Here is a 72,089-nt window from a genome sequence, read left to right on the forward strand (position 1 = left end):
TGACATTCTAGAAGAATTGTCTTATAAATAAATAGTAATAATAATAGGAGTCACGGTTTGAATTCGACACATCATATTGTGACTCTGTATAATGAACACATTGACTTGGCGGAATCTTGACTACTCATCAATTTTAAGTAAGCAATTCTAATCATAATCAAGATCTTTCACATAAAAAATAACTTATTAATATAAATTAATATACAAAAAAATAAAAATATACTTAGACAAACACGGTAAAATACACTACAATGATGAACTTACTCGGAAATATGCTTGATGATGGGGACTAACTTTTTGATGCTGGATAACATCTAAATATTTCAATTCTCATATCAAGCGGTTCTGACGATATTTTCAGCTAATAATGTTCAAAAGGATTGATGACGTGGAATGGACTGTCAACTTGTTCTACTAACAACAGTGAGCTCGTTTACATGTTTTTTGACATAATTAAAAAGTTTACCATCTCAGTTAAAAAATGGTTAGCCGATTAGAAACAATATCTATTTTAATAAATGATATATATATAAGCGTAATCCAATTTAAATTTATTGACTCATCAAACCAAAGGTTCATTAAAAAATAGACTCTAATGCGTAATATGTCATAATTTTACTTAAAAGAATTTTTTTATCGTTTTTTTATATTTACTGAAAAAGGCTGAGGTAACAGCCGAAACGTTTATTTTTTTATTATCATTGTATTTACTAAGAAATAAATTAATTATGTGTTGACATTACATCTCTCACTAATTTAATATGCTCGTTATAGTTGGCCCTGTTCTTTCTAAATCTTAATTTAATAAAATAGTAAATGAAAATAATTAAATATAAGAGTTTTAACAAGGCTCTGTAATATAAATATAAATTTAACGTATAAGACGGGCAACAAGAGCCAAATCGCGGATGACAATGCGTTATCCTAACGAAACTAAATAATTTTTCGTTAGAATTAAATACCGGTGCACAAGGCACCAAATTTTTACTTGGACACGGCCAAGATTTTAAATATGAAATAATCTCATATTTTGCGATTTAATTTCAATACCCCTTTAACCCCCCTACGGAAAATAAATAAATGAATGCAAGAGAAAAATATAGATCCGAAAATCGCTGAATCGGGAATCGAACCCGAAACCTGAGATCTGTGGAGAATAACTCCTCCAAATAGATCCTACAAAACTAAAAGTAATGCAAGGTAAGTAATACAATAAAATTATGAAGTCTGTTAATTTATATTTACGATCCAATTAACTTAAAAATGCACTTTTATCAAGAATATAAATTTAAAGTAATCTGTTTAAAAAAAATGTGCTTTGTATAAAGATGCAATTCTGTTACAGTCATTCCTAGCTATCAAGCTACTTCGTCCCCAGTAAGTTTGGAAAAATCTGAGAAGTCTACATTCAGCAACATTTCAATCCTACCGTCATCACTGTCTAAAAATGTTATGTGCACACGTCATATGTCAGAACCTTCAACCTATTTAAAAATTTTATTATATTTATTCAAATAATAATTCATATTTAATATAAATATGATGGTTTCTAAATCGGCCTAAGAGCCATAGCACGAAAAATTACGAAAATTAATTATTCGGAACTGTATCTCTTGGTACGAGATTACTAAAGTTCCATATATTAATTAACCTTGAACTTACATATGGAGAAATAGGCGCGAAAAATATAGGTCCGAAAAGTCGCTGAAGCGGGAATCGAACCCGCGTCTTTCACTTTCCGGGCGACTACTCTTACCACTAAGCTATTCAGACTCTTTCGATCCTATATTTTTCATTTGCCTTTTTAGTAGATGTTAGTAAATAACGCCGTGATTAGGCCAGGCGTGAATAAACTCAGAAATAAATATTTTTTATCGGCTCTCAATATAAACAATATAAATATGATGGTTTATAAATTGACCTAAAAGCCATATAGCACGAAAAATTACGAAAATTAATTATTCGGAACTGTATATCTTGGTACGAGATTACTAAAGTTTCATATTAATTAACCTCGAACTTACATATGGAGAAATAGGCGCGAAAAATATAGGTCCGAAAAGTCTAAATAGCTATTAGTGGTAAGAGCAGTCGCCCGGAAAGTGAAAGACACGGGTTCGATTCCCGCTTCAGCGACTTTTTGGACCTATATTTTTCGCGCCTATTTCTCCATATGTAAGTTCGAGGTTAATTAATATATGGAACTTTAGTAATCTCGTACCAAGAGATACAGTTCCGAATAATTAATTTTTGTAATTTTTCGTGCTATGGGTCTTAGGCCGATTTAGAAACCATCATATTTATATTGTTTATATTGAGAGCCGATAAAAAATATTTATTTCTAAGTTAATTCATATTTATTTAAAATTTCTTTACTTACGCACTCCAATTACAATCTGAGCAGTCAATTCACGCAGGTGATCGTTCGATAAATGATGTCACGTGACTCGCAGATAATAGACGCAGTGGATGCGCTAATCGCTGCATAAACGAATGCACCCATTTATTGCAACGAACCAGCATCCAATCAGCATCGCAGAAAAAGAGGCTTCAACGCTTCGATATATTCGAGTAATTGACTTAGCATCCACTTTAAGGAAAGGATATTTTGAATCAAACAATATATGTAATATATTTTCATTGAAGTTTAAAATCTATACAATAATCTTCTTGTTTCTTAATTTTCGCAATAACATTGCGTTTGACTCTATTGGCCGAGATGGATGTATATATTATCTATACAATAATCTATATAATTTGTACTTTAATTATCAAAAATACACTAATTCATACACTAAATCAAAATACATTAAAATTAGTATGTGATCCAAAAGTAGCAAGCTGACGTCATTAGACATCAAAATGGCGTCATTTTGACGTCTAATGACGTTATTAAACATTAAAATGATGTCAGTTTGCTATCTGGACTAATATAACGAAGAAAATTGAGTTTCAGTCCTGTTTTATCGACAAAATGTGAGGTTAGAAAACTATAAATCTATTTATTGGCTATACGGATTGTTTTTTACCTGAAATTAGAGCGCTTCCACATTTGTAATATTAATACTTGTACAGAAAAAAATTCATCACAAATTAAAGTATTAATATTAACAAATGTAGAAGCGCTCTAATTTCAGATAAAAAAACAACCCGTATAGTCGATAAATAGATTTATAGCTGAATCTAATCTCATGTTGTCGATAAAACAGGACTGAAACTTAGGTTAGCTTAGAATCCCCTTAAAATATTGTTCTAACAATGTATAGATGTACATACATGACAGAAGCAGTCTCTCTCCCTGATTTTAACATTAACTAAAGTTTCGGCTCTCGACATTTCTAACTTCCAAGAACAATGTAAACAGAATATGTAGGGCTTCTAATCTAGCGTCCTCTCGCGTGGGAATATCTAAAAGATTGCAGACCACGTCGATCAGATGTGGCAGATCGCAATCAAGCTTCGATAGATCCAACTGCAATTCGTTTAGCTTGTCCTCGACCTGCGGTGGCCACTGCTGCATCAAATTATCGATATCTGGCATCGCTCGGTTCAGATGGACGGCCGGTAGATGTTTGCTCCTGTGCAGTTGATTCATGTCATCGATCCACTTGTCGATCGACTTAACGTTTCTCTCGGCGTCCTCGATTCTTTTGACCACCGCCTGTCTGGCGGCTGCTCCGGCGCTTTTCGAATGACTACGAAGCTGTAGATGTAACACCGCGGGATCGGATTGCTCGGTACAGGGTTCGTCCAATACCGTCAGACCGATCTTATCCTCGATGCCATCCGGCCGCGGCACTTTTATGAAGGCATCTATATCACCGACCGCCGGTATGTAATCGGGAATGAACGGTATCAATTTGTAGTTCAGCTCGATTCTCTGCGGCGTGTACCTATGATGACCGAGATGAATTATTTAATCGAGAAGTATTATAATGGCAAAAATTTTGTTTATAATTTTTTAGTTTTACTGTTTATTTTTGAAAAAATAAACAACGCAAGCGCAACAAACTTTGTTTTTAAATACTTTTCTATTTAATTTGAATTTAATTTGGGCATTTTAGTCCTTTCTTTGGATCATTTTCAATAGATTGATTAGCAAAAAAGAAAAAATGTCACAAAGCACTGAAAACTATACGAATTTTAAAGGTAAAAACCTATACAGGGTGTTCCATTTTAATGTCCCATTCCAAATAAATTTTATTTTTGATTGTAGAAAAAAATGACATAATCAAATAAAAGTTGTATGGTTTCAAGAGGGATATAAGATAGTACCATTAGTTTGACCTTGAATAGTTGTGTGTCGGTCAAAAATGACACTATCTATAATAATTTTCATTTAATAAAATATTTTTTTATTAAGTACTTTTTGAGTTATAAAGGTTTAAATGTAACAATTTTTTAACATAAAATGTAAAATATCTTGTAAAATATTCAGTTTTCGATAATCATACCTTATGTCCCCCTCGAAACCATACAACTTTTATTTAAAACGTTTTTTCTACAATCAAAAATAAAAGTTATTTGGAGTGGGACATTAAAATAGGACACCCCCTAAATAGTATATCCTATTTTAAATAATGCATTTTAATATCTCTTTTTTAATTCGTCATAGAGGAAAATGTTTTAAACAAAAGTATAGTTTAGAAGGGGATCACATGATGAAAATATAGACTTAATCTTGAGTGACCTTTTCAAAGTCAGATCAAGGTCACTTTAACTTTTCAAATAAAATCACTATATTTTGTTATATAAATCGATCCTTATAATATCCTATATATAAAAGTTATAAAAGTAAGATGGTTAAAAAAAGTGAAATAGTTTATGAGATATTTTAAATTTTTATTTGACATAGCCTTACATAAATTGTATAAAATATTTCGGAAAAATGTTGTTTTTCGATCGTCTTCCTTTAATACTTTTATGCACAAAATATAATGAGAAGAATCGATTGGTACTAAGAAAACACAATTGTTTTTAATAAAAAACAAATTAAAGTTAAAGAAAATATATTAAAATGCATTATATAAAATAGTACACTCTGTGTATAATCCTCGAAGCCAAAAATCTTTCTGAAGATTTCTGACATAAAAAAAGGAATGTCTTTAGCGATAAAAATGCATATAAGTAGCAGGACACAAAAATACGAATAATCCGCACTTGCCTTATTATATTTTGAAATAGTTCTTTGACCTCTGTCGATGCTTCCAGATTCTCGAATTCCTTGGGATCGTACAGATCAATCGATTTTGCCGCATTGGTACTCTCTATATCATCATCATCACTCTCTTCACTGTCTGAAGGATCGCTGCCGATTTCCAGCGACTTCTCGAAGCCAACCTCGCTGTTCGAGTATCTATTCGTGTTCGATATATAATATGCACTAGATATATGAGACTATAATCATGAAAATATTCTTATCTTTAAAATAAGCACATAAATTAAAATATATTACCATATGTATATATGCATGTAAATCTGTATGTTACATATATATATAAATCACATCTGTATCTATAGAGGGTGTATAAAAAATCGAAATCTTGGAATATCTCAAAAAATATGTTTCATAAAAATAAATGTTTCAGATAAAATGTAGGGTCTTTTTTTAAAAGATCTATATTTATATACTAGCCTTTTATTAGTTTAATTTTAAATGATGTCGTTTTACAAGATCAAGATAGCTAGGTTATCTTGTATTTTTTTAATATATATTTCTTTTATGTAAATTGATTCTTCATAATATTAATTAAACATAAAAAATTACAAAAGTAAAATGACTAGAAAGTAAATAGTTTACGAGAATTTTTATACTTTAATTTGACATAATCTTACATAATCTATGAAATATTTCGTATAAAATGTTCATTTTCCGATGATCTACACTACAATACTTTTATGCACAAAATAATAAGAGAAATTAATTGATATAAAAAAACATGTCTTAAGAGAAAAAAATTTCTGTTTAAAATATTTTTTTATAAAACATATTTTTCGAGATATTCCCGAGTTTCGATTTTTTTGATACACTATTTTACATTTATATTTCGTAAAATATTTATTTTTCGATGATCTACTTTAATACTTTTATGCATAAAATAATAAGAGAAATTAATTAGTATAAAAAAAACATGTTTTTTAAGAAAAAAAAAATTTCTGTCTGAAATATTTTTTTATAAAATTTATATTTTTCGAGATATTTCCGAGTTTCGACTTTGTCTACACATCCTGTATATTCATACTAAGAAAGAGAGATATTATTGCAAAATAAAATAATCGTGTAGAAAATGAGAATTCAAGTAATTTTATAATCGACACGTTTGCTAATATATAAATTATCATCACCAGTCTCAATATATTTTTTGCGCAATTCGCATCGCGGTTTCACCTTTTAAATTCATGTTTCCTGCTATACGGCGAGTTGTCCTCCAACTTGCTCGAGCTAGCATCGTTTTTCCCGTTTTTCCTGGAATGCACGGGTCTGTGGCTTACGGGGCTCTTAATTTCTTCGGCGTTGCGTACCACAATGGCCTCGTCGAATTTACCGAACGCCGGGAAATCACGCGTTCTCTCGTCCTCCTCATCGCTGCTGTCTCTGATGTCCATGCTCGGTGTCGAAGAACGTCCATCGAGGCGTCCTTCGACGATCGCCCTCAGAGTCTGTATGATGACGAGAGCGCGGATGTAGATTAGAGCGTGAATCGCACAATTATGTCACAATTTCAATCTCATGTAAATTTACGATCGCTAAATTACGTCGAAAAAGAAAAAGGAATGCTTTGCCTATGACATAATACCTGTATCAAGTTGACTGATGGTGGGGATTTGTTTTCCCAATGTTGCCATAGTTTCATCGATCGGCATTTTAACAGAGAAATATTAAATACGCGAGCATACATATATTATTTAATTATTTAATATTATTATTATTATTATTTTATTATTATTTTATTATTATATTATTTTATTATATTATTTAATTTTTTTATTTTATTATTTTATTTTATATAATATTATATTTTATTTTACGTATACATATATATTTTTTTCTTTATTTCGTAATCGTATACCTTATGGCTTTGGATGGCTTTCGGTTTTTATATAGTTGCTTTTGTGTAAAGTTAAGAGATATAATTATAATTATAATTTTAAATTACATCTAATAATTAATTGATAATTAATACATCAAATAACTCAAAGAAATTTAATAAAACAAAAATACCAATGACGCAAATCACATTAATTAGCCTTGTATGGTATTTAGATTGGATTAAATTAATTAAGAATTGAGAACCTATTAAAATTAATAATACATATTAAAATTAAAAATTTTTAAATCTAAAAAATCTAGAAAATTGAAAATTTAAAACTTTAAAAGAAAAACTTTAAAAATTTTGAAAAATGTTTACATTTACAAGTTTGAGAATTGAAAAAACGAGAAAAATAAATAATTATAAAAAATAAAAACTAAAACTATACTAAATTAATAAAATAAACAAACTAAATTAACAAACAATAATAAGAATATTAAGTCGGCTCCTTGATTTTTAAAAACACAATATACACCTCCTTCATCTCGGCCAATAGAGCAGTCGCCCGGCAAGCGGAAGGTCTCGGGTTCGATTCCCGATTCAGCCGACTTTCGGACCAATATTTTTCTCGCCTATTTCTTTACAGGAGAAGTTAAGAGAGGAACAAGGAGAATTTCTGAGATCCCAACCATAGGATACAAATTCCTTAGTTTCCAAATTTTCTTTCTTAATTGTCGCAATAACATCGCGTGTGGCTCTATTGGCCGAGATGAAGGAGGTGTATATTGTGTTTTTAAATTAACAAATTAAAATGAAATTGATGTAATCTAAATTAAATCAAAACACATCATCAATTCATATACTTATATGAATAATAAAAAATAAACAAAAAAAAATAAAAATCTGTCTTTATACAGGGTGTACCACTAGTTGTGAGATTCCTGAATATTTCGAAAACTAAGCATGGTAGAAAAAAATGTTTCGAATAAAACTTATAGGACTCAAAATAAGGCATTTATTAGTAACCTCAACTTTGATCTAGGGGTCAAATTTGAATGTTATTTCAAGGTCAACTTAATTTTTTTTTTAATGGAATCCTCTATTTTTATTACATATTCTTGTAGCTTATCTCGAGAGCTTTCCAAAACACTATAATAAAATTATTTTTCATGCTGTACTCTTTGAGATATAAAGGTTTGAAGCTAACAATTTTTTTACATAATATGTAAAATATATTGTAAAATATTATTCCATTTTCAGTAATTATACCTTAATACTTTTCTGCATAGTATAATATTCAATCAATTGATGTAAAAAACACATAGTTTATAAAAAAAATATGTAGCTGCATGTTAAATATTACATATTCCTTTTAAAACAATTATCTGTTTTCTTTATACCAATTGATTGATCTTACTATACTATGCAGAAAAATATTAAGGCATCATTATCAAAAATTGAATATTTTACAAGATATTTTACTTTTTATGTCAAAAAGTTGTTAGCTTCAAACCTTTATAACTCAAAGAGTACTCCATGAAAAATAATTTTATTATAGTGTTTTGGAAAGTTCTCGAGATAAGCTACAAAAATATGCAATAAAAACAAAGGGTTTCATTAAAAAAAATTAAGTTGACCTTAAAATGGCCTCTAAATTTGACTCCTAGGTCAAAGTTGAGGTCACCAATAAATGCCTTATTTTAAGTCCTACAAGTTTCATTTGAAACATTTTTTTACCATGCTTAGTTTTGTAAATATTGAAGGGTCCCGGAACTTTTGAAATATATGAAAATTTTTATTCTTTATTAGTAGTGTTATTTTTTTATATCCTTTTTCTTTTCAATGTTATCTTCTTCATTTTTCTCTTGGTTTTAATTTCTTTTCTTTTTCTTTTCTTCTTTTTTCTTGCACATATTGTACAATATATGTGTTTTTAAACAAATGTAAAGAATTAGATTTTTTGTCGAAAATTAAAGAGGGGTTTTCATGCATATAAACATATCCTACATCCTTCTCTGAGAAGTTACACACTTCTTTAAAAGAAGAGTTAAAAATTAAATTTTTAGTTCTTTTCTTGAAAACTATTAAGTTTACGAAAAAATAAAAAAAATATAAAAAATTTTGTAAAAGGATCAAGTTTTCATATTCTAAAGTGATCACATTCCGGTTTCCGTGAAAAAGTTCTAATAAAAAATTAATTAGAAATTGTTAATTTAATTTCCTTATAACGATATGGAAAAATTTAAAAATATTAATAAATATTCTTTTTTATGTTAATGCATAATATTCACTAAATTTCACTTTTTTAACTTGTCTAAAATTTAAGAAAAAAACTTAAAAATCTAATTTTCATTTTTCCCTTTCAAGCAGGAGTGTAACTTTTCAAGGAAGTAATATAAAGAGAAATGTATATGTTTATATAAAAGCCCTTTAACTTTCAGCAAATAATTATTTTTAAAGTTTTTCTAACTTATTTAGAAACATCTTGTACATTATATTTATATTAAATTTCAAGCAGGAGATTTGATGTCCAAATGACGTGCGCTTGCTATCTAGAATAAGCCATTTATATTTTAAAATTATGTAAGTTTATTTTCGAGAAAGTAGATAATATTGTGGCTATAATTACAAATATATATCGAGATTGAGTTTTTATTTATAAAAAAAACATGCAAAATAAATGATTTAAATAATAATAATTTATTTCGATTATAATAATACATGATAAAAATATAAATTAATAAAATACAAATGATAAAAATACTAACAATAATACAAATACTTAAAACAATTTTTTTTTCTTTCTTTGTATAATTCTTTTTATCTTTACGTAATTCCGATCTGGTACAAACAATTAATACCTATTCCTGAAAAAAAGAAAGAATTGTAGCTATTTTGAAAAAATAATTCCTCTCTTGCGTTCTCTCTTATCACTAATCCAATAATTACCGTAGTATTGATTGTTTGATCGAATTCGATCTTTACACATCCAATGAAAGATATCGTGTCCACAGTGATAAGACTGGATTCCATTTTATGACAGACAATATACAGACAAAATGTAATAAATTGTCGAGCGAGTAAAGAGCTTGCGCGTGTCGTTATCTATCCGATAACGCACACGCCGAAAGGGTTAATCGTCATTAAAAACGTAGAAGCAATCAGTATAAGAATTCACGAAGCCGTATAATAAAACATTTATTAACGTTTATTACAAGCCGATTGCAAACATGTATATATATACATATACAGGGTGTCCGGTAATTAACGGATCAACGATTACAAGTGGATTTTTTGGTCAATTTGGGAACGATTTTTCCTCAGCAAAAATGTCGAAAAAGGTCATCATTTTTTACAACTTTCCAATATTTGTCATTATGTATCTTTATAACTAAGCCTCAAATTATAATTTTATTATAGTAAACTCTACCTGAAATTAACTGAAGAATGTAATTATGTTAGACTTTTAACTCCAAAACGTTTAGTTTTCAAAAAATCCATTTTTTTTCAATCGCTTATAACTCGAAAATTATTGATTTCTCAACATTTTTGCTAAGGAAAAATCGTCTCCAAATTGGCCAGAGAATCCGCCCTTAATCATTAGTCCGTTAGTTACCGGACACCCTGTATATACATAATACATATATTATGGGTAATTCCACGTCAAATCGGACAAAAATCGACTTCGTATTTTTTAAAACAAACAAAACTTTTTTTATATAAAATATACATAAAATAAGGAGATACGTATTTTTGCATTTGTCTGAAATATTTTTTTTTTGCAGAAGTTATATATAATACAATTTTCGTGAAAAATGAAGAAGTTGTCAACTTTAAAAATTAATATCTGTGATTATATTTGTCGTAGAGATATTTTCAAAAAAGCATTTTAAAGCTAAGAAGACAATCTTTACTATCAAATTAGTTTAAGTTCTAAAGAATTATTAATTTTATTTGTTTTAATTAATTAAAGCATTTAATAATTTTTTTTAACAAAAAATATACTTTTTAAAATTTTCAAAAAAATACTATTTTATTCTCCATTTTATTCTGAAAATGTGTATATTTTTTATTTTATGAAGAATTAATGCATTTTATTTCTTTTGTATATTTTTAATAAATTAGATGCCATGCTGCGCCGTGTTCGCGTCACTAGCTCGATCAAACGACGCATCGATGCCGTCGATTGTTTCGTCACTATTATTTTTGGAGTTAATATAGAATTAAAAATATATAAAAGAAATAAAATGTATTAATTCTCCATAAAATAAAAAATATATGCACTTTCAGAATAAAATGGAGAATAAAATAGTATTTTTTTGAAAATTTTAAAAAGTGTATTTTTTGTTGAAAAAAATTATTAAACATTTTAATTAATTAGAACAATTAAAATTAATAATTTTTTGGAACTTAAACTAATTTGATAGTAAAGATTGTCTTCTTAGCTTTAAAATGCTTTTGTGAAAATATCTCTACGACAAATATATATAATCACAGATATTAATTTTTAAAGTTGACAACTTCTTTATTTTCCATGAAAATTGTATTATTTATAACTTCTGCAAAAAAAATATTTCGGACAAATGCAAAAATACGTATCTCCTTATTTTATGTATATTTCATGTAAAAAAGTTTTGTTTGTTTTAAAAATACGAAGTCAAAAAAGGCTGATTTTTGTCCGATTTGACGTGGAATTACCCATATATATCATTCCACGTACATAAATATAATATCCACACACTGGCGTGACATAAAAAGATTGATAAAAAAAATATAAAAGGCAAAATGTCGAAATAAAGATATATCACGCCGGTGTAAAAAAACTGTATAAATATGGACACAAGAAAAATAATTAAAATTTAAAAATATCAAAAATGTGCTATAATTATATAATATAGTATCAAAAAATACTACATATTTTCCTCTCGCCTAACAAATATATTCTCGTCTCTCTTTCTCTCAAGGTGGATGCAACAAATAATTGTCTTAAATTTCAACAGATTCCTTCGTTCATTTTGACGTTCGATATCGACGTTTTATGTTAAATAGTTTCTTTTTTTGCTATATCGGGTACTTTCCGTAAACGTGACCACTCCTGGTGCGTCTTATCAACCATTCCCGAGATGTCGCTTGAGCAGAAGGATAATTCTTGACTTGCGTCTTCTGAAAATGTTGAGGATAAACAGAGCTCACGCTGCAATTTGAAGTTTTTGAATCTAAAGAATAGAAAAGATCATTATCATAATCAACAACATCACATCATCATCATAATCATCAACATCACATCATCATCATCATCATCATCATCATCATCATCATCATCATCATCATCATCATTATCATTATTATTATCATTATCATCATTATCATCATCGTCATAATCATCGTCATCATCATTATAATCGTCATCGTCATCGTCATCGTCATTGTCATCGTTATCGTCATCGTCATCGTCATCATCATCATCATCATCATCATTCTTATTATTATTTGTTATAATTATCCTTACGTCGTGACATTCTGCATTTTGAGAAAGTTGGATATGAGATATTTTGCTTCTTAAGAACGATGTCGTGCGATGAATTGATTAAATCGCAAGCGTGAAAGTAATTTGTTAAATTCAAGTTTGCAGTTTTCGAATACCAAAGAGACGACGGATCATTCTTAAAAGTCGTGGAAATCCTGAATTTAAGGAATATGAAAAACCAGAGAAGAGGAATAGGAAAAATGTCTTTAATCAATCTTACTTCTCTCTTTTTCTCTTACATAATTGTATAATAAAATTAATATCAAATAAAATTGTTTTTTTTAATAAATTAAATTTTTTTTTGAAACAACGAAAACTTACGTCTCGATGTCATAAATGCCGTGATTCGACATCTCGTTCTTGGAAGAATTCCCGGATAGGATCATAAATGCGAAGATGAAACCACAAACAGTGAAAAGTACAAAAAATTCGGCGGCCGGATGCTGCGGCGTGAGGATCTCCGAATCATCATGATTTTCCGCTGACGGCGTGAACCACGTAAATTCGTAGAAAATAAAATCCTAAGATATATTTGCAAAAATTAAAGTCGGTGTATACATATTAATACATACATATATACACACGCGGCAAAAGATAAATGTTAACATAACTTGTCGACATTCTCTTGCCGAGATAATAAAAGGTATATGAAATATATATCAACATATATATTATATATTAATTAATTAATAAATATTGATCGCGTTAAGAAGTTTCTAGCTCAATCTTGTTGTCCATCGCGAGTTAATGGGGTTAAGTGTAAAAAAAACGTACTCGTAGATATATAAAAATTTGCCAGGCAATCAATTGTACTAGATAATAAATGTCACCCAGATTGTCCATCATTGTGTGTGATCGCCGTTTATCGATTATTCTTCTCAAGCCGATTTGAACCTTTATTTCGTTTTTTAAAAATATGTATGTACAATTTTCTGTCGTGTCATTTTATGTCAAGAGAAGCATAACTGAAAAATTGAGAACAAAAATTATCGCAAATCGAATCGACAGTCACATTTTTGTTTAATTCGCAGTATTACTAATCGTATATCCTTTTATGAAATTTGATTTTTATGGTATATAACGATTTTTTTATATTATATATACATTCTATTTATTATAAAATACTATTACTGACAAAGCCTTTAATAAATATTTAGTTAGCATAAATTTAGCATAAACTTTATTTAACACAGTACTGTGACAAACTCTTTAGTTAATTAAAAAAAATTAATTATTATAAAGATATTTGAATTTCTTCGATATATACATAATATATATGATTCAGAATAAATAAGACGCAATTCTATTTGCTTCCTCTGACATATTCTCTCTTTGCGGGTGTTGGATATCGTTATTATTATGCACATATGTGTATGTAAGAGGTGGACCTTGGAGTATACGATGGCATAAAAATCGCTCTTTTATGCAAGTTGATACTGATATTATACATACCTGTAAGTATCCATCGATTGCACGACTGGAATAAAGAGGAAATCAAATAAAAAAAATCATTAATATTATTAAATATAATATAATTCAATATATTAGTTACATATTTTTTTAGACTTTTTAATCACCAAACGATAAATCAATAATTTACACCAATTTAATGCAAATATAAAATTGATATAAAGAAACATACTATATTGTCATTGTAATCTGATGATAAACAAATATTTAAAAATCACGTGGCTTTAGACAAAAATGTATCAGGCAAAAGTTATAGAATTTTTCGAGGGAAAATATAAAATATTTTGATCTAAAATTATCTTTGGATGGCGTTGTTTCAATGTCATTAAAGATAAACTTAATTTTTTAAAATAAAACTACTTTAATTTTTTATGTAAATCATTTCTCGCAATGTTCGGCTTAAAAAGTTATAAAGGTAGAATAACATTAGAAGATAGCCAAAAATTGAATAATTTAGGAGATATGTTATATATATTTTAATTTGACATTAATTTTTTTACGTAAATTAAAATTTACGTAAATAAAATATTAATTTTTTAATGATTTTATCTCAATTTTAAAAAAATAATAAAAGATTCTCTTTTTCAAGAAATAATAATGTTCTTTGTAAAATTCCATCGAGCTACATCTTGTTAATCAACAAATCAATAATTTACTCGTCGCATATTTACGATGTGTTTAAATAATTCGCGTTTTATTTGTTACGGATGAGCTCATCACGTTGGATTTCGTCAATTTTTATGAATGTGCTAACTTCGTAAATTTTTATGAAGGTACATACTTGCACTATTATTTGTTCACATATAGAAAAATTCCATCGATATTTTGACATCGTGATTCTTTATGACTTTATGACGTTTTTTTCGATAAAAACGATTCCTACGTCAGTAGATACTTTGAGTGAATTAAAGCGCATTTGTCTGTTTATTCTTTACTGCAGGTTCAATTAACCAAGATAATTCAGTTGTGTAATTAATTTCTGCAATTTCTGCATCAAAGGCTATTTTTATATTCCTTGAAATTACTAATTAAATAATTAATAAACAATAATAATAAAATAAATAATAAAATAATAATAAAATAAAAAAATTAATAATAATAAAAAATAGTAATAAAAAAATAAATAATAATAAAAAATTTTAAAATTAATAAATTAATAATTATTAAAAATAAATTTAAAAAATTAATTAAATAAATAAATAATAATTAATAAATAATAAATAAAAATAATAATAATATATAATAATAAATAAATAATTTTTAAGATTATATATTAGCGCTTTGTACTAGTATTTATGTACAAGTACTGATGTCTCTTTTGCTTTCATCCAATCTAATTAAACGGGAATCGTCAATTTTTTTTAGACAAAATTGATTTCACAGATATTATTGTCATCTGTGCATTTCGAGTTTCCGTGCAAAGATCCTTGAGGATATATTGTCAAAAGACAATTTACAGTTAAACCGGTTTATTGCTCGTTACATCATGAAAGAGAGGATGAAAACTGAAGCATGTGCGATGAGAAAATAAACTAGTGTATATTTAATCGGCAAAGGATAACTTTATCCGACTTGACGCGGATTTGTTGACCAATCCGCGACACAGATCTCGAGAACCTCGTTCTCGAATCATGTGTGAATGCGGGAACGCGTATAGGTATCTTTATCTTTGTATCGTCGTCCGGGAGTCGCGCGTGTGAAGATGTTCTCGTAATAAGTGAAATTGTGTTTCCCGGGTTATTAGACAGATCGCTATCTTCGTTGAAGGCAACAACGAGACTTTTATAGTTACTCACTGAACACGGATTTAATTAATCACTTTACCGTACCTGACGGAGCAAATTCTCTTAAATTTCTAACAAAAGCGTGGATTAGTAATAGAAAAAAAATAGTGCACTAGATTTAAAATTACAAAGTAAATGATTGTGTGGTCGTTTAAGTGTTAAATTTATCGCAATATTTCACTACTTTATAAAATCTTATAGGTGTATTTTTTATTTTTGCAAATAAAATATAAAATGTAAATTTTGTAAGAAAGAGAGAAAAAGATTGACGTGATCTTTTTCAAGTAAAGCATCGTGAAATCACTGGTTTGAATAAGCCGGTATCTTATCGCAAAGTATTCGCGAGTGAAAATAGGATAAAGATTGCCAACCAAATCTTGGCTTGATCATTATCAGTAGAAGTCCGAGGTAGTTTTTCGCACACGATTTAATTAGCACTCTGTCGCTAGGGAGAGACTTCAATATATTCCTTAAAGATTAACCTTCATTTTCTTTCGTGTTTCTTATTTTTGTGCAACTCGCAATGGCAAAGACGGAAAAGAATGAAAATAACATTTATGTAAGATATTTGTTTTAATTATATAATAAAAGATAGTTTCTTCGAATTTTATATTAAATTTATTTAAATATCGCAAATTGTCTTTTAGAAACAAAGTGGATATATTAACGAGGCTTTCCAATTAGACGGTTTTGATTCTCACGAAAATATTCCGCCCGATTATAAAACAGCGCATCTTGACAAACAGCAGGAACATTCCGAAAACTCAGTGTGTATACATACATACATATATATATGTATATATATTGTATATATATATATATATATATATATATATATATATATATTACTTATACGTGATTAAGACAATAAAAAAATATAGTTATAAATTGATAAAATACAAATTATTCCAGGTGGTCGCTAAAGAAGCTGAATGGGGAGGCAGACTACAATTTCTGATGGCTTGTATAGCCACTTCTGTTGGGTTGGGAAACGTGTGGAGATTTCCATTCACCGCATACGAGAACGGAGGTGGTGCCTTTCTAATACCTTACATTATAGTTCTGATTTTGGTCGGGAAACCGTTTTATCTCTTAGAAGCACTACTGGGACAATTTACCAATAGATCCTGCGCGAAAACATGGTACATGACACCAGCCATGAAGGGTGAGATGATATTTGTTTTCTGTTCCTGCACTAGTTGATCTGTACATACTAGTGCAATGAGTTAGAGTGGCAAAACATACTTATCTCATTCTAATTTATTGCATCAGTGTGCACTAATTCACCAGCAGAAAAGAACAAACCCGATTAATCAAGTGAAATTCAAACAATGAGTGTTCTCTATTGTTGCACTAGTGAACTAGTGCAGACTGTTGCAGTAAATTAGAATGACACAAAATATATTTGTCTCACTCTAACTTATTGCACTAGTTCATCAGTGCAGCAATAAAGAACAAACTTAAAGTTGCATTTGTTTATAGTAGATTTAGGATTTTTTTCTTTATTGCTCCACTGGTGAACTAGTGCACACTCTGATGCAGTAAAGTTAGAGTGAAACAAAATATACTTGTCTTATTTTAACTTATTGCATCAGTATACAGTAGATCATCAGTACAGCAATAGAGAACAAACCCCTGATTTAGCACTAACATAAGTTTAAAGTATAGATTTATAAAAACCAAGATAATGTTAAGATCTTTTTAAAAATTACTAGAAAAGAAAAAAGATTATTATAATAAAAAATACTGAATATTATAAATATAGGAAATATTGCGAAAAAGATCTTAAGAATTTCTTTTATACTTATATTCAAAAATTAATTTTATAATAGATTTGTTTTTCAATTCTTCAAATAAAATTCTTCTTGATCCTTGAACATTGAGACTATGTAGCACATCGAGATCTACTTTTAGGTTTAGGCTACTCACAAGCCTACGCCGCGTTCTGTGTCGTTTCGTACTACTGCGCTCTGATGGCATTGACCTTGTACTACTTGGTAATGAGTTTCCAGTCTGAGTTGCCGTGGTCGGTCTGTCGCACGGAATGGCAAAATTATTGTATTGATGCTTCCTCGAACGGCAGTATCCCCGAAACTCGCAATGTTACTGTTCGAAGTTCCGCAGAGCTGTATTTCAGGTTTAAAAATAAAACAATTTTTAATCATTTTTTCTCAGTCCTCTTTTAAACATCTTGCTTTATATTAAAAAGAGGAATAAATCTAAAACAAAATTTATGTTAACATTATTATTAAGCAGTAATCATAAATAAGTAATTATTATAATTAACTTAACTTGTATAAAAGATACTAAAAATCTTGCAGTCACTCATCATTTTTTATTAAAGATGCAAACTTTTTTTATTATTTTGATATAAAGAATAAGTTGGCCAAATATTTCGTAAACACCCTGTATTCTTTTAGTTTCAAAATCTTATTTTTCATTCCTTTGGGAAAATTCGACAAACATGACTTTTTAAAATCCTTGCATAATTTTCAGGAAAGTAGTGTTGCAAGAATACGAGTCAATTGAGAGCGGTATCGGCGCGCCATCCTGGCAACTGGCAATATGTCTATTTCTCAGTTGGGCTTGTATCTTTGGAGTGCTCTTCCGCGGCGTGAAGAGTACGGGCAAAGCCGTTTACTTTCTTGCATTATTTCCTTACGTCGTGATGATAGCTCTGTTGATCAGAGCCATAACTCTAGAAGGCGCTGTCAACGGCATTCTTTTCTTTATCACGCCGAAATGGGACGCTTTGTGGAAGCCTAACGTCTGGTACGCCGCTATTACGCAATGCTTCTTCTCATTGTCGGTCTGCTTCGGCCCAATCATCAGTTACTCATCCTACAACAACTTCGGGCACAGAGTAGACAGGTAAAAAGATCATTGGATCTTAAAATTTAAGGATTTACAACGTTTTCTAAATGTTCGAGTTCTCTACTTAAAAATTTTCTATTTGTACACTTCATTGTTAAATATGTTCAATATTAGGCTTGTTTTCTATTCCTGCACAGTTCAGCCAGTGCAAGTACAGAAAACAAGCCTAATATGACTGGGAAGTCATAACTAAGGGATTAGTTACCACGAACAATATTTGAGACAATATTCTTATACTCGTTTTAACATATCCATTGTCACTGATTGTAACAATGCGATTTTTGAGGTGATCCAGAATTGTGGGCAATAGTGGTATGTACCCAACATTCTTAACGAACTTCCCTGAAAAGGAAAAATCATACGGTGTAAGATCGGTGAAGACCTAAACTCTAAAAGGCTAAATATAGAGCACCAAATCATAAAATACCATATTTTGGGGAGGGATGTTAAGAACCGGAATATAAGACGTCTTAAAGATATCTTATTGACATATCTTAAATACATTTTAATATGATGACTAAAAGACATCTTGATGATTCCTTTAAGACGTCTTATGTCCCGATTTTAGACGTTTTGTTGTCTGGGAATATTGTGCTACCGTTGCTCACAGACCTGAATAAACTTAAAAATTACATTGTTACAACTGTGGGATCAGTGACAACGGATATACTAGAGTATAAGAGGAATTATTAACGTTTGTTGCTCGTGTAACTAAGGGGAAAACACAACACTTATAAGATAAGAGACAAAACTTATAAGATAAGAGACTTTGATAGTTTTTCTTTTAGTTGTAAAACTAATACTTATGTATTTGTATATAATATACATATAATCATTTGAATAATATAATCATTTGAAATTGGATGAATAATTTTCAATGAGATTTTTGTTAGTGCATACATCCACACACACACACATCGAACGGTGTCCAGAGTAACCACCACGATTGATCAGAAAGTCCTAAAGTTAATGTCCAATTAACAACGTGGACTATCGGATCCTCTCTTTTGAATAATTTTATAAATTGTATTTTATTTTTTGATCGTATCTTCCTTCTTCCTTTAGTCTTTAGAAAGGAGTGTACAAAATTGGAAAAATGTTGTGGTACAAAACCAATCATCGTAAATCATGATAATTGGTTTTATATACTTCTTTGCTTAAACTGAGAATAGTGAAAAAATACGCTTTCCATATTACCTTAAATATTTTATTTCATTTCAGAGATGTAATGATAGTGACAACGCTGGATACGTTTACTAGTTTAATAGCCGGTTGCACTATTTTCGGTATCCTCGGTAATCTAGCTCATGAGATGGGCACGACGGATATCTCCAAGGTGGTCCGCGGTGGCACTGGATTAGCCTTCATCTCGTATCCGGACGCTCTGTCGCGCTTCACTGTCGTGCCACAGGTGTTCTCCGTGCTGTTTTTCATCATGCTATTCGTCCTCGGTACAGGAAGCGCCGTCGCTTTGTGCGGCGCTGTGTTTAACATTTTATGCGATCATTTTCCCGGAGTGAGGCAATGGTTACTGGTACTCTGCGTTAGTTCCGTCGGCTACGTCGTCAGTCTCATCTACATCACTCCAGTATGTAAAATTAAATGCACTTGCTCTCAAATATTAAATGTCAATTTTATATACAGGTTGCACTGGATGGAGGGTGGAAAAAAATTATTAAATTATTAAATTAAGAAATATTTATTTCAACACTGCTTAATAGATATTTTATTTTGAATATATATTTATTTGTGTGTGTGTGTTTTAAAAAAGATTTTCTTATGTCAAATAAATATTTTTCACATCAAATCAATATTATTAGTTTCAAATAAATAATTTATTTGACAGTGTTGAATAATTTTTTTCAATTAAACAAAGATATATGAAGCACATCATCTGGTGCAGGACAACAAACTAAATCGAAAAGTCCTGAGCCATTTTTTAATCTGAGCTTTATTTTTGACGTTATGAATTGTTAGTTATATTATGAAAAGTTAGCTAATTAGCGTGTGGCTTATTGTTAGTACGCTTACTAAGGCGGCACCTACGCTGTTTTCCGTTGTAGCCATACGCTGATTGGTAAACTTGAACAATTTATAGCGTCAAAAATAAAGCTCAAATTAAAAAATGCTTCAGGACTTTTCGATTTAGTTTGTCGTCTTACACCTAATGATGTGTTTCGTATACCTTTGTTTGGTTACACCCTTTATATGTTACACACACAGGGTGGTCAATGGTTCATAACGTTGGTCGATTACTTTGGCGGAACCTTCGTGGCAATAATTGTCGGTGTTCTTGAGATGATGACTATTTTCTGGGTGTATGGTCTTACGAATTTCCTTGACGATATGGAATTTATGCTGGGTAAGAGACTAGGTATCTACTGGCGATTATGTTGGTTCTTAATCACACCCCTGCTTATGATCGTCATATTGATCTACACGTGCGCAACTTACGAACCGCTTTTGTACGATGGCGTACGATTTCCTGATTATGCTTACGGTCAGTAAAAGTTTTTTTAGTATCTTAAGTCTACTTTGGACGATAAACTTATAAATTTATATGTTATGTTTATTCAATTCTTCAAATACTTTCTGCTATTACATTGCATATTATACAATGTAGAGAGAAATTCTATTGTTATAAATTGTCTAAAGTAGGTTTAACAATTGATCGCTTATTAATAACATGTATAAAATTTTTACTTTCTATTTTATTTATATAGGCATAGGATGGTTTCTACTGGCTCTAGGCATATCTCCTATAATCTATTGGGTCAGCCATAAAATTTTCAGAAAAAAATTTTCCTCCTTTACAGAAGTAGGTATATCTTTTATATACATCGGTGTTTTTTTATTTTAATTAATATAGTCGAATATCTGTGAACCTATGATTATGACGAAAAAATATTTTATATAAGAATTGAAAAGTTTCGAGGAAGGAAAAACTTCATAATTTTGATTTTTAATGAAGGTTAGTTTCAAGGTCATCTGAAGGTTAATCTATTCTTAAATAGAATTATCTTAATTTTTTGTATACTAAAAACAGTTTTGTCGATTCCTTGCAATGTTCGTCATAAGAGTACGGTGATAAAAAATGAATAGTTTACAAGATATTTTATAATTTGACATAATTTTACATAAACTGTAAAATATCTCGGTACGTATAATAAGAGGTCAACTGTTGGTTGCAAATTATATATTTTTTCGTAAAAACAATTGTTTTCTTTGCACTAATTGATTCTTCTTTATACAAAAGTATTAAGAAATTATCGAAAAATGAATATTTTACCCCAGACAGCACAGAATATTTATGATAAAGATTCATAAATATTTATGAATATACAGGGTGTCCCATTTTAATCGATCACCCCTTGTAACTTTGCAGGGAGCAGTCGTAGAGAAAAATGTTTCAGGCAAAAGTTGTATGGCTCCAAGGGGAACATAAGATGGGGATGTTGGCCTTGACCTTGCAATCAAATTTGAAAATTATTTGAAGATCAACTTAATTTTTTAACATAAAATCCTCTATTTTTATTACATATTCTTTTAGCTCGCCTTGAGAGCTTTCCAAAACACTATAATTAGATGTGTTTCGCGCGCGCGCGCGCGTGTGCGTGCGTGCGTGTGTGCGTATATATGTGTGTGTGTGTGTGTGTGTGTGTGTGTGTGTGTGTGTGTAAATAGGGTCTTATTTTAAAAAATTAAGTTGACCTTCAAATGACCTTCAAACTTGATTACAAGGTCAAGGCCAAGATCACCATCTTATGTCCCCCTTGGAGCCATACAACTTTTGCCTGAAACATTTTTCTCTACGACTGCTCCCTGCAAAGTTATAAGAGGTGATCGATTAAAATGGGACACTACATTTTTTCAAATATTATATAAATATTTTGAAAATGTTTTATAAAAACCTTTATTTAACATATTATTAAAACATAGATTAAATATTTCATATAATATTTATAATATGTAAAGATAAATATTTATAGTAATTATTTTGTAAATATTTTTAACTAAATTGTTAGTTCTTTCATTTATCGCTATGTGACGTACCTTTCTCGTATTTGATTTTCGTCGTGAGAATTATAAGAATTATGAGAATTATATAAGGCTGACAAAAACGGAAATTAATAAAATTAAAAATGTCATAAAATGATTTCTATTTTTGAGCTACTTTCTGCAACAGAATGTCTTTTAACATATAAATTTACGTATACAATCGATGTGTACGTAAATTTATTTGTTAAACTACTCTGTTGCCTAAGTATATTCAGTGTATATTATAATTTTATATTATATTTTAAAATAAATGTCTAGTAAGTTACTTATAAACATTTTTTACACATTTTTAACTTTTTATAAATGGCTAATAGAATTTGAAAAACACAAAAAACATTTAATCGACCAAATTTGAGATTAACTATATTAATATCGATCGTTTTGATTAAAAAATCGATAATTATGTCTTTTTAACTCATGATTTCTTACTGAATATTTATTTGAAAAAATATAAAATTTTAAAAATCTGTATCATGATTTAATAAATATATTTATAATATTTACCATAATATTTATTGTAAATATTTTCTGATATTTATGATAAATATTTATAATCTATTGAATCTAAGACTCCAAAAACATTAATAAAATATTTATGATAAATATTTATAAAATATTAAAATAATTATTATAAGTATTCTATAAATATTTTATAAATATTCTGTGCTGTTTGGGTACAAGATATTTTATAGTTGTAAAATTATATTAAATTAAAGTGTAAAATATCTCGTAAACTATATTTAATGTTTGATCATTACCCTTATAACTTTTTATGTCGAGTATTGAGAGTAATCGATTTATATAAAAAAATTAGAGTGGTTTTATTTTAAAAAATTAGATTGATTTTCAAATAACCTTGAAAAATAATTTCAGTTAAAATTCAACATTATCAACTTTTTGTCCCTTAAAACCTCTTAACTATATATTTTCTCACAATCCTATAGATTTAGAGATATTTGACTGTACTAAAATAAAATATCTTCTATATATATGATTATATCATTATATCAAATTCGAAAGAAAATCAATATTGGAAACTAATCCTTGAAATTTTAACACATTATAGTCTGTCAAAATGGCATTTCGACCTTCTAGAAAGTGGGGACCCAAGAATCCAAAGACACATATAGAATACGAAGCATTTACGACACAGAAGAAATTAATAAGAGTCCAGAGCAGTCTGATAAAGACATTTTTCAAATAAAAGAGCTAAGCTTTATTTACTGTTCCTCTATTTTTCTAAATTGATATTATAAGCTTTTATATTAGTTAAAATAACATAATAAAAAAAATAAATCATGCCAGATATGCCTGTGCGTATGTGTGTGTGCGTGCGTTTGCATATCTTTCTTTATACATATTATTGTACATATAATGTATATTATATTTTTTTACAAATTATTTATCTATTATATTTTGCACACATATACACACACATACAGAAAATTATGTTAAATCGTATTGTTTGTTAAATCGTACCTCTATTGTACTTATATTTAAATGGATAACTTTTGAAGAAAATATTATCTTTATAATTATATTGAGATAATACTTATTTACATTTTTGTATGCTGTAAAAAATATTTTTGTTTTGAAAAGAATTTTTATGATTATAAATATAATATTCTTATAGATATGTATCTTATAGATATGAGTCAAGTACTAACAATAAGGCCAACAACAATTAGAAGCATCGTCATCTCAAGTTATTCGGAACAATTTTTAACAAATATCAAATAATTTGGAGAAGATGGACATAATCATTGCCAGATCGAGGGACTTTCGTCAAATAACGATAAGTGGTTCGTTTGGAGCAATGTATAAGTGTCACTCCGAGTTTTTATTAATAATTCTAAAATATTTTATGAATAACCGGACGAATCATTCTGCTTCTAATTGGGTTCTTACTTTGTTGAACTATTTTAATGGTTTCAATTCATTGTAAATATATTTTGCGTTTTAACTATGACTTAACTATATAACTTATATTGACTATGTATTGCGGATTTTTTATTAGAACTTTATGTATGTATTTATTTATTATGGGTATTTATTATCATTATTTTTTTGCGCACTGAAGAGGAGCAAGTAGAGCTCGAAACGTTTGTGTAATTATTATGTCAAATTAAGAATTTTCTTCTAAATAATAAAATAATTTCGTATTGCTCGTTACACATGGCCTTAATTTAATAATTTATCATTGTTTTTTAGATATGTTTTGTTGCAGACTGAGAATTATTGTAGAAAATAAAACTTTAATTTTTAATTTTTAAGAAATTTTTTAAATTTTATTGTTATATTTTAAAAACTCATAGGTACAATTCAACAAACCGATATTGTAAATCGTTTTTAATTTTTAATTTATGACATGAAACAATAATAAATTAATGTTAATGTTTAGCATATATTGTTGATAAAGAACTCATAGTTTTAAATAAATTTAAAAATTTGATCATCCTTTAATAATTTTATTGCAATTTTAATATTTATCTTAGGGGGTATACGATTTAGCATACTTTTCCCTTATACAGGGTGTCCGGTAACTAACGGACCAATGATTAAGGGCGGATTCTCTGGCCAATTTGGAGACGATTTTTCCTTAGCAAAAATGTTGAGAAGTCAATAATTTTCGAGTTATAAGCGATTGAAAAAAATAGGTTTTTTGAAAACTAAACGTTTTGGAGTTAAAAGTCTAACATAATTACATTCTTCAGTTAATTTCAGGTAGAGTTCACTATAATAAAATTATAATTTGAGGCTTAGTTATAAAGATACATAATGACAAATATTAGAAAGTTGTAAAAAATGATGACCTTTTTCGACATTCTTGCTGAGGAAAAATCGTTCCCAAATTGACCAAAGAATCCATTTGTAATCGTTGGTTCGTTAGTTACCGGACACCCTGTATATTACAAGTTACATATATGTATAATATGTTTTATATATATAAAAATACGCATCTTTACTCGAAATTCTTCACAAATAAGATATTTTTAAAATATCTTAGCACCTAATAATGAAAGCAAAATTGTGTATAACGAGACAATAAGATGTGCCTGAATATTGAAAATACAGATCGCGTCGTTTTATTTAACTCTTTAAATTACATAGACACGAATATGTAAAAATGTATAAAATGTTACTGTCTTTTAATTAAATACGCACGTAATTAAAAGTTACCGATCATATTACACAAGATCTGGACAACCTAATTTATAAATTTTAACTGTATATATATGTATATTTAAAAGTGTACTAGTTTATTACACCTAGATTAAAAATTAGCCGAAATAAAATATGTATTAGAGAAATCCGCTTGATTGTTTTTATTATCACATTTTTAAATTTATCTCACTCTCACTCGATAATTGAAAATTTGTCGTTTTGATAAATCATTTCTCGTTTATTTGTACTTAAAATCAAGAAAGTTACAATGATATTATGCAACTAATTTGTACAGTAGACATTGAAATTTTTACATATATACACTACTAAAAAATAGAAAACACTTTTATAGTCTAAAAAAAATTAGGCTATTTTCAAATTGCTGGAACTAGGTGAAAAATCATTATTAGATTAAAAATTACAAAAGTTGAAATTTCAATTTTAAAATTAAAAAATTTTGAAATTTGAAATTTTAATTTTAACTTGTGTGTAGAATCGGTGATTTTAAACAAAATTTTATATCTTTCAGTTCTGTGCTTTAAAAAATAACACATTGTTTTGTTCCTTAAAATTATATATTTTTTGTATTCTGCAGCTCGATAAAAAATCTCTCTCAAAAAATTCTACTCAAGTTTCATAAAAGTATTATAATTTTATCTACATATAAAATGCTTTTTAAAATTTTCCTATTTTTTTACCAAGTTATATGATTTTCAAAGTAAACTTACAAATTGATAAGCTTTAAAATACTTTTTCCATTTTTAGTATACGATGATTTTTCATAAGGTTTTAGTGATATGAAAATAACATAATTTTTAGGGTATAAAAACTTTTTTATTGTTTTCTTTTCTTTTAACTGATAGAAAAACAAAATCAAGCCAGATATCATATTGTATAAATATAATATTTATAATTTCATTTTGTCTCTTAATAATTATTAATATGAATTTATTACATGGAGAGACAATATTGAGACATCAATTATAAATAAACTATTAAATAAATTATAAAAGTATATATGAATAAACAATATATCATTTTTATCAACAAGCTAACTTAAAATATATAAGTGAAAAGCTATATGTAGTGTTAATAATTATTACAATTAAAATGTAACTATGCTACTATAATTAATAATTAATTAATAAAATAAGCTTATCTCTGAATTATTAATAATTTAATGATTTATTGTTGTTCTATTTTTAATTTCGTTATTGTATAGTTGTATATTAATCAAATATTTTCATTATATTATTTTTTGATGTGATCAAAATGTTAATCATTTTAATTTCATTATTCATTTAATTTCGATGTGATTACCGTTTATATTTGATCCATCTTGTTGCAGAATGCCATTTGAATTAGTCATTTTTGTATAGGCAAACTTTAACAGGTGTGAATCTTTTTTAATCAGACGGTATATAAACGGTACATATTGACACGGAAAAATTTAACATCTACGTTAAAAATTACCTGTTATTATTTCCATAGAAAAATATTCCACTGTACACATATCTGTGTCATATATTCTTTCTGTATTCTTCTGTAATTTAAAAAAATTGTTCTCTTATTTCTGTCTCCTCGTATTATAGAGAAACAAAGAATTAAACGCAATGAAAAATAAACAAAAAAAGAAAGATTATATAATATATACATAATAATAACCTATTATTAATACATAATAAGTGTGTTATACGAACAGGAAAATTTATGTGAAAAACAAAAATAAGTGAACAATGTGATAGATAAAAATTACAAAAGCTGATCGCAGATTTACATTTAATCCGTCTTATTGTTATTAGACTGTTATTTGGATTTTACGTGGACAAATCTAGAAGATATTAAAAAAGAGGAAAAAAAGAAAAATCTTTTATTAAGCATTATTACTGTGATTAACAATGAGTCGTGCGCTTTAATCCGACAGAAAGAACTGTGTTATTGTGTGCATGTGTTGTTCAGATCCGTATACACGCGTTGAATGATTTCTTTAAGCAGTCTATCGAAGATTGTCGACTGATTAACAAGACGCGTGTAGAATTTCGAGAAAAGAAAGGGATAATATAATACTTTTTATCCTGAAACAAGAATGGAACACACAAAGGTTTGGACATACATTATAAAAATTAATAAATATATAATATATATAATATATGTATAACATATATATTTACATATACATATAAAATTTTACATAATACTACTATTTATAAGTTTATAAATTATATTTTTTTACTATATCGTATATTAATTATAGTGTAAAAGTGTGAAAAATGTATGAATAGAATTTTCCTTATACAAAAGAAAATAATGTTCTTTTAGAAAAAATATATCTTTATCCTTGTTGTAACATTGACAATAAAGGATAAAGTAAAATAAAATATAAAGTTTTTAACTTTTTAATAAATATTGTGCGTGTAATTAATTATTAGTTAATATATGTGTGAAATGTGTGTATCTATAATGTAGCATATTACATGTGTGTTGTGTGTAAAATATTATAAAATATTTATCTTATTTTGATATTATAAATTAAAATTAAAAATATAGAGTTTATATATATAATATATATATATATATATATATATATATTATATATATAAACTCTATATTTTTTATATATACATATATATATATATATACATATATATATATATATATATATACATGTATATATATATATATATATATATATATATATACATACATGTATATATTTTTTATTAGCATAGTCTATATATATTTTTAATTTTATATATGTATATATATAAAATTAAAAATATATATAGAGCATACATATAAAAAATATACAGGGTGGCGCCACCCTATATACATATATATATTTTTTATATATAAACTCTATATTTATATATATATATATATATATATATATAAATATTTTAATTTTGTAATATTTTATTTAATTATTATATTTTTATTTTAATATATAACATATTATAAATATACATATATAAATCGTATATATACATATATATAATATTATATATAAGCTCTTTCTTTGACTCATGTGCATATCATAAACAATTCTATGTAAAAACTGTAAATGTAAAATTTCTTACGAACAAGATAAGATTTTCAACTTTTAAAACGTTAATTCATACGATCAATCTTTGTCTGTGTATAACGACGACGCGATTTTATTTGCGCGTATAAATGAATGTTTGCAGAGATGATGCGTTTGTCATTTGATCACGTACGCATTCTCATTTTACTCTCGTTTCGTACAGTCATTAAATCATTATACTGTTTAACTAGCAGCTTGTATCTCGAAAAAATGCTTGTGATTAAAAAATTCTTGTTAGAAATTAAAATTCATAAATGTATTTATCCCTTTATGACATAATAATATTTGTAAGACCTGTTAACAAAGTTGCTTGTATCTCTTTTCAAACTAAAAAATTTCAAGGTCAAATTTTTTTATGGATTTTTAAATGAAAAGGACTTAAAGAGATGAACACTTTCACACATATCGAATGTTTTTTTTTTAATTTTTTAAATAATTTTTTTTTAAATTAACTTTTTTCGAATTTTGATTCTAAATAACTCTTAAACGCGTCAACGTATCATCTTCTGATTTATGCTAAAAATTTTCTTTTTTTAATCCCTTCTCTGTAAACAACCCTTCGAAATGATCGAACCCGTATTTCACGATTTTTCATAATTTTGAGTCGTTTCCAAAAAATATAGACAGTAGAGACAGACTTTATAAACACCCTATACATTAGAATAACGTGACATGTTAAACTATCCGGATAACCAATATAAATCGTTAAAGATGTCATATCATATATCGTAAACAATATTAATCTTATATAATTTTTTTAGAGCAATCTGATTACACACAATATGAACGTAAATAATATTATATGTTATGGCATGACCGGTATGTTTTCTGAAAAAAAATCAGATAACAAATATATGTAATTTCTCAGAATTATGTCACTGTCATTGATACGATTATTAGCCGGCAGATACCGGTTTGAAAATATAGGAATGTAGGTTAGGTTAATAAAGTTAATACCCGAGTAGAAAACTGAAAATATACATATATAATGTATAAATGTTTTATACTTTCTCTCTCTCCTCCTTTCTTCTCTTTCTTTTTTAGAAAAGAAAATTTATTGATTTCAATGTTGATTAAAAAGGAAGACGTGACAGAGGAGAGTAAGGAGAGAGCGCAATGGAAAAACGGAGTGGAATTTCTTATGTCCTGTGTGGCGTTCTCTGTCGGTCTTGGAAATATCTGGCGATTTCCTTATACGGCTTACGAGAACGGCGGCGGTGCTTTTCTCATTCCTTATATAGTAGTACTCTTCATCATCGGCAAACCCTTTTATTACATGGAGATGATCCTTGGGCAATTCACCAGCAGCTCCTGCGTCCAAATCTGGTCCGTGTCGCCTTTATTTCAAGGTATTTTTGTCTTTAAAGGAATATAAAAAAAACTGGGCGCGCTGCTAAGTTTCAAAATTACAATGCATCTTAAAGTAACATTAATTAATTTAAACACAAAACATATTTTAACTGTAATGAGTTTAAAAGTAACAATTCAATTTTAATATTGTTAGAATATTATTTAGCAGCGCTCCCAGTTTTTTTAACTAACATTTTTTTATTTCTTTTTCACATGGCGCATGGACTTGGCATCTTGTTTATCTTTTTTTTTTAAAGATAAGTTTTTTTATGGTACGATTCTACATTTGCAAATTTAAATTTTTACTGATTCATTATACGACTCTATATATGTCTGCAACTTTAATTTTCCACTGGTACAAGTTTCTACTTTCACTTGGCGCAATTTTTTTTTATTTCATTACTTTTGTTACGATTGTACATGGGTTTATAATCGATAATATTTCATACAATTCTATTGTACATGGGTTTGCAATGTAGGATTCTACATAAGTTTGCAATGGATAATTTTTAATACAATTCTACAGGGGTTTGCAATGGTTAATTTTTCATAGGATTCTACATGAGTTTGCAATGTTTAATTTTTCATAGGATTCTACATAGGTTTGCAATGGGTACGATTCTACATGGGTTTGCAATGGATAATTTTTGTTAATGGCGTGCCCTTAACTGGTCGCCTTTTTTTACCTTTTTTTAAAGGTGAGTTTTTAGAGATTATATCATTCATTTTTGTATATCAAGAGACACGGTAGTGTCTCGCGACCAGTTAAGGGCGTAGCGGAGACACCGTGTATCTTAACGCGAGTCGGACATTTGAGTCTTTATAATATTTCGAATCCTCAATAATGGCTGAAGCAATCGAGTTTATACTAGACTTAATCGATAGATTGAGTTCGAATTATATAATAAAAGTGTCTTTATTTCTGCTCTACGTGATTAGTAAGCAGAGATATATAAATGCAAAGTCGAAATATGAAAAATTTCTATTAAGAAACGTCCCCGTCATCATTATCATCATCATTATCATCATTATCATCATCATTATCATCATCGACCACGCATACATAGTAGTATCGTGCTACACGTATTCACACGTATACAACACATGCGCACACATATATCACACGTACACAACACATGCAAGATGCATGTAGTGGTAATTTTGTCCATCTCGCACGTTTTACAACAGATGGCGATAGTGGCGCTCCGCCATATCGGCAGCGTGCGGGGTTATGTTGGCTAACTCTCTCTCTCTCTCTCTCTCTCTCTCTCTCTCTCTCTCTCTCTCTCTCTCTCTCTCTCTCTCTCTCTCTCTCTCTCTCTCTTTCTCACACACACACGCACACACACACACTCTCTCATTCTCACTCACTCACTCACTGTTCGTCTTGTGTACTTATTTAGTACATTCATGATCGGCAGCGTGCGGGGTTATGTTGGCTAACTCTCTCTCTCTCTCTCTCTCTCTCTCTCTCTCTCTCTCTCTCTCTCTCTCTCTCTCTTTCTCACACACACACGCACACACACACACACTCTCTCATTCTCACTCACTCACTCACTGTTCGTCTTGTGTACTTATTTAGTACATTCATGATTAAACATCTATATGCATTAATGTGAAATTTACTTACAATTAGTTTACTTGAAATATTCAATCTCTAAAGTGTTTATCTTATAAGATAGACAAAAAAATCTGAGTAAATAATAAGAAAAAAAAACAAGGATTATTATTGTCATAATTTTTTATCAATTAAGTACTCCCAACTATCCAATAATTAAATAAATACGTACAAATGTGCGCGCGTGTACACACATACACATATTGATATTAAAGAGATTGAAGGAGAGGAAGGAGAAGATAAAAATTTAAATATTCACATATATTTTCAAATATTATATATAAATTTATAGTTTACATATCTAATTAATAATGAATTTCTAATTATATTAAACATATCAAAATAAAGACATACATGTATTTATCAAATGAATAAAATTATTGAATACAGACTTAAAAAATTTATTAAACATAGACTTAAAAAATTAATTAATTAAACATATTCCAAATTTAGAAAAAATAAACTTTATTTATATATGCAACAGCTTTTTAAACTAAATTTTTAAATTCTATTTTATATTAGACAATTATCTCAATCAACATCTACGTCCACATTAGCTGCACTGCAGACTACCTCTACAGCCACATTATCTGCTCCGCGGATATAGCGTTATGCCAATACGATACATTACATGTACTTACTTACTTGCCTTTACTGTACCAACTCTTGTTCTTTCCACGTAATCATGTTTTTACAGTTATCGTTTGCTGTATATCTTCCAGCAAACTTTATTTCGTGTGAAGTGTATTTAATTAATTAAATCTCTGCGAAAGATTGAGAAGATGAAGGGATAATTCAAACTATGAAGACATGGTTACATGGAAAAGACAAGAGTTGATACAATAATAAAGACATACATGTATTTGTATCCTGCTGGCATAAGGTTATAGAAGTTGATTGAGATTGAAAAATAATAATGAAAATAATAAAAAAAATAAAGACACATGTATTTGTATCGTGCTGGCATAAAGTTAAAAAAGTTGATTGAGATTGAAAAATAATAATAAAAATAATTAAAAAAAGGAAATATTCAATCATCATTTAAAAGCATATTTGAAATCTGTAGAATAAACAGTTTTTGCAAAAAATGTGGAGCATTTGAGCTCTAGTAAGTCTAAAAATAAATGTAAACATCAATTAATAATAACTGATGTTATATACAGGGATTGTCCGGAAAGTAATGCGTCGCATTTTTTTAAAAAAGAATTTATTGATCGCATAGGTAAAACAACTTAAAATTGTTCGAAGTATGACCCTTCTGCGTCAATACATTTTTGCCAACGCGATTTCCATGCGTCATAAGATTTCTGGAACTCCTTGACTGGGATGCTGTTCAGGGAGGCCGTCGAAGTAGCTTGTACGTCGTGTGCCATTCCGCACTCTGCCTCTTTGACTCCGGATCGTACTGAAAGACCCATGACTCATCCCCAGTGATAACGTTGTTCAGGAAATTGGGATTATCTGCACAGAGTTGCTTGAGTTCTTCACAAACTTCCACTCGGTGTTGCTTTTGCGCATCGGTCAACACTCTGGGCACAAGTTTTGCGCAAATCTTCCGCATGGCCAAGTCTTCCGATACAATCTCGTGAACAATCGTTTTCGGCAAGTTCAATAATTCCGACATTAAGCGAACATTCATTCGACGGTCTGAATTCAATAATTGGCGCACACGAGTCACATTGTCGTCCGTTCGCGATGTTGACGGGCGTCCTGCGCGGGCCTCGTCGGCGACCTCCTTCCGACCTTCTCTAAACATCTTGTGCCATCTGTTTGACTGCGATTTGGAAAGGCAATCGTCCCCGAAAACTTTCTTGAGCATTTCAAAAGTTTCCAGCGGCGTCTTGTCCAGCTTCACGCAAAACTTTATCGCATAGCGTTGCTCTATCGTTCTCTCCATCACAAGTTCGACGCGACCACTAAGCAGAGGTTCACAGAATAAGCCGTCCTAACCCTCCAAGCGCATGGAAACAATTGAGCGACCTACCGTTGGAAAGCTAAGGGTACCCCCTTCCTCCCCAACCGGTCCCATCGCTCTGCGATGTATAGTCGCGTCACAAAAAAATGCGACGCATTACTTTCCGGACAAACCCTGTATATATTATATATATAAACCAATTTGTTGCAATATTCACTATAAAAGGTTGTAAGGGTAAGATGGCTAAAAGTGAATAATTTAAAAGATAGTTAACATAATTTTACATAAACTGAAATATTTCATAAAATAAAATATTTGTAATATTTCGAAGTTTATGTAAGATTATGTAAAAATTATACCTTTACAACTTTTTATAGTAAATATTGCGAGTTAAATCGATTTATATGAGAAAAATTAAGGTAATTCTATTTTGAAAATATAAGTGACCTTTAAATAACCTTGAAAATCGTCGTTTAGGAAAAAGTCTGTGTCAACTTTTTCTTTTTCGAAATCCTGCAACTTTTATCTAAATTTAATAGAAAATGTATAAAAAATGCTCGACATTAGTACACACACACACACACATACACACACACACACACACATATACACACACACACACACACACATATGGGTAAATTTATATAATTAGGGTGCTTTAGGAGGAATGATCAGGATTCTAGGATATGATTGTACACATCATTTTAAGCAAAGAAGTTTAGATAAACATGTTTAATAATTGTTCTATTCCGGTCATAAAAATATACAAAAATGAATGATATAATCTCTAAAAACTCACCTTTAAAAAAAGGTAAAAAAAGGCGACCAGTTAAGGGCACGCCATTAACAAAAATTATCCATTGCAAACCCATGTAGAATCCTATCCTATTGCAAACCCATGTAGAATCCTATGAAAAATTAATCATTGCAAACCCATGTAGAATCCTAGGCAAAATTAACCATTGCAAACCCATGTAGAATCGTACCCATTGCAAACCTATGTAGAATCCTATGAAAAATTAACCATTGCAAACTCATGTAGAATCCTATGAAAAATTAACCATTGCAAACCCATGTAGAATTGTATTAAAAATTATCCATTGCAAACTTATGTAGAATCCTACATTGCAAACCCATGTACAATAGAATTGTATGAAAAATTATCGATTATAAACCCATGTACAATCGTAACAAAAGTAATGAAATAAAAAAAAAATTGCGCCAAGTGAAAGTAGAAACTTGTACCAGTGGAAAATTAAAGTTGCAGACATATATAGAGTCGTATAATGAATCAGTAAAAATTTAAATTTGCAAATGTAGAATCGTACCATAAAAAAACTTATCTTTTAAAAAAAAAGATAAACAAGATGCCAAGTCCATGCGCCATGTGAAAAAGAAATAAAAAAATTTTAGTTAAAAAAACTGGGCGCGCTGCTAAGTTTCAAAATTACAATGCACCTTAAAGTAACATTAATTAATTTAAACACAAAACATGTTTTAACTGTAATAAGTTTAAAAGTAACAATTTAATTTTAATATTGTTAGAATATTATTTAGCAGCGCTCCCAGTTTTTTTAACTAACATTTTTTTATTTCTTTTTCACATGGCGCATGGACTTGGCATCTTGTTTATCTTTTTTTTTAAAAGATAAGTTTTTTTATGGTACGATTCTACATTTGCAAATTTAAATTTTTACTGATTCATTATACGACTCTATATATGTCTGCAACTTTAATTTTCCACTGGTACAAGTTTCTACTTTCACTTGGCGCAATTTTTTTTTTTATTTCATTACTTTTGTTACGATTGTACATGGGTTTATAATCGATAATTTTTCATACAATTCTATTGTACATGGGTTTGCAATGTAGGATTCTACATAAGTTTGCAATAGATAATTTTTAATACAATTCTACATGGGTTTGCAATGGTTAATTTTTCATAGGATTCTACATGAGTTTGCAATGGTTAATTTTTCATAGGATTCTACATAGGTTTGCAATGGGTACGATTCTACATGGGTTTGCAATGGTTAATTTTGCCTAGGATTCTACATGGGTTTGCAATGATTAATTTTTCATAGGATTCTACATGGGTTTGCAATAGGATAGGATTCTACATGGGTTTGCAATGGATAATTTTTGTTAATGGCGTGCCCTTAACTGGTCGCCTTTTTTTACCTTTTTTTAAAGGTGAGTTTTTAGAGATTATTTTTATGACCGGAATAGAACAATTATTAAACATGTTTATCTAAACTTCTTTGCTTAAAATGATGTGTACAATCATATCCTAGAATCCTGATCATTCCTCCTAAAGCACCCTATTTATATAAATTTACCCATATGTGTGTGTGTGTGTGTGTATGTGTGTGTGTGTGTGTACTAATGTCGAGCATTTTTTATACATTTTCTATTAAATTTAGATAAAAGTTGCAGGATTTCGAAAAAGAAAAAGTTGACACAGACTTTTTCCTAAACGGCGATTTTCAAGGTTATTTAAAGGTCACTTATATTTTCAAAATAGAATTACCTTAATTTTTCTCATATAAATCGATTCCTCGCAATATTTACTATAAAAAGTTGTAAAGGTATAATTTTTACATAATCTTACATAAACTTCGAAATATTACAAATATTTTATTTTATGAAATATTTCAGTTTATGTAAAATTATGTTAACTATCTTTTAAATTATTCACTTTTAGCCATCTTACCCTTACAACCTTTTATAGTGAATAATGCAACAAATTGGTTTATATATATAATATATATATAACATCAGTTATTATTAATTGATGTTTACATTTATTTTTAGACTTACTAGAGCTCAAATGCTCCACATTTTTTGCAAAAACTGTTTATTCTACAGATTTCAAATATGCTTTTAAATGATGATTGAATATTTCCTTTTTTTAATTATTTTTATTATTATTTTTCAATCTCAATCAACTTTTATAACTTTATGCCAGCACGATACAAATACATGTGTCTTTATTTTTTTTATTATTTTTATTATTATTTTTCAATCTCAATCAACTTCTATAACCTTATGCCAGCAGGATACAAATACATGTATGTCTTTATTATTGTATCAACTCTTGTCTTTTCCATGTAACCATGTCTTCATAGTTTGAATTATCCCTTCATCTTCTCAATCTTTCGCAGAGATTTAATTAATTAAATACACTTCACACGAAATAAAGTTTGCTGGAAGATATACAGCAAACGATAACTGTAAAAACATGATTACGTGGAAAGAACAAGAGTTGGTACAGTAAAGGCAAGTAAGTAAGTACATGTAATGTATCGTATTGGCATAACGCTATATCCGCGGAGCAGATAATGTGGCTGTAGAGGTAGTATGCAGTGCAGCTAATGTGGACGTAGATGTTGATTGAGATAATTGTCTAATATAAAATAAAATTTAAAAATTTAGTTTAAAAAGCTGTTGCATATATAAATAAAGTTTATTTTTTCTAAATTTGGAATATGTTTAATTAATTAAGTTTTTAAGTCTATGTTTAATAAATTTTTTAAGTCTGCATTCAATAATTTTATTCATTTGATAAATACATGTATGTCTTTATATTGATATGTTTAATATAATTAGAAATTCATTATTAATTAGATATGTAAACTATAAATTCATATATAATATTTGAAAATATATGTGAATATTTAAATTTTTATCTTCTCCTTCCTCTCCTTCAATCTCTTTAATATCAATAGGTGTATGTGTGTACACGCGCGCACATTTGTACGTATTTATTTAATTATTGGATAGTTAAGAGTACTTAATTGATAAAAAATTATGACAATAATAATCCTTTTGTTTTTTTTTCTTATTATTTACTCAGATTTTTTTGTCTATCTTATAATATAAACACTTTAGAGATTGAATATTTCAAGTAAACTAATTGTAAGTAAATTTCACATTAATGCATATAGATGTTTAATCATGAATGTACTAAATAAGTACACAAGACGAACAGTGAGTGAGTGAGTGAGAATGAGAGTGTGTGTGTGTGAGAGAGAGAGAGAGAGAGAGAGAGAGAGAGAGAGAGAGAGAGAGAGAGAGAGAGAGAGAGAGAGTTAGCCAACATAACTCCGCACGCTGCCGATATGGCGGAGCGCCACTATCGCCATCTGTTGTAAAACGTGCGAGATGGACAAAATTACCACTACGTGCATCTTGCATGTGTTGTGTACGTGTGATATATGTGTGCGCATGTGTTGTATACGTGTGAATACGTGTAACACGATACTACTATGTATGCGTGGTCGATGATGATAATGATGATAATGATGACGGGGACGTTTCTTAATAGAAATTTTTCATATTTTGACTTTGCATTTATATATCTCTGCTTACAAATCACGTAGAGCAGAAATAAAGACACTTTTATTATATAATTCGAACTCAATCTATCGATTAAGTCTAGTATAAACTCGATTGCTTCAGCCATTATTGAGGATTCGAAATATTATAAAGACTCAAATGTCCGACTCGCGTTAAGATACACGGTGTCTCCGCTACGCCCTTAACTGGTCGCGAGACACTACCGTGTCTCTTGATATGAATTATATATCTTTGTCTCTTTTCAGATACGTTCTTTAAAAAGACACAAAAATATGTATATGTATGTGTATGTATATAGTATATAGTTTAACCAGAGATTAGAGTTAACCGAAATTGATGAAATTGGCCCTAAAATCGATTATTTACACCTAAAAATATTCCCTTATTAAATCTATATGAGAATGGAGTTTAATATTTATTTACCAGGTATTGGCTATGGCGTAGTAATATCGGTATTCTCCGTAATTACTTATTACTGCGGCCTTATGGCTTTGACGCTCTACTACATGGTGGCCAGTTGCCAGTCCGAACTTCCGTGGGCCTATTGTTGGGAAGAATGGGATGACGCGTGCTTCAATAGCTCATCAACCGTTATCGAACATGTGAAAAACGGAACTAGAAGTTCCGCTGATTTGTATTTTAGGTACATTAATCCTCGTACAATGCGAGATATATACAACGTTTTTATTTTTTACGTCTCTATTTATTACCTGACGCTATTATTACATTGGTATGTATGCGTATCAAATACATAAATTATTAAGACTCATTCGTACATTTTCGAGTTATTCTCGGAAATTTATTATCCGATCAGATTTAGAATAAGAATTCCGTCATATCTCTTACAATTGTAAAACGACGTAATGACATACATATATACATATGTATAATGCATCATTAAATTGCATCATTGATATATATTATCTCTCAACCGCATATATTATGCACACTATCTTTATCGTTATCTTTATTGTCGAATTTTTATTTTTAAAATTTTCTTTTATCTTTTAGTCTTATTTTCTCTTCTTTTTTTATTCTTGAAGAATTTTCATTATTCCTTAGGAGAAATTTATTTTCCAAAATGGAATAAACATTATCCAGCCCAGACAGCACCATATCCAAAATTGGAGCATGAGATATCTTTAAGATGTCTTTTGGATATCATATCATAAGATATGATATATTCATAAAGATGTCTTATGCGCCAATTTTAGACATGGTGCTGTCTGAAAATCATCTATGTACATATGTTTAGAAAAGTCGTCCTTAATGAAACAGGACTCGAGAATGGACTCGGGTCACCTTCGTGGAAGTTGGTCCTGGCGTTGCTGATCAGTTGGATATTCGTCTACGTCGTGATCTGCAAGGGTGTGAAAAGTACCGGTAAAGCGGCTTACTTTCTGGCCCTTTTCCCGTACGTCATCATGATCAGTCTTTTGGTTAGAGCGGTGACGCTGGACGGAGCGGTGGACGGCATTATCTTTCTCTTCAACCCCGTGTGGCACAAGATTCTAGAACCAGCGGTTTGGTATGCCGCCGTCACCCAATCCTTTTTCTCTCTTGGCGTGTGCTTCGGCGCGGTGACCATGTACTCCTCCTATAACAGTTTCGAACACAATACGTCCAGGTGTGTATTACTTTCATTGTCGGACACATTTTTATTGTCAGTCGCATTTTTTCTTTAATATACACTGGGCACTATATAGTTAACCTAAGAATTTTGAAACAAAATCTAGAGAATAATTTAATCCCCAACAATTTAAGGGGATCCTTCACGATTATCTGTTTTATCGACACAGTCGTATATTTTCGTACTTCTAGAATTTCTCTGCATTAATTTGTCAGAACATAAAATGCTTCTCTACAATTGCAATAAATAATACATCAATAATACCAGGAAATCTCGAAGTTATATGAAAAATGAGAAATAACAGTTTTTCTTACCTGCTATATTTTCATCTCGATATGACATCTTGAATTGCAGACGAACTGTCAACCTCATCATAATATATGCTTTATATAAAACATATGCACTGCTAACCTCTAAATCTGGATTAGAAATCTAATAAAAATGTGTAATTAGAAGTACGATTTCGTACGTATGTGTGCGTGCGTTGTGTATACATGCATATGTTTTGGATATGTTGCTATTTTGGGTATGTTGCTATTTTGTCGGAGTTTCCTGTCGAAAATGGTCGATTAAAACCGATTAAAATAAGAAGTAATCTGAATCGATCGGGATTTCTGCACCGAAAATACAGTATTAAAACCGATTGAAAATAATATCATATATTCTGATAGACCAGTGCCATTAATATTGTTTGACGAAAAAATTAATAACAGGACGGCTCTTGGTGGAATTGGTAGATAATTTTGCACGGATTACGGGAAAAAAAATGCAATTCGATCAGATGTATTTTAGGGTGTTCTGGGGTGACTTTTAGGGGTGGCAAGCGGTTTTTTGTGATTTCCGCCAAAAGTTGACCTCGGATCAAAAAATGTTCTAAGAAAAAGTTGTAGATATTAAAACGATCTAAAACTTTTGTATACATTATTTTTTACATAACCTCAAAATTTTCGAGAAAAATTTAAAAAACTGTGTTTTTCGTAATTATTTTTTTTCTCGGACAAAAAAAATTTTTTTTCACCCTTTGTTTTTTAAATTTGGTGGACATTTTTTTTTTAAATTTGGTGGAAACTTACCTTTTCATGTCCCAAATAAGCTGTAATTTTTTGGAATAAAAATATTTATGTTTCAAAGTTTTGTTGACGTAAAACCGAAAAATTACCCCTAACTTCAATCGAAAAATCTCGTGTTAAAATTTTAGATTTTTTCAGGGAGGGATTTTATTCGTTGAAATGTCTATTTTCAGATGGTTCAAAAAAATGAGACCTCACTTTGCACAAAATTGTCAGAAATTGCAAAAAACTGAAAAAACGTGTTTTCAAAAAGTAATATTTTCAGTTATTGCTTGAAATGTGATATTATTTATTAAAATTTTTAGTTGGAATGTATAAAAATGGTATCATTTAATGTTGCATTGATAAATAAAGTAATTGCAAATTGTTGAAGAAAGAGATGTGAAAAAAATTAGGTTTTGACTGGTTTCAGTCAGAAAAAATGATTACTGCAATATCTTCATTATAAAAATGTAAATTTATTGACATTGTTGGATGTAGAGATATTAATAACATTGATTTTAAAATATTATTTCAACACAAAAAAGAAATTTCAGGAAATGCCCATGGAAATTATAAATAAATCGTTTTCATTAACCGACGCTAATAATAATTATAATTAAATTTATCAGGTGTCACACAAATTTTCTCTTTTTCGCTGGCAGTTCTTCGTCGTCAGATTGTATAAAACTTGCGGATTCGGTTGGACCTTCATTGATGTTATTGTCTTCTTCAATTTCGATGCTCCGTAAGAACGATGTTTCTAAGAACTGGTCCGTAAGAAAGATGTTTGTAAGAACTGGTTCATCGTCGATAGCTTCTTTTGAGTCGCTTATTTCCTGAATATTTTGTTGTTCCATATTGCAGCATTTCTCGGAAGCGTGGCAGTTTAAACACAAATTTGTGCATTTCAATCCATGTTTGCGACATCCACATTTTTTGCTGTTACATCCGGTTTCACAGTTGCAGCAAATAGTTTTCAGTAATATTTCCGGAATCAATTCTTGTTCTATGAATATCGGCATAATTCCATCCTGAAATTTTTGCTAGCCCCAATCCGTTGCGGTTAGTGTGTTACCGAGCCAAGTCTGAAGTTGATAGTATGCTCGGTAACAATAAGCAATAACTGAAAATATTACTTTTTGAAAACACGTTTTTTCAGTTTTTCGCAATTATTGGCAATTTTGTGCAAAGTGAGGTCTCATTTTTTTGAACCATCTAAAAATAGACATTTCAACAAATAAAATCCCTCCCTGAAAAAATCTAAAATTTTAACACGAGATTTTTCGATTGAAGTTAGGGGTAATTTTTCGGTTTTACGTCAACAAAACTTTGAAACATAAATATTTTTATTCCAAAAAATTACAGCTTATTTGGGACATAAAAAGGTAAGTTTCCACCAAATTAAAAAAAAAATGTCCACCAAATTTAAAAAACAAAGGGTAAAAAAAAATTTTTTTTTGTCCGAGAAAAAAAATAATTACGAAAAACACAGTTTTTTAAATTTTTCTCGAAAATTTTGAGGTTATGTGAAAAATGATGTATACAAAAGTTTTAGATCGTTTTAATATCTACAACTTTTTCTTAGAGCATTTTTTGATCCGAGGTCAACTTTTGGCGGAAATCACAAAAAACCGCTTGCCACCCCTAAAAGTCACACCAAAACACCCTAAAATACATCTGATCAAATTGCATTTTTTTTCCCCGTAATCCGTGCAAAATTATCTACCAATTCCACCAAGAGCCGTCCTGTTATTAATTTTTTCCGTTTTTGGTCTCTTTAACACCTAATTGCACTGGTCTCTCTCTCTCTCTCTCTCTCTCTATGGCGGATTAATGGGATTATATACATCCATCTCAATCCGATATTATACAATTGCATCAAATCGGTTTTAATGCAATGTGAATCTGTCGGAATAATCCGACAAAAATAATCCGTTGCTATTCGAAATTCCACGATTTTGCGGATTACATCGCGATACACAATTAAAATAATGTCAAATGTCTTGCTTATATTTCGTGTAAACTTTATTTTAATTAAATCACATATTTAATTATCACATATTCTACAAGAATACTGTCATGTAATATATTTTAAACAATATTATTGCTTGGTTGAGTTTTCTTTCAAACTAATTTTAAAATAAACTGATATTATAACAAAACGTAAGTAAACTTATGATAAATGAATAACAGTTCATATAACTAAATGATATCAAACTTTCAAGTAATACAAACAATTTGTATTAAAATTGGAAATGAAATAAACACAACTAAAATAAAAATAAACACAAAATTGTTTAAACATAAACAAAAACTAATATTTAAGGCTCTTGAATATTCACTCTAGTCATCTTGAATTGATGACATCAGAAGCGAGAAAACAACTAAAAAGATTCTTGCGTCTTAAGCTCATTCTACAATACATGGAGTAAGGAGTAAGAGTAAGATTTCAACAAATCAAAAATCAGGAGTAAGGAAATAGGCGAATCCCATTTCGTATTTCTTACTTTTTACTCCATGTATTATAGAATGAGCTTTTATATGAAAATAAAGATGTTTTCTAATAAAATAATGGATAATCAATCGAGTATTCAAGGGCCTTAAAAGAACAAATCTTTTGAACTATTACGATAAATGAATTTCGGGCGAGTAAACGGATTACGTTTTAATCGGTTTTAATCGATCATTTTCGGCAGGGTTGCTGAAGGATCCCCTTAAGAAGCTTTACAGTTTAAGGACACTAGGTCTGTTTTATCAACAAATGTTATTTTTATTTAAAGCTCTATCTTGACTATACAAAATGAAAAATTCTTTACTATAATTAAAGATTAAAATATTTATAATAACAAATCTGGGCTACAATATATGTATATAAAAAAACAAGAAAGCTAAATAATTACAGTTTTTCTATCGATTTTTTCCATTAAATCAACCTAACCTAAACAATAAGAAAATCGTAATTATTTAATTTTCTTGGTTTCTTTTTATATACATATATAATAGCCCAGAGATTTGTTATTACAAATACTTTTTAATTTTAATAAAGGATTTTTTATTTTAGCCAATAAATAATTAAATAAAAATAATATTTGTCGATAAAACAGATCTAATCGTTTTAAACGCCATCCTGTTTTACCCAAACAACACCATGTCCAAAATTAGTGCATAAGACATCTTTAAGATGTTTTTAAGATGTTTTTGAGATATTATGTCATAAGATTTCTTAAAGATGTCTTAAAAATTTCTTAATGATATCTTATGCATCAATTTTGAACATGGTGCTATCTAAGTATCGATAAAACAATAATTTTTCTACATCTTTTCTTTTTTTATTGGTTGAATAGAATATAATAAATGCTTTTCCATGATTAAATGATATATAAAAATAAAGGCCGCAAACCTATCAATTTTATGTTAAAAACAAAAAAAATTTTTGTTAAATTTTATCGATAAAACGATCATTTTTCCACATCCTTTTTTAAAGATTGAATAGAATAATAAATGCGCACTTTTCCACGATTAAAATACGATCAGAGAATTAGTAGAAGATCTTTTACAGAGATTGTACGATTGTGACGACTCTGGATCTTTGTACCAGTTTGATGGCAGCCACGACTATCTTTGGAATTCTGGGTAATCTCGCTCATGAAATGGGTACCGATGACATTAGCAGCGTCGTTCGCGCCGGAACAGGTCTAGCTTTCATCTCTTATCCAGAAGCTCTGGCGAAATTCACCGTGGTGCCACAGTTTTTCGCCGTGCTCTTCTTTCTGATGCTCTTCGTCTTAGGTATAGGCACCACTGTTGCCTTCTGTAACGTTGTCGTCAGCGTTATCAAGGATCAATTCCCGCAGCTTAAACAATGGAAGATTGCTGCTGGTGTTGCGATCTCTGGTTTCCTAATTGGCATTGTTTATTGCACGCCCGTAAGTTTTTTTTTTTAAGAAAAGAAATGTTTTTCTTTTTTCAAAATAAAACAGAATCTTTGTGAAAATCAATTCTTCTAATAAAATCCATAAAAAATTAATAAAATAAAAATTATCGAAGTAAGAGAGTTTGATAAGCAAGCAATATTGAATAATGATTTATTTTTGTGTTTTTTCAAACATTTTCGAAATCGAGTCTTCCTAGTTCAGAAAAAAATATTTTCCTTTATTATTTTAAATCAAACATAGTGTAAAAATAATTCTTTTTCAAAACTTTTGTTCCCCAGGATTATCTCTACATGAGAAATAGTTCCAGTTTTAATCTTTCATAACACATGGCTAAAAAATAAGATGTGAAATAAAAAATGCATTTTATTAGAGATGGACAATACTTTTGTGATATTTGATCAGACTTTTCAGATAACGTTAATTTTTTTACAAAAAAATTTTAAATATTGCAAAAAAGTTACTTTTCTTCACATATCAAACCTCAATTATTTTAGATATTTGACGTGCTAGCGAAATTTGATTTTCAGTACCCAAAAATCTATAAGAAACACTTTATCTGGTTTAAAATAATTTTTAGCTATAAACTAGTGTTATTAAAACAAATAATAATTATTTATGATAATGTCATTTAATAAATAATAATATTTATATATTTGATTAAACTGTAAATTTTTATCGAAATTATTTTTCAGGGTGGTCAATACATTCTTAATCTGGTAGACTACTTTGGCGGCACTTTCATTATCGTATTTTTAGCTTCCTTTGAAGTAATTGCTATTTCCTGGGTATACGGTAATCTATAATATATTTTATTCTTTTGTGAAGCTGCTTCATGAAGTCATTGAATAAGTAATTTGATTCAGGAGTCGACAATTTTTTGGACGACATCGAATTTATGATGGGACGACGGCCATTCTTTTATTGGAAATTCTGTTGGTGTTACTTAACTCCTCTATTTCTATTCATTATTTTGATTTATTTCCTGATCAATTTAACACCGATTACGTACAATGATGAATATTATCCAACATCTGCATACGGTATACATCTACGTGTTGTTTGTATAAATTTTCTAACATATTATAATTGAAGTAAAGAATTTTAATTATTATTATATTATTATATATAATTAGAATAAATTTAGATTAAAAATAGAGAAAAATTAATGTTATAATTTTATATACATATATTATTATACAGGGTGTCCTATAGAAAATTGCTGAAACTAATCAGTTGTCATTTTTAATGCATGAATGCAGTTATTGAGAAAACAAAAAATGTGTTGGAAAGAGGAAAGTCTGCAGTTTTTAATGAATATAAATATGTAAAATATTTGTATACAGATTTATTTTATTAAAAGTAATTTATAAAAAGTAATGAAAAAAAGTGCTAATAATGATCACATAAACTAATGATAAATATTTTCAACAGTGCTACATTTAATAGCAGCTATTAAAAGGATCGTCATTATATCAGAATAACATTAAAAATGACATGTTAGAAAATAATTTTTACGAGTTTTCGTAAAAGAACAAAATTTTGTACAAATTTAAATGGTGCACACTTCGAAAATATTTACCATTAGTTTACATATGTGATTTTATTAGCACTTTTTTCATCACTTTTTAATCAAATAAACTAGTATACCAACATTTTATTTATATCCATTAAAAACTGCAGATTTTCCTTTTTTCAATATAATTTTTTTCTCAATAACTGCGCATGTACACTGACCGGCAGGAATGGTGTCCGACGTCAGAAATGTACGACGGAGGGAACGAGACACCGATAGACAAGCGCGACCCGCGGTGTCCGTATGTCCGTATAGCTATCTCACTCGCACTCCTTCAATTCATAGTCGAGTGAGTGAGACAGCTATTGAACACCACTAAATGACACCACGTCTTGTATTGCTTTCTCTCTCGATCATACGATGTTTGAGAGAGATGCAATATCGGAGTACCCCCTACTTTCTTCTTCGCTTCTTGATCTCCACCGCGCTTCAAGCGACACATACAATGTCGCGCTACGTATGTGTGCATATGATTTTCGGCTGTTATACACGTATACACACATCTGAAATCTGACGTCGGACACCATTCCTGCCGGTCGGTGTACATACATACATATTAAAAAATGACAGCTGATTAGTTTCAGCAGTTTCCTATGGAACATCCTGTAGATGTAAAAGATGTAGATTTAAATTATGAACATTAAGAGATGATATTTCTCTTTTTGTAAAAAATAAATTATATTAAATACATAATTATAAATATAACTTAAATATATATATGTTGTAGTCAAAGCCCGATGAGCGGGCGTTCCTAAGATTGACTGGTCAATCCTGCGGAACAACCAAGCGTGTTAGTCAAAGTCCGAAATAATTTTGTGTTTCGGCTTTCGACTAGTACATTTTTAGTCAATTCTAGGAATAACTAATATGGCTGGTTAAAGTTAGAAACTAAAAAAATCATTTCGGACTTTGACCAGTTAATCTTAAATGTAGCTTAATTCGGACTTTGACTGTTAAAAAATATAACCAAGATTTTTTACTAATGTTTTTATTGTTGACATATGTAATATAGCTTGTAATTTACTTTACTTTTAAGTTATTCCTAGAATTGACTAAATACTAGTCAAAAGGCGAAACACAAAAGTATTTCGGGCTTTGACCAACACGCTTGGTTGTTCCGCAGGATTGACCAATCTAGGAACGACCGCACATCAGGTTTTGACTATAACATATATATATATATATATAATATTAAATATCTAATATTAATATTTGGTCGTATATAAATAAAAATAAATAATTAATATTTAAATATTTATTCACAATATTTTTACAGCTGCGGGTTGGACGCTTTTGGCTTTAGGGATTCTCCCGTTGCCTTTACGAATGATTTATGTCGGAATTCAAAATAAAGATAAGACATGGCTGAATGTAATTACTACTTATATACATTTTATTTAAATATCGTTGTAACATAAATGTTTGCCTTTCGTAAATCTGAAATAATTGCTTATTCAATTTCAGATAATTAAGCCGAACGTCGATTGGGGTCCAAAAGATCCAAAGAAATACAATGAATGGAAAGACTTCAAACAATCGAAAGAGATATCACGAATGTGCGCGATAAAATCGAAAGTTATAGCAAGACTATTTGGCAATAATTGACAATTGCAATTATAAAACAATATTAAAGCAGTATTAAACAGATAATCAGAGTGTTATATTACACTATAAATCATAATAACTGTATATAGTGATCGAGTAAAACAATTTCAAAATAATATCGCAGCTCTTTATCGCGAATTGCGTTATACATAGTGTAACAAGCATTAATTATAATAGTTATACCATAGTGTTACAAGCATTAATTATAATAGTTAAATATAATTAAATAATACATTAAATTTTATACGAAAAGGCTTAATGAAATCATTGACATATTAGTTGTTTAACTGCACTAATAGCGATCCTGCGAGAGGGAGGAGAGAGATTTGTTACAAATTCTTCCTTCCAAATAAAAAAAAAATCAATTTTGCTGATTTAATGATTTAATGACGTCTTAAATTAAAAATGTTTATTTTCAAACGAAATAGTTAAACAGGAAGGCAATTATATCAATAATAAAGAAAATAATTTTTTTAATATATATAAAAAATATTAAAAATATATTTTGATAAAATGTTTTAAATTAAAACTTTTTTTAAATATATACAAAATTAAAAAGAAATAAAAATAGGATTAGAGAGTTTCTCGTTAATCCTGGAATAAAAAATTAAACATGATATCAAGAAAAAATCAAATAAAAAATCAAGGAAAGTGTAAGTAGACGACCAGACTGGCTACGAATCAAATGTTTATTGTTGACACGTTTCGACCGACGGTTTTGGTCCTTATCAAGTGTCTGTAATTAATACATATAAATAAAATAAAATATGACAAAATGAAGGATAATGGTAATGATAAATAAAATACCGATGAATAACTTAAATAGGTGCAATATATTTAAGTCATTCGTCGGTACTTTATTTATCATTACCAATTTTTATCCTTCATTGTCATATTTTATTTTATTTATATGTATTTATCAAAATCGTCAATCGAAACATTATGTGTCAACAATAAACATCTGATTCGTAGCCAGTCTGATTGTCTACTTACACTTTCCTTAATTTTAAATTACGAATTATATATATCTTTCATTCAAATAAAAAAAGTTTGTCAAACTTTCCTCCACATTTGCTAGTAAATTATTGCACTATTACTGAACGCAATAGTAATTCTATTCAAAATACGTATTATATTATATATAAACTATATATATATTATATGTATAAAGTGATATTTCTTTAATTTAAAGATTATACAATTTAAATGTAAAATTATAATATATATATATAGTTAATATATATATAGTTTATATATAATATAATATATATATAAAATAAAATCATTGTATAAATTTGATTGAAGTCACATAACGAATAGATATAAAGTAGTTTCTACGCAGTTTTCACATATACAGGTACAGGTCTAATTTTTTTAGATACATTCGTCAATTTTTTCCTGCCATGGAGCCTGCCGCGGCAGAAAAATGGTAAAACTATCAAAATGCAAGCAATTCTAAAGTATAGCATATAAAATTGCACATTATTTTGGTTCCATGTTAAAGAGAATGCAAGCTATTTGTTTCCAGATTGGCTGAATTCGCTTCTCCCGAGCTCTCGCTCTCTCCTCTTTATAGATCTTCCAATCTTTGCACTGCTGCACTTCTCGTGGACCCCATCCATTTGCAGGTGCAAAGGCTCTCTTCAACATCTTAAACAAAGTGTAGCAAAGCGAATTTAATTGTTTCTAACAATTTTTAATTTCTTGTAATGTAGTGATTTTTTTCGAAAATCCTTCGCATAATTCTTCAAGCATTTGTAGAATAATAAATTAATATTCTTAAAAATTATCTTTTATTTCTACACTTTTTTATATAAAAGTTTTTTAATCTCTCTCTCTCTCTAAACAGTTTTCCTAAAAAAATATTCTCCTTATGGACCTATCTCCGCGCATCAGTAAAAAAAATTAAGCATTTGCTCTTCTTTTAAAAATAAACATTAAAATTTATTTGCATATTTAATATTAAAAATAAAAATAAAATAACAAAAAAATAAATTTTAAAAAATTAAGAAAAATAAAAATTAAAAAATGAAAAATTAATTATGCCTTCTTCTGGAAAAAATCTTATGGGCACCCATAATTCTCCTCAAATAATTAAAATTGCTCATAATGTATATATTTATTAAATTAATTAAAATAAAATAAATTGTTTAATGCGCTTTGAATTATAAAATCTCTAAATTGCAAACTTTCTGCTTCCGCATAAATCGAGTACTCACTTGTGAGAGGGGTAAATTTCGATTCCTCAGCATCGCGATCAGCATCCACAGCGGAATCTGGAGAATACCTATGCAAAGTATCGTCCATCCGGCGGCGTGCGCAGATGCCGGAAATGATCTTCCGCTGTAGGTTAGAGGCGACAATGTGACTACCGTGTAAATAAAAATCGTTATTAATAGCAATGGCGTAATTATAAGCCAACATATCCTCCAGTAAACGCTCAGTTCTCGATCCAACATAAATTCTACATCCTCCAGGAAGTTTTCAAATCCTGCCGAAAAAATATCATCAACTTTCCGTTATTCCATAAATATTTAAATAATTAATTAGTGCGTTAAAATCTAAATAAAAATTAATTATTATATAATTAATTAATTTAAAAATTTTTTACCATATACCCATACCACTCCAGTCATTTCGAAGGACGCCAAGATGAAAACGACAAACGAAGTACCGTAATAATCTACTAAAGTTAAGATAAACTGACCGCCCTACAATATTTAAATATTATTTAATTAATTAATCAATCGATTGTTATAAGAGAATTTTCAAAAACAAATTCTCTTTCATTGATTAGTATAATTTTATACTGACTGGTGTTACATAAACTGTTCCAATTAAAAATCCTAGAGTACAAGTTGGAACAACAATTTGCCAAGTCTTCAGTTTTGGAAACTGTTCGTTTACTACTGTAATGATTCCCGTAATCATTCCCACAGCACTACCGACACCAAGGACAAACATCATTACGAAAAACAGTATGGCGAATAGCTGCAACGAAATTCATTATTTTATTTTTCAGAAAAAATATTTTTTTTTAAGTACTCTCGTATAAAAATTAATAATATAAATAATGAAATACAACATAAGAAAAAAATAATCCCAAAGTTACGCGATTGCACTTTTTCTTAAAAGCAACTATGTGTTTGTTTGTACCAATTGATTGTCTCATTATTCCGTGCATAAATATATTAAGGAATACTTACCGAAAACCGAATATTTACTAGATATTTTACATTTTATGTCAAAAAATTAATAACTCAGAAAATACTTAAGAGAAAAATACTTCATTATAGTGTTTTGGAAAACTTTTGAGATAAGCTACAAGAATATGTAATAAAAAATAAGGGTTCATGATAAAAAAATTGAAAGTGACCTTCACGTGACCTTCAAATGACTATTCATGGTTAAATCAATGACACCACCTTATATCCCCCTTCGAACCAAACAACTTTTGTTTGAAACGTTTTTCCATATCTTTCATATATTTCGAGATATTTGAGTATCTATTATAAGTTAAAATAGAACAACCTATATATATAAATGACATACCTGCGGTAGAAAACTAAACTTTGCTATTGCGTCCGGATAAGATATGAATGCCAGGCCAGCTCCACCTCTGACTACTTGGGATATGTCTTCCACCCCTAACTCGTACGCCAGATTGCCGAGAATCCCGAATATTGTACAGCCAGCCAACAAACTCGTAATCGTATCCAGAGAAGTAATTATTATCACATCTCTAAATTAATACAAATCAATGAAAAGGGGAGGAGAAAGAGGATATTATTGAAGCAAAATAAAAAAACAGATATAATAAAATTGTGATTAAGTGAAAAAATTCTTATTAACAAATTTTTTAGAATCTTATTTTAAAAGAATATATACTGTATATAAAGGGTGTTCTGGAATTAGCGGATTATTTGGAGACAATTTTTTTTCAGCGAAAATATTAAGGGAAGCTATCATTTTTTGTATGTTCCCCATTTTTGCCATCGTGTATCACATATATTGTCTAAGCCTTAAATTAAAACCCTATTAAAATAAATTCTACTTGAAATTAATGGAGAAATGTTATTTTGTTAATATTTTATTTCCACAAGGCTTATACATACTTTTTGCGAAAAATTTTCAATTATTATTTTCAATTACTCATAACTTGGAAATTATTGGTGCCTCAATATTTTTGCTGACAATGTGGAAAAATCGTTTTCAAATAACCTAAAAAATCTCCTATTAAGGAGATCTTAAACGTCATCTTGTTCTATTAATAAAATATTTTTCCGCAACCTTTTCTTTTTATTAGTTAAATAAAATCATAAATCTTTTTCCATAATTAAAATACATATGAAAACAAAGCGCCAACCTACCGATTTTATGTTAAAAACAAACAAAATTTTTTTGTTTCCGATAAAACGATCATTTTTCTACACTTTTTTCTTTTTACAGAATAATAAATGCTTTTCCATGATTAAAATACATATGAAAACAAAGCGCGAACCTATCGATTTTATGTTAAAAACAAAAAAAAATTTTGTTAAATTTTATCGATAAAACGATCATTTTACTGCATCCTTTTCTTTTTATTAGTTGACTAGATAATATAAGCGCGTGCTAAACAAACTTTTTCTCCGCGATTGTACATAATTTTAATTCGCCGAATTTCTATTGTGTAAATAATTTTAATTCGTTGCATTTTTATTATGTATAAATTAACTAGATTTCTATATATACATAATTTTAATTCACCGAATTTCTATTTCCCTTTCTAACTGACAAGAAACTGAAGTTGAAACCACTCAATCACAAAATTAATAAACAATTATTTATTAGATTTTAACTATTATATACACCAAATCCTTTAATATATATTACTATCACTGCACTAACCCCTCGATACATACAACTGTCAAAATATGCAATGACAGTCGCTCACGAAGTAAACGCTGTGACAAAACCAATCGGCATTGCGGAAAAGAGGCAATAATACTTCGAGATTTTCGAGATAAACCGATACATTCGAGAATCGACTTAATTTTTTTAAAGAAAGGAATAGAATAACAAATGCTTTTCCATAATTAAAATGCATATAAAAACAAAGCGCGAACCTACCGATTTTATGTTAAAAACAAAATTTATTAAAAGTTATTCATATTTAATATATGTATTAAAATTGTATAAAAAAAATTGACTTTGCTTATTTCTATGCTCTCTTTCTTTGCACCTTCCTCTTCTTCCATTATATCCCAGCAAACACTGATATATAATTGTTACATTGCTATAATAAAACGGAATATAACAGGTAATATAACGTGTACATTACATGTAACATCCATGTTAGTTGTAATTTCTCACTCATAGATGTAACATTTTAATATAACATATGTATATTACATTGTAGTTATATTGTAATTATATACCAAATAGCACTTTGAAATTACAACTAACATATACGTTACATGTAACATGCTTGAGTATATAACATTTATACTGTGTTTGCTGGGATTAGTACGTCGAGAAAAATATTTGTGCATATTTTTTGAAAACCTTTTTATTATTGAAATTTGTTATAACAATTGTATTTTTTCTTCTCACCTATAAATGTTGTGCTTGAACCCGTTGTGCGAGGAATACGTAATGATGCTGCCGAAGCACACGGAAAGCGAGAAGAAGCATTGCGTCACCGCGGCGTACCAAACAGTCGGTTCCAAGAGTTTCGACCACTTTGGGGTGATGAAGTAGAGGATTCCCGTCATGGCTCCATCCAAAGTGACCGCGCGAATCAGCAGCAAGATTAGCACAATGTACGGAAAAATGGCGAGGAAATAGGAAAATCTCCCGGAGCTTCTGACACCTTTAAAGATCACCGAACAAACTGCCACCCAGCTGATAAGAAGGCAGAGTGTCAGCTTCCAATTCGGCCATCCGACCCCGTCGTCGATACTCTCTTTCTCATGTAAAACTACTTGTCTGTAAATCGTTTCAGCTTGATTACAATAATTGTGCACATGAATTAGATTTCACACTAAAAGTAATAAAATAGATTAATCAAATTCCCAAACAGCAAACTAACGTTATTAAACATCAAAATCAGTCGTTATTAAACGTCAGAATGGCGTCTGTTTGCTACTTATCGATTGATCAATACCTAACCTAACCGAAGAAGATTGCTTTGTTTATTTTACAATTACTTCATGTTTCATCTTATATCTGTTTCTGTAAGTATAATAAAGTCTCAGTTTAATCAAGACCATATATATTATTTATAAGAGTTTTAACAAGGCTCTGTAATATAAATATAAATTTAACGTATAAGACGGGCAACAAGAGCCAAATCGCGGATGACAATGCGTTATCCTAACGAAACTAAATAATTTTTCGTTAGAATTAAATACCGGTGCACAAGGCACCAAATTTTTACTTGGACACGGCCAAGATTTTAAATATGAAATAATCTCATATTTTGAGATTTAATTTCAATACCCCTTTAACCCCCCTACGGAAAATAAATAAATGAATGCAAGAGAAAAATATAGATCCGAAAATCGCTGAATCGGGAATCGAACCCGAGATATCTCAAAATATGAGATTATTTCATATTTAAAATCTTGGCCGTGTCCAAGTAAAAATTTGGTGCCTTGTGCACCGGTATTTAATTCTAACGAAAAATTATTTAGTTTCGTTAGGATAACGCATTGTCATCCGCGATTTGGCTCTTGTTGCCCGTCTTATACGTTAAATTTATATATATTATTGTTTCAATATTGTATATAGTATTAGTTCCAATATTTTGTGTCTATATACTATATAGTATATATAGTATGTTTGAATATCTGATACAGTCTCGTTTTGCAAAAAATATTTTTTAAAGTATATTTCTTGAAACTATATAGTTAAAAATTTTACAATTTTTCTTTCCTCACTCACTGAAGAATTTTAATTACAATATAATATTATCATTTATGTAAGTAAAGATATTAAAAAAATTTAAATTATCAAACATTTTTGTATTAAGTGTTATATCCCAGCAAACACAGTATATAAATGTTATATATTTAAGCATGTTACATCTAACGTATATGTTAGTTGTAATTTCCCACTCATAGATGTAACATTTTTAATATTACATATATTACATTGTAGTTATATTGTCATTATATCACAAGATAGCACTGACTTATCAATACATCAATGTGCTATTTGGTATATAATTACAATATAACTACAATGTAATATATGTTATATTAAAATGTTACATCTATGAGTGGGAAATTACAACTAACATGGATATTACATGTAACGTACACGTTATATTACATGTTATATTCCGTTTTATTATAGCAATGTAACAATCATATATCGGTGTTTGCTGGGATACGGCTTCTCGTTAGCTTATCGTTAAACTTAAGAGATTGCGATATGTGGGACATATATGTAAAATATCTTATAGATATCCCATTATTTTTTAAATAAAAAGAAAACACTTACCTAAAATATAATTCGGCTGAGCTTTGAAGTTTATTGCTGCCATTTAAGAAATTATCAAGGATGTTGACATTTACTCCTTCCGCACTATGATTTCTTTTTGTACTTGAATCGACACACGTGTCGCCCCATTCCTTCAGACAAGTGGCCCAAGGTAACTCAGCGGAAAAAGAAGCGATCAGATAATAAAATGTCAACGCCATCAATGAACTATAGTAAGTTGCTAAAGCGATTGTCGAGAAGAACTGCGCCCATCCGACTCCTGTTGATTGTAATTAAGAATAAACCTCAATTTTTTATCCTAAAACGCCGTCCTGTTTTATCGATAAAACAATTTTTGCGCACCCTTTTCGCATTTAGTTTCTATATGTACTTTAATCGTGGAAAAGCATTTATTGTATTCAATTAATAAAAAGAAAATAGTGCACAAAAATAATATTTTATCGATAAAACACTTTTCTTTTTATTGGTTAAATAGAATAATAAATGCTTTTCCACGATTAAAGTACATGTAGAAATAAAGCGTGAACCTACCGATTTTATGTAAAAACAAAAAAAAATTTAATTAAATCTTAAATTAAATTAAATTAAATTAAATTAAATCTTAATCCCGGTACAGCCCGAAGTTTTTCTTTGCTCGAGAAGAGATTATACATATAATTTTTATTGATATTTTTTATCTTTTGCACATGTTTTGCTCGGAATGGAGAAATCATAGAGAAATTACCAATAAAACCTGGTGACATGCTCCAGACTTTGACGGACGAATTGCCGGAAAACTGTCCGATGATCATCTCCAGAAAGTAGAATGGCTTTCCCACGAGAAAGAGTAAAATCACGTACGGTATGAGAAAGGCGCCGCCACCGTTCTCGTAAGCCGTGAATGGGAATCGCCAGATATTGCCGAAACCGACTGACATGGCGATACACGACATAAGAAATTCCACGCTATTGTTCCATGTCGCCCGAGCCTCCTTTGACTCGCCGACCTGCACATTCTGGATGCTCGTCGAGTCCCCGGGATAATAAGTTCTCCTGCCATTTTTCGCGATATGAGGCTCATCTATTTGGAAAGCGACATTATCGATCCCCTGTTGCTTTTCGTTGTTCTACAATTTTATGCAAACAATTTTTTATTGGAAATTATTGACACACATCCATGTAAATCTAACTGTATTATTTTATTTATTTTAATGCTAATTACTTCATTTTATTTTGTAAATTTATTTTAATTTTTTTGAATTTATTTTTATTTATTTTAATTAATATATTTGCACAACGAGAGAGATAGAAACATTTCTCTCGTGTGAAATAAGAATAAAAACACCAATTTACAAAAAACATTTTTTTATCTATAAGAAACACTGTCTGATTTAAAATAATTTTTGACTGTAAAATTAGTGTTATTTTAATTTTTTTATTTATTTTAATTAATAGAAATACATATGGAAGATAAAGACTGGAGATAGTTTCAATGTGAGATGAGAATAATAATACTTTTCGACAAGTATGATAGAAATATCAATTGCAGTACAAATGAGTGTATTAAGAAATATTTCAAGAATTTTTCTTTCCTCGAAGTCGCCCGAGGGATAATTATAATCATCGGATAAATATATTCAAAGCATATTTAAATAGCTATTAGACTAGTCATAATTAAGGTCAATGAGAAAGATAAATTTTTCAAATTCCTATATGCGATAATGATGCAATTATATAGCGAGATATTTCTAAACGTGATGATACAATTAGTGAGTAAAAAAAAGAAAAACAAAACAAACAAAAATAAGGATAAGAAAGATATCGAACGACAACTTTATCGCCTTATATTTGAGTGAAAATTCTTCGCGCATCACTCGGCAAATATTCAAGTTAATATGCCTTGAAATTATATATATCGTTATACTCTTGTATATGTGATGGCAATATAAAGCGATTATTTTATCTCGTTTTGAGGTCGCTATTAAATTACACAGGTGTATCAAGTTCTTTTTCAACTCGATTGCTACGATAGAGACGCCACAATATTTGTTTAGGATAACTTTCACTTACCCAGCTTCACTTCGCGAGCCGCGAAACACATGACAATCGAAGAAAAGAAAAAAAAGAAAAAAACACGCTCGAATGCAATAAAGAGAGATAAGTGGGTATAAGAAGCTGTCAGGGCTCTCACATTCATCGTGGATAATTATATCATCGTTAAACACTGGGTCTCTCTATATTTCCCATACTTTTTCTTTCGATACTTGGGATGACGTTTTCCACAATCCACTAAGATAGATTGCTACACATAACAATGCTTTGCTACACATTTGATTGATCATTCACTTACTGTTTCGTACATAACGGTCACGTTATGAGGAGAAATGGTTGCGAGAGAATTGGAAACACAGCCTTCGTGTTGCGACAAGTCTCAACAGGAAACTGGGACGCGCGCGAGATCAACACTAAAATTCCGAAAGGCTCTGTGTATTGCGAACGTCGACGCTGATGATGGACTGTCTAACAATGAGGACTGCCAGGACGTCACTACTTCATCGGACCTGACGTCAAGGTGATGAGTTCTCTCCCACGCGAATTTCCCCGAAAAAGTCCCCGTAATAAAATAACATTCATCCCGTTGCCGCATATATATATATATATATATATATATATATATATATATATATACACAGGTATATATATATATATATATATAGTATATATTCACTATTATATGTCGCTCGCCGCGAACGGTAGATGACAGAATGCTGGCGAGTCCCGACGAGCTGCTGCTCTGTGGTCTCACGTCTAGCTTCGGGATATTGCCAAGGTAGAAAAGACAAGTGAATCATTGCACCGCGGCCACGTGAGGAGATAATTGCGTGAGGTAGGCGCATGGTAACGTATAGTAGATAAAGTGTACAAAGTGTGTGCGGAATATGGAGATGGAACAAGTTCTTCTACTTTCGGGAAGAAGCGAAGAAAGTCTGCGAGAGAAAAAGCGACACGGAAATTTCCCATTGGAATATATAAATATTATACATGTGAGGGATAATAAAGTGTCACTAGGCAGAGATACATTTTTTATGAAAGAGACGAAAAAAGTGGGAATTTTTGTTGCTTCTTTCCGGTTTTCTCGCAAACATAAATCAGAAATGTATAAAAGGATTAGGTTTGCGAAAGAAAAAGATGAAGTGGCGAAATAATAAAGATTCCCGGTCAACGTAGGAAGGTTATAAAGACAAAGTAGACTTGGAGAGAAAGAGAGAGAGAGAGAGAGAGAGAGAGAGAGATCTGAGAATTTGTTATGTATACAGGGTGGGTCAATTTAATTTTTGTATTATCTTTCCAAATTGCAAGCATACGCCATTTTGACGTTTAAAGGCGTCATTTTGGCCCGTTTCTACCAACGTCGATTAAATTATATATTTGTCTCTTTTCAAATAAGTTCTTAAAAAGAGACAAAGATATAGTTTAACCGGAGGTGTAATTTAATCGACGTTGGTAGAAACGGGCCTTTGACGTTTAAAAGCGTTATTTGACGTTTATTAATGGCGTCAGTTTGCTATTTGAGTTTTTTTACTGAATTATAGAATATATATGGTATACATATATGGTGTATACATTGGAATGTATTGATTGTTCATATTTTTTGTAATACCCAGATAGCACAAGCTATTCGAAAAGAATTTATTTGTATGTCACCAGTATGTCACCAATTTTGAGTCCCTTTTCAAACACATAGAATTCATTTTATAAAAATGAATTCTATTTCATAAAATAAATTCTATATGTATTTGAAAAGGGACTCAAAATTGGTGACATACAAATGAATTCTTTTCGAATGGCTTGTGCTATCTGGGATAGATATATATTATATTGCAATTTATAATATAGATATATTTTTATCTTTTAATTTATTTAAAATTATCTGACATTACTTTTGAAATTCACTATAATCATCACTTTTTTTAAATAAAAACTTATTTTTTTTTGTTTAAGAAAAATTGTAGATCTTATCGAGACAAATCCAACTATATTGTTATCAATATATATTTGTACATAATGATTAAAGATTTTCTTGAGATAACTCTGTATATACAAGAACAGATTTTTTTCTATATGTATATACTCTGGATAATCTCATACGTCACAGTTGCGTCACAATTGCTGTGTCGTCACGCTTCGCGTGCGAAGACATATATCCTTTCTAAGGGAAAGGGGACAAGTTAATAGGGGCATAAAAAGAAGGGGAACACCTGAAGATAAACATAATTTAATTAATGCATGATGATGAGAATATTTTATAATAAATTACGTTTTTTTTTATTTACTTACATATGTGTGTGTTTTACAATATGTATGCCTACATTTTATTTATATGTATACCTACATTTTATTTATATTGAGATAATCATATATTGGCAAAATCATACCGTGTATGATTTTTTTGCAACTTTTCGATATTATTACTTTTATAAAAGCGAGAATCGAATAAAATATATTATATTTCTTCCAATAATCTATTTCCTTTTTTTACATTTTTTCAGAGTTGAGTAAGTTAATGATTTTTTAAAACTAAGTTAAATTGAAGTTAGTTGCTTATAATATTAATTTAGTTATATATATATATATATATATATATATATATATATATATAAGTTAAAGCTTGCATGAACAAAAAATTAACTCAGGTAAAGTTAAGCAAATTAAATAAACTAAAATTAAATCAAAAGTTAATTTTTAAAAACATTATTTATATTAAATTAGAATTTTGTTTGTTAATTCTTTTGAAATTTGTAATAGCAAATAACAAAGAAATTTTGATTTTTATATAGAAATATATTTTTCGGTAATTATACAATTGATGACAAAAGAATATAAAAATTAATAATACTTTAATTTAAAAATAATACGTTTATAAGTTGTAAAAAAACAATAATGGTATACAGAGATAAAACAAATTAAGTTAGGACAAAAGTTAGTTAAGTTAGGACAAAGTTAATAAATTTAAGGTCAAAAATAACTAGTTGAAATTAAAAATTAATATATTTTAAATTAACTAAGCTAAGTTAAAATAAGTTATTAACTTTTTTTAACTTTTAACTAATTAACTAGTTTATTATACCTAACTATGCATTTTTTCAATATTTTTCATATTTAAAATTGTTTTTTATCTTAATAAATGACATTGTCACTTTTTATTGTTAGTATGTCACTTAATGCAATGTAATTGAACAGTAAATATATGCTATTTTCCACGTATAGTTCAGGAATGGGGAAAGCAGTGTGTTACGTACCAAGGACGGCTGGATTGTAATTTACATGAAACATGAGAGAATGTTTATTATTGACATAAATGTATATTATTGACATTACGTACGGATAATATCACATGGCACATCATTATTATAACACGTTATAAATTGTAAAATTAAATTTCACTAGTTGCGAAACAAAGTGAATATAACGTGTGTGTTATAAAATTCCAAGTAAAACTTTATCGATGTTAATCTATTAAAAATATGCGGTTTATAAATAAAACATCATTGAAATTATTATATCTTTTAAAAGTCGCACGGAACAAACCTCGAAGTGAGTCCGTCATCGTGATCTAGCTTTCCTGTCATTATTTCTCCCTTCCGTGTCGCAGATTGAGTGATCTTGGAATTCCAGTCATTTTCTTTAATCTTCTGTCTTATTCGAAGATTTTGAAGGCTGAAAAACTGGTTTCATCATATAAAAAAAATAATTAATATTCGAGTGGAAATATATATATATCACATTAGTATTTGCAAAACCTACGATTGTTGATATGAGAAATCTCTTTCTGAGAAAAAAACATGTGTAAAACATTAGAATTTTATAATTTTATCTATATAATTTAAATATATCACCGCACGTAAGTCGAATCAGAATAGAAGAGATTTTGTAGTTTAATAAGATCGGTAAATATTTATAAGAAGATTAGCAAAATAATTCCAGAAGCAAATATATGCTACTCTAAACAAATTTTTCGCCATAAAATCACTAAAATTGTCCCTTCAGCATAAATTCAACATTGCTTAAAAAATCTTTTATTGGCTATACTCAGAATGAAAAATCCTTTACTGTACAAGAATTAAAGTATTCATAACAAATCTGGGCTACTATACATATATGTATAGTAAAAAAATAAGAAAGCTAAATAATTAGTTTTTTATAGATTTTTTGCATTGGGTCAACCTAACCTAAACGATAAAAAACACTGTAGTTATATATATATATTTAACTTTTTTTGCAGATAACAAAACGTCTAAAATCGGGACATAAGACGTCTTAAAGAACTCATCAAGATGTCTTTAATTAGTCATATTAAAATACCCAGATAGAAATATCTGATGATCAGATTTCATATGATCTTCTGATATGATTGAAATGTATTGTATGTCTTGTAATCATATTATGATGATAGGTATTATGAGCGCAAGTTACATACATATGATGAAAAATGTATTAATTTGAGCATATTCATGTATACTCATAATGACATTTTTTGCAAACATTTTTAAGATATAATATGTTCGTGTTTTGAGTAGCATATGAGCCTGCATCTGTGTCTATTTTTGTCATCATGTTTTGAAAAATATGAGTACAATATAAATACAAAATGCATATATTTTGCTATCTGGGTATGTCTGTAAGACGTCAATAAAATATCGCTTTAATACGTCTTATGTCCCGATTTTAGAGATGATGTTATTTGGGTTGGTTTTTTTTTATATACACATAATAGCTCAGATTTATTATTATGAATTACTTTAATCTTAGTAAAGAATTTTTCATTCTATCTAACCAATAGAAAGTTAAATAAAAATATTTGTCGATAAAACAGACCTAGTCAGGATCCCCTTAAGTATAACTATATAGTGACAGATGAATTTAGACTAAAATTGAATAATTTAGACGAGAAACGATAATTTAGACCAATACTAAGGAACGATTTCAGATACAGCACCATATTCAAAATTGGCGCATAAGATATTTAAAATATTTTTGGATTATCATATATTATAAGATTTCTTAAAGATATCTTAAAGATTTCGTAATGATATGTCTTATGCCAATTTTGGACATGATGCTATCTGGGATCGGATGGCAATTATTTTCAAGACAGCAGAAAGAAAAAGGTTGATGAACGAGATTGCATAATAATCGACAAAGGTTATCGCGCGAATTGGCCAATCCTGCAATCACCCATTCAATTAAGATAACGCGCTGTCGGTTTATAACAATAAATCGTAAATTGCGTTTAATTAGCTTACTGATGTGATGTAGGCCGATTAAAAATTCGCAGAAACAGGTATATGTACGTATATGTATATATATGTAAGCCAGTCACTGACCTTCGGGAATGGATCGGTAGTGATTATATGACGGAGGCAAGGCCGACCTCACTACTGATTTTCAAGACAAACAGCATACCTTGGCAGACTAAGACGGGAATATTGTAGCATTGCTGACGTAAACTTGGCAATTATTTATTCTCATTGGATGTAAAATGAACACTAATATGCTGTCTCGAACCATATCGCATCAACATCATCTATTCCTAATTCATAGCTAGAAGATGAGAAGAAATCTTACAACTGATTATTAGTAGACTGGTGAAAGTATTCAGAGTCGTCACGATAATCCTTAATGAATGTTTTTCTTACTTTTATAATTAAACATACATATAGTTTCATTAATATCTTTTAATTACACGTTAATTCAGACAACATATCGATATTATAAATTCAGAATTGTATGCGTAATACTATAAAATAATATAATGTTATACTTGATTATAATTAATTTATAAATAAATAAAATTTCGAATATATAAACGTTTTTTTATTTTATTTTATTTTTAAAATATATATATATATATATATACATACATACACATGCATTTAAATATATATATATTACCGCAATTTTACTGATTAGAAATATTAACGTTTAATAATTTTTAATAAATGTATTTTGTAATTCATTTAGTAAAATTTTAAATTTCCATATAGCAGAAACTCAAATCTCATTTAATAAATAAAGATTCAAATTTATTTAATCAAGATTCAAATCTTGATTAACAAAGATTCAAACCCTATTTAGCGGAGATTCAAATCAGAGTTAGGCATTTATCTGTTAAGTATTAAGTGAATCAATTGAAAACCTTAAATATTTTTATCTTGTTATTTATTGAATATAAAAGGTACACACATTTTTCTACGTACTTAGGTAAAAGATTTCAGGTAAACAAATTTTTTTAGAGGTAGCTACCCAAACAGCACAGAATATTTATAAAATATTTATAGAATATTTATAATAATTATTTTAATATTTGATAAATATTTATCATAAATAATTTATAAATGTTTTTGGAGTCTTAGATTCAATAGATCATAAATATTTATCATCAATATCAGAAAATATTTACGATAAATATTATGGTAAATACATATTATAAATATATATATATATATATATATATATATATATATTAAAAAGAAAATAAAATAAAAAAACGTTTATATATATTCAAAATTTTATTTATTTATAAATTAATTATAATCAAGTATAACATTATATAAGATTATTTTATATAAGAGTATTTCGCATACAATTCTGAATTTATAATAGTATTGATATAGTATTTGAATTAACGTGTAATTAAAAGATGTTAATGAAACTATGTACGTTTAATTATATCATTATAATACAGATTTTTTTAAATTCATATTTTTAAGAAATATTTAGTAGAATATAAAATTAGAAATTTTATTCAGTAGAATATAAAATATAAAAGAATATAGAATATAAAATTATAATATACACTAAATATACTTGGGCAACAGAGTAGTTTAACAAATAAATTTACGTACATATCGATATATGTATACGTAAATTTATTTATTAAAAGATATTCTGTTGCAGAATGTAACTCAAAAATAGAAATAATTTTATGACATTTTTAATTTTATTAATTTCCATTTTTGTCAATCTTATATAATTCCTACGACGAAAATCAAATATGAGAAAGATAGCGGTAAATAAAAGAACTAATTTAGTTAAAAAATATTTACAAAATAATTACTATAAATATTTATCTTTACATACCATAAATATTATATGAAATATTTAATCTATCTTTTAATAATATGTTAAATAAAAGTTTTTATAAAACATTTTCAAAATATTTATATAACATTTGAAAAAAATATATATTCATAAATATTTATGAATCTTTATCATAAATATTGTGTGCTGTCTGGGAATTAATTATAGACACAGAGAATCATAATGTATACCTCGTTTACCTCATGATAAAAGAAATGAATGATATGTGCATTTAATTTTAAACTCAGTGTTTTCAGAAAACTAATATAGTGTGTCATTACTTCCTCATCACTAAAATCGAATTTATGCACTATTATACTGTTTACATGATTATTAGATAATCTAAAAAAAAACAGGAAATTTTAATATATATTTTAAATCTCATAAATCGATACATGTATAGAAGAAAGATAGAATTTTATTACACTCACATAAAGACGGATGTCTCGTTACGTATGTTTTCGAATATAAGCAGTTGAACACATACATAACTTCCACATTTTTGTTTCATAATTCGCAAAAAGAATGAAAGCATGTTTTTCTCCAGAAAAAACTGCAAATATATATTTTGCGAGTCACATTTTTGTATATTTTGCATCATTAATATTTAATGACAATAAATTTTTAATATAAGGATACCCTTTCTAATTTTTTTTTAAACCCACAAGAGAAGATATCCCTTATATTAAAAATGTATTTCATTAATAAATATATATACATGTAAGTGTCCTATTTTTTAATATGCTTAAATATATAAAAAATCGCGTTTTAGAAACCAATGTCTCATATAAAAATAATTTAGTTTTGAAGAGGAAAGAAGTTAATAACTTTGAATTGTAGCTAAGTTTAATTATTTTTGAAGGTCAATTTTTGTAAATAAAGTCACCCAAATAATTTGTATATAAATCAGTATTTTGAGAGGTTGAGTAAGTTAATATGATTTTTTAAAACAAAGTTAAAGTTAGTTGCTTATACTTGAAATTTTCACGATAGAGACTTTGCACATGATTTCTCTGTTTATATAGCACGTTAGCGTAAAAATAAAAACACTTTCATTATATAATTGAGACCCAATCTTTCGATTAAGACTATTTAGAACTCGTTCAGCAATTATATGAGAACTGAAAATATCGAGTACTCTCAACTGCCTGACTCGCGTAAAGAGACACGGAGCGCGTCTTGTTGCTTGCGCAAACTTAGTACAAGACACTACCGTGTTTTTTGATAAAATTAATTTAGTTAAGTTAAAAGTTGCATGAACAAAAAATTAACTCGGTTAAAGTTAAGTTAAGATTAAATTAACTAAAGTTAAATCCAAAGTTAATTTTTAAAAACATTATTTATATTAAATTAAAATTTTGTTTGTCAATTCTTTTAAAATTTATAGCAATAAATAACAAAGTTTGATTCTTGTAGAAATATATAAATATATAGAAATATATAAACATAAAAAATAATAATACTTTAATTTAAAAATAATACGTTTATAACTTATAAAAAAAAATGGTATTCAGAGATAAAAAAAATTTAATTTAGAGAGAAAGTTATAGTAAATTTTAAGGTCAAAAATAACTAGTTGAAGTTAAAAAGTAATACCTTTTAAATTAACTAAAGTAAGTTAAAAGTTATTAACTTTTCAACTTTTTTTAACTTTTAACTCATTAACTGTTTGTTCCTTTAACGATGAAAACGTCCATGTAGAACAGTAAAAATCCAAAGTCTTGTATCACTCAAAGAATTGTGAATCTTTATATTTTTTAGTGCACAGAAAATATTGGTGTGCTCAATTAAATTTGCAATCTTTTAAAACTCTATTAAATAAGCCTCAATAATGAATGGTAAGTATTATAACATTTGACTAGATGGGCATTCACATGTTTTATGAAACGTTAATAAGGTTCCTAAAACGTTTATATATATATTAATGTGTTGGTGGGATTGTGTAAAAGTCCACATAAAATTTATTTTAAAATTTTTAAATGAAAACCTCTGTGTTTATGTAGCTTATCTTACAGAGTTTTGCAAAATATATATAATAAAATTATAAAATTATAAAATATAATAAAATTTCTTTCCATTAAGTATTTCTCGAATTATGAGGCTTTAATTGCGAAAGATACAGTATTTTGACATAAAATACAAAATATATTGTAAAACATTTTCGGTAATATTACTTTAAAAATTCACCAATCACAGTCAAGAATGAGGCGGGGAATAATTGACTGTGATTGATCAATTTCTTAAGGCTTAAGGTGCCTACTGATGGACGCGGCAAGTTGCCGCGCGCGGCAGTTCAGAAAGAACTAGATCTAGGGGCTTCTGAATCACTCCTGCGTTGCCGCAAGTGAAGTTGGAATAATCCAACTTCACTTGCGGCAACGCGGGAGTGGTTATTTGTGCACATTTCAAAATAAAATTGAAACGATGGCAGGAGTAAATGTGGAGATTCCAAAGGTTAGTGTATGTTATTATATCCAAATATAATATAAGTTTAATATAAAAAAATATTAAGAAAACAATCGCGAAGGTAATATATATGATTGTGCATAATTCAAGATTGGAGGTTAAGTGTATGTTTTGGTCGTTTCGGAAGAGAAAAACGTACCGTAACATGTGCGTACGAATCTATTTCAATTCTTATAAACATTTATGACTTGGAACCGAACTTTAGAATGACACATCGGGTGATATAATTGATTTTTTTTTTATGGCAGAAAGTATACACATGCGGATTATGCGAAATAATTCTTGGGGACCTTGAGGATGAAGAAACATGGTCCCATGAATGTTTTGCAAATTATTCAGAGATTGTTTTTGATGTGAATAGCTTGTATTTATATCCCAAATGTGGTAAGTAAAATATAAAAGGTGAAAGTGACCGATATAATACTATTTGAGCGAATGTAAAAATTTAAATATCTTGTAGAAGATGGAAGCATTGTGCGCCGAAGTGCGATTAATGGAGCAGAGCAGATTGTAATAGAATCGCCTCTTCCGACACAAGAGCCGTGCCCAGTGGAAAACCTGGAAGAACTTATCATTACAGAAGTGTCGGCACGAGAACTGTTATGGAATCAAAAACTGAGTATAACAAAACGTGACAGGCAAACTGTACAACAACTTTGGAAGCAAGTGGCTAATGCGACGAATGGTACGTATATATATTTGTGTGTGTATGTGAGAGAGAGAGAGAGAGAGAGAGAGAAAGAGAGTAGTTAAAGAAAACTCAATAGAATTAAAGTGATATAACAGTACGATTTTATTATTACAGGCGAATGTTCTGTCGATGAGGTAAAAAAAAAATGGAAGAACTTAAGGGATCGTTACATGAAAATAATCTCTCTTGAAAAGTTGCCAAGTGGATCAGGAAGTAAACCATCTCGCAGAAAGTGGCAACATTACGAATTGTTGTCTTTCTTACGTGACACTTCTTTGGAAAAAGAGTTAGTATTTCACAAAAGCATTCACTGCAATACTAAAAACAGTTAATATTGATATTATTTCATTTTATTGTATTTCAGGACAGTTTCAAATATGATGAGTCGTGAGGAAGACACTAGCAATGATGACACGGAAATCCAAAGTGTGGACGTCGTAGAAGTCAACGGTGCGATTGATGCATCAAAAAGTATTTCGTTCATAAGCTGTACGGGCAAGTAAATAAATTTAAAAACAGAAAGAGAATAATAAGAAGAATATGCAATAATAAAATAAAACTTTTGCAGAGTCTACAATGTAGTCGTTATGACAATACGACGCTGCAACGGACCAATCAGAGAAAAAAAATCATATATTCTCTTCTTTGATTGATCCGTCACAGCGTCGTAACATTGTAACGACTGCATCGTAGACCCCGCATTATATTCAAAATTCCACATTAATTATCAACCGACACACATATATATATATTGTAGGAAAATTGTACAAATTGAATATCTCACTTGTTAGTACTATTACAGCTAGCTACATCAATTTTGTCCAATAATACAAAATGTATTATTATGTAAAAGTCATTCTTTCATTTTCAGGAATGAAAAGAAAACGAAAAAGTACTGAGCGCGAAGAAGACTTGATGAAGCAGATAGCAGAGGCCTTGCAGACTCCACGACCACCTTTGCCAACTCCTCCTGTTCTTGACGAAGTTGACAATTTTACTTCGATGATTGCCTGCCAGCTACGAGAGTTGTCATCAGTCCGCAGACGCGCAATAATGTTGAAAATTCACGAGCTCTTACGTGCTGAATTATTGCGTAACGACAATTCGGCAACAACAATAATATAACGTAAAATATAATAATATGAATAATATATGTATACGTATAGTAATAAAACGAGACTGATTTTGTTAGTGCAATAAAGCCGAAGCGTATTTATTCAAATAGTTATTACTCAACTGGACCGGGATACCAAGAAACATTAAAGTTATGATTATCTGGGAAAGTAGGAAAAAGAAGTTTTAAAGAATTAGTTTGCATGATTAAAAGGTGTGATTTATTTCCTTTGCATGTGTAGTATACAAATAATGATTATATCTGTGATGTCTAGTATAATATTATAAATAAAACGAAATAATATGCTAATGTATCATTTATCATTTTGCCATGCTACTGAGCCTTCATTATTAAAATATTTACAAAATTCATCTCTAATGAGCATGGCACCCCGAGTACTTGTATTTGTACTACATTTGGAGATGTCCACAAATGCACAACCATCTTCCATAATCGTCCTCCACGAACCTCGTATGTGATCACCCACAGCCGTTTCTTTATCCAACATACCTGGTGGAATATAATTGTTCTTCTCGATATCACTCTTGCGGAGCCAGTTATGAATGCAGATTGTACCTTGTACGATCTTCATAGCAGTTTCCACACTACTAATGATCGGTTTTCGATAAACTCGCCATTGGCTAGCAAGTATTCCGAAACAATTCTCTATCACTCGTCTGGCTCTACTGAGTCTATAATTGAAGATGTGCTGTTCGGCGGACAAGTTATTTTTGCCAGAGTATGGCCTTAGCAAATATGATTTCAATGGAAAGGCTTCATCCCCGACAATGCAGTAAGGCAAAGACGGGCCTCCTTTGTAAAAACTGTCCGATTTTGGGATATTCATTTGACCTGCATTAAGTTGTTGACCGAATCGGCTTTCACGAAAAATGCCTCCATCACTTCGCCTGCCATACGCACCAATATCGACGAACCGGAAAATATAATTGGCATCACAAATAGCTAATAGCACAATGCTATGACTGTTTTTATAGTTGTAGAAATTGGAGCCAGCATTATCCGGACACTGAAATTACACAAAGATTATTATATATTTTTCACATACTGCAAGAAAATTGGAGTCTGCTCGTATTGTTTTTTCTATTTATTTCCCGATAGTTTTTAATATTTGAATAATGCCTGAAAAGAATTATAATACAAGTATTACTTACTTGAATGGTTACATGCTTTCCATCGATTGCTCCAATGCAATGTGGAAAGTCCCATATATCTTCAAAATCTTCTGCGATGCTCCGCCAGTCATCTTCGAATAACTGAGGTGGAAGAACCAAAGGACACAAATGTTCCCAAATAATCTTGCATGTTGTAGCAATAATATTGCTTACAGTCGTCAAGCCTACTAAATATTGATATGTCATTGAAGACATGGAATCACCAGCTGCCAGAAATCTGAAACGTAATGCAAATTGATGTAATGCAACATTTACATTCATATAACTAAAATAAAAACAAAAGATGTTTACCGTAATGTCAACGTCAATCGTTCTGCTGCACTTATCGGCTCTCGCACGACGTATTGTTTCTCTAGATGCGGGCCTACAATGGCTAACAACTCTTCGTATTGCGTGGTTGACATCCGAAAATAATTATGGAACCGCAGATCTTCCAATTTAAGTGTTGGCAGCAAGGCATGGTAAAAACCATGCTCACAGCGTTTTTTAAAAATTGGAGCAACCCAGAAACGCTTCTTTTTGTTGATCCGTCTGTTTTTTGCAGCTAATAACATAGCTAATGATCCGAGCAACTTGTCACGTCGGTCTGCTTCTACATTCTGTTCCTGACTGCACTGCATTGACCACTCATAAATTTTCATTTTTGCAGACATGATATATTGATTATTTAAACTGATAACTGAGATACTGAGGAATTGAGGTTATATTGTTTCGCGACAAACGCGATGACGCCGAATTCGCGCGGCAGACGCGGCAAGCGGCATCAGTTTCAGAAGCCCCTAGATCTAGTTCTTTCTGAACTGCCGCGCGCGGCAACTTGCCGCGTCCATCAGTAGGCACCTTAAGGGTCGACAGGTCGGTCGGCCAAACTCCGAATTGATGTTAGAGACCTCGCGCGGTGACAACGCGAAACTCCGATTTCAATGTTGCCAACGCCGAGAAACCAATTCTCGGGTTTTATGTAGTGGTGCATGTCTGTACACGTACATACACCATTGCATTGCTCACGCGGACGCACCGTAGAGAGACAAGGACCGATAATCACGTGTTCTCCTTGTTCCTCTACCGTGCCGGTATACGCGAGATGCCGCCTGAAAATGCTTTCTGGCCTTCCGTAGCAGAAGGCAGTAGCGTAGCAAGGCTAATAAGTACCTACTTTTTATAAATTTTATATATCCTTATGCACATATGTGCGTATATATATATATATATATATATATATATATATGTTATATAAGGGATATGTTGATTATTCTTGATTTCTTTTTGATTATTGATGCTATTGTATAATTTGCTCCAATAACTTATAACGTGAAAGAACGTACCGTTGAGTAATATATAATCAATGCAAGGATGTTCAGTATATCATCCAGTAAATTAGAGTTCAAATATATCAATATCAATTTTTTTATAATACAATATATATATATATATATATATATATATATATTGGAATATAGAAAAATGATAAAATATATTTCGGCGATTTAAAAATTTTTTAATATATTGAAAATATTTTTACTACATATATATAAGTGTAAAATAATTCAGAAAATAAATTTAATAAAAATCTACATACCAGCTGTGTGCATGTGTGCAATTGATTTATTGAAATTTATTTACGGAAGTATTTTGCATTTATATATTTATAGTGTGTGTAGTTGTAAAATGATTAAAATATTTTCAATATCAAATTTTTAAGTTTATCGCCTATATAAAAAATATATTTCTATGATTTTCTATATTCTAATATATTATAAAAAAATTGATATTGATATATTTGAACTCAAGTTTTTTACGTGATTAAATATTCTTGCATTGAGCCGCATCATACGTTACTCGTAAGTTCTTTCATATCTGTATATATATATATATATATACACTTATATATATATATATATTATATATATATAATATTTCATTTATTTATAAAATACATTTTTAATTCATATTCAACCTGAATGATATTTTCTATATGTTTATGCTAT

The 72,089-nt window shown here is 29.3% G+C and overlaps 6 protein-coding genes and 1 long non-coding RNA gene across 14 annotated transcripts; 4 read left to right on the forward strand and 3 right to left on the reverse strand.

Annotated features, from left to right (window-relative positions):
* Positions 1-1,137: 1,137 nt before the first annotated feature.
* Positions 1,138-1,538, forward strand: LOC146721101 (uncharacterized). The gene is made up of 2 exons (XR_014925792.1): positions 1,138-1,200; positions 1,346-1,538. It is a non-coding gene; the product is annotated as an uncharacterized LOC146721101 (long non-coding RNA).
* A 1,085-nt stretch (positions 1,539-2,623) lies between these two features.
* Positions 2,624-6,790, reverse strand: IFT46 (intraflagellar transport 46). The gene is made up of 3 exons (XM_029317960.2): positions 6,389-6,790; positions 5,165-5,356; positions 2,624-3,893 (listed from the first exon to the last, which is right to left on the reverse strand). Exons 1-3 carry the CDS (start codon positions 6,604-6,606, stop codon positions 3,311-3,313), a joined length of 993 nt encoding a protein of 330 aa, XP_029173793.1. The 5' UTR covers positions 6,607-6,790; the 3' UTR covers positions 2,624-3,310.
* A 5,251-nt stretch (positions 6,791-12,041) lies between these two features.
* On the reverse strand, positions 12,042-13,498 carry LOC114942576 (uncharacterized). Its single transcript, XM_029317968.2, has 4 exons — positions 13,333-13,498; positions 12,880-13,079; positions 12,541-12,713; positions 12,042-12,247 (listed from the first exon to the last, which is right to left on the reverse strand). Exons 1-4 carry the CDS (start codon positions 13,402-13,404, stop codon positions 12,093-12,095), a joined length of 600 nt encoding a protein of 199 aa, XP_029173801.1. The 5' UTR covers positions 13,405-13,498; the 3' UTR covers positions 12,042-12,092.
* Positions 13,499-15,423: 1,925 nt separating this feature from the next.
* LOC114942574 (sodium-dependent nutrient amino acid transporter 1) lies at positions 15,424-24,917 on the forward strand. The gene is made up of 9 exons (XM_029317967.2): positions 15,424-16,371; positions 16,460-16,579; positions 16,725-16,977; positions 17,727-17,949; positions 18,309-18,683; positions 19,908-20,274; positions 20,910-21,186; positions 21,410-21,504; positions 23,812-24,917. The coding sequence occupies exons 1-9, from the start codon at positions 16,336-16,338 to the stop codon at positions 23,947-23,949; spliced, it is 1,884 nt and encodes a 627-aa protein (XP_029173800.1). The 5' UTR covers positions 15,424-16,335; the 3' UTR covers positions 23,950-24,917.
* A 2,974-nt stretch (positions 24,918-27,891) lies between these two features.
* Positions 27,892-48,403, forward strand: LOC114942570 (sodium-dependent nutrient amino acid transporter 1). 4 transcript variants are annotated; one of them, XM_029317963.2, is made up of 9 exons: positions 27,892-28,011; positions 30,037-30,341; positions 38,661-38,877; positions 39,490-39,861; positions 44,476-44,842; positions 45,544-45,643; positions 45,715-45,891; positions 47,701-47,795; positions 47,889-48,403. In XM_029317963.2, the coding sequence occupies exons 2-9, from the start codon at positions 30,059-30,061 to the stop codon at positions 48,027-48,029; spliced, it is 1,752 nt and encodes a 583-aa protein (XP_029173796.2). In that variant the 5' UTR covers positions 27,892-28,011; positions 30,037-30,058; the 3' UTR covers positions 48,030-48,403. The 4 variants fall into 4 exon arrangements, with proteins under 4 accessions (XP_029173796.2, XP_029173795.2, XP_029173797.1 ...); XM_029317962.2 differs by having other exon boundaries at positions 30,074-30,341; XM_029317964.1 differs by lacking the exon at positions 30,037-30,341.
* Positions 47,665-58,316, reverse strand: LOC114942573 (sodium-dependent nutrient amino acid transporter 1). 2 transcript variants are annotated; one of them, XM_029317966.2, is made up of 9 exons: positions 57,847-58,316; positions 56,242-56,623; positions 55,518-55,776; positions 53,625-53,999; positions 51,582-51,732; positions 50,844-51,020; positions 50,641-50,740; positions 50,249-50,520; positions 47,665-49,679 (listed from the first exon to the last, which is right to left on the reverse strand). In XM_029317966.2, the coding sequence occupies exons 1-9, from the start codon at positions 57,856-57,858 to the stop codon at positions 49,512-49,514; spliced, it is 1,896 nt and encodes a 631-aa protein (XP_029173799.1). In that variant the 5' UTR covers positions 57,859-58,316; the 3' UTR covers positions 47,665-49,511. The 2 variants fall into 2 exon arrangements, with proteins under 2 accessions (XP_029173799.1, XP_029173798.1); XM_029317965.2 differs by having other exon boundaries at positions 51,582-51,771; positions 57,847-58,315.
* An 8,668-nt stretch (positions 58,317-66,984) lies between these two features.
* On the forward strand, positions 66,985-69,783 carry LOC114942578 (uncharacterized). Of its 4 annotated transcripts, none has more exons than XM_029317974.2 (6): positions 66,985-67,091; positions 67,352-67,487; positions 67,564-67,788; positions 67,909-68,080; positions 68,159-68,293; positions 68,666-68,754. In XM_029317974.2, exons 1-6 carry the CDS (start codon positions 67,062-67,064, stop codon positions 68,691-68,693), a joined length of 726 nt encoding a protein of 241 aa, XP_029173807.1. In that variant the 5' UTR covers positions 66,985-67,061; the 3' UTR covers positions 68,694-68,754. The 4 variants fall into 4 exon arrangements, with proteins under 4 accessions (XP_029173807.1, XP_029173804.1, XP_029173806.1 ...); XM_029317971.2 differs by having other exon boundaries at positions 66,988-67,091; positions 68,159-68,265; positions 68,666-69,783; XM_029317973.2 differs by having other exon boundaries at positions 66,988-67,091; positions 68,159-68,244; positions 68,666-69,783.
* Positions 69,784-72,089: the final 2,306 nt, after the last annotated feature.

This window comes from Nylanderia fulva, unplaced genomic scaffold (genome assembly GCF_048542155.1).
Source record: "Nylanderia fulva isolate GAGA-0341 unplaced genomic scaffold, ASM4854215v1 Scaffold55, whole genome shotgun sequence".
NCBI classification, from domain to species: Eukaryota; Metazoa; Arthropoda; class Insecta; order Hymenoptera; family Formicidae; genus Nylanderia; species Nylanderia fulva.

Bases quoted from the DNA above. Each gene is read 5' to 3' on its own strand.
- IFT46 (XM_029317960.2), bottom strand. From the start codon at position 6,606: ATGGACATCAGAGACAGCAGCGATGAGGAGGACGAGAGAACGCGTGAT. The intron at 5,357-6,388 runs GTGAAACCGCGA...GAACACGAATAG, and splicing joins AGGAAACATGAATTTAAAAG to ATACTCGAACAGCGAGGTTG. The intron at 3,894-5,164 runs GCAAGTGCGGAT...CGGTCATCATAG, and splicing joins CTATTTCAAAATATAATAAG to GTACACGCCGCAGAGAATCG.
- LOC114942576 (XM_029317968.2), bottom strand. From the start codon at position 13,404: ATGATGGACAATCTGGGTGACATTTATTATCTAGTACAATTGATTGCC. The intron at 13,080-13,332 runs GTACGTTTTTTT...AATATATCTTAG, and splicing joins AAATTTTTATATATCTACGA to GATTTTATTTTCTACGAATT. The intron at 12,248-12,540 runs GTAAGGATAATT...TCTATTCTTTAG, and splicing joins AAAATGCAGAATGTCACGAC to ATTCAAAAACTTCAAATTGC.
- LOC114942574 (XM_029317967.2), top strand. From the start codon at position 16,336: ATGGCAAAGACGGAAAAGAATGAAAATAACATTTAT. The intron at 16,372-16,459 runs GTAAGATATTTG...ATTGTCTTTTAG, and splicing joins AGAATGAAAATAACATTTAT to AAACAAAGTGGATATATTAA. The intron at 21,505-23,811 runs GTAGGTATATCT...AACACATTATAG, and splicing joins AATTTTCCTCCTTTACAGAA to TCTGTCAAAATGGCATTTCG.
- LOC114942570 (XM_029317963.2), top strand. From the start codon at position 30,059: ATGTTGATTAAAAAGGAAGACGTGACAGAGGAGAGTAAGGAGAGAGCG. The intron at 30,342-38,660 runs GTATTTTTGTCT...TTTATTTACCAG, and splicing joins CGTGTCGCCTTTATTTCAAG to GTATTGGCTATGGCGTAGTA. The intron at 44,843-45,543 runs GTAAGTTTTTTT...ATTATTTTTCAG, and splicing joins GCATTGTTTATTGCACGCCC to GGTGGTCAATACATTCTTAA.
- LOC114942573 (XM_029317965.2), bottom strand. The intron at 54,000-55,517 runs GTAAGTGTTTTC...AACGATTTACAG, and splicing joins TCAGCCGAATTATATTTTAG to ACAAGTAGTTTTACATGAGA. The intron at 50,521-50,640 runs GTAAAAAATTTT...TTTTTTCGGCAG, and splicing joins TGGAGTGGTATGGGTATATG to GATTTGAAAACTTCCTGGAG.
- LOC114942578 (XM_029317970.2), top strand. From the start codon at position 67,062: ATGGCAGGAGTAAATGTGGAGATTCCAAAG. The intron at 67,789-67,908 runs GTACGTATATAT...TTATTATTACAG, and splicing joins AGTGGCTAATGCGACGAATG to GCGAATGTTCTGTCGATGAG. The intron at 68,290-68,665 runs GCAAGTAAATAA...TTTCATTTTCAG, and splicing joins TTCGTTCATAAGCTGTACGG to GAATGAAAAGAAAACGAAAA.